We start from the raw sequence: 72,089 nt of genomic DNA, 5'->3' as shown, positions 1-72,089 counted from the left end.
GTGATGGGTCACATTATATCTACAGTCAGGAAGCAGACAGTGATGGATGCTTCTGCTCAGTTCTCTTACTCCAGAAGAGGAATTTGAAATAGGGCAAGGAGGGGTCTATGGGAAGATTTGGAGGGAGGAAAGGAAAGTGAACAGGGACAATTATATTATAATCTTAATAATAAGAAATAATTAAGGAATCTGGCTTATTATGAAATGCCATCTTAAACTATGTAATCGAAGACTTGATAAACAATTTCTTAAAATTATATGGTGATAAGATAGTGTGATGGTTTTTCTCAATTGCAAGCTTGATGAGATCAAGAATCACCTGAGTGATTCCACAGGGCATGACTGTGGAATATTATCTTGTAGACTGATTGGGATAGGAAGACCTAAGTAGTTTTTGTCAGGCATTTTATCATTAATAATGAAATGAGGACTCCTGGCATTGGACTCTGCTGTTGTATTAAAAAGGGAGCCAGGGGGAAAAAAACCAATGGTTGCAGCTGTGGTACAATAAAATTATTGTAAAAATTATTTGTAAAAACAGATGTGCCAAGTTTTCCCTCAAACCTTAGTCTTGTACCAGGAGGGAGGTGTGGAATCTTTGGGTCACATGGCTTAGTGGAAGGTCTTTAGGTATTGTTGTAATAAGTATCCCTTTTGTGACTCCTTTGATAGTTTTTACAAGAGGGTAGTGTAAGCCCCTGGAGGTGCCTTGTGCCCTAGACTTCTCTAATCTTAATCCCATTTTACAGGAAAAAAAAAGCCCACCATCAAGCCATAAAACCCCACTGATCCCTAGCTTTCCCCAAGATCAGGCCACAAAATCTCTCTAATCTCTATTCTAATCCCTGAATAGCTCTACCCCACCAGAAGCCTTATAATATAAAGTCCTATATAACCTATATAAGCCCTATATAGTCCTATATAGCCCCATACAAGCCTCCTGCTTAGTTCTTTGCTACTTCTCACCCAAGCAGAGACAGCCACCATCTTGTGTCTTTTCCAATAAATCTCTTATGTGAGGTTTTTTGTGTGGTGTGACTTTGTGGTATTTCTTGGCTCTCAACTGCAAGGATACCTTTTCCTTCATAGCTGTAAGGCTTTCAATAGGAAACACCTCCATTGTGGAAAACTTTTCCCTCAGAGCTCTAACACTCACAAGAGCAAGTCTGGTCCCACCTATCCTCCTTGACAAATTGTGGCTCACCTCAATGAGAGGTTCCACACTGCCATATTCCATTTGTAAATGTTCTCCCTAGAACTGAGGCAATGTAAGTGTTGTGCTTTTGAATCTCCAAATTGTGAGCAAAATAGATTTATCTTCCTCACAACTAGGTTGTGATACAGAGATAAATAGCCAATTAATACATGAAGTGTCTGCTTTGTCCCAAATTCTTTGAGATCAAGGACAGTGTCTTTTTTTATAGAAAATCACAGTTGTAGATATTTGTTCTTCCAACCCATAAACTCAGGTGAGGGAATACATACATTTAATACAGTAAGACTTATAGATGCCCACATGACAAAACAATAAATGTCCTGGGAAAAACTTTTGGTTAAAATACACATTAAGCCGGGCAGTGGTGGCGCACGCCTGTAATCCCAGCACTCTGGGAGGCAGAGGCAGACGGATTTCTGAGTTCAAGGCCAGCCTGGTCTACAGAGTGAGTTCCAGGACAGCCAGGGCTACACAGAGATACCCTGTCTGGAAGAAACCAAATCCACCCCCCCCAAAAAACACCCCACACCTTAAATTCATATTTATTCAATTGACTATGATTTATCAAACTGAATCAAATCACAAGATTCAGAGTGCAAGCAGTGGGTGAGATATTTCCTTATTTGTCAGGAAAGGGAGATCTTGGTTTATGAAAGCCCGGAAGGCAGAGGACTTCTTCAGGTCCCAGTGAGAGATGCTCTTTAAATTTGCTTGATTACATGGCTGATTTCACTTGAATTTCTCTGAATGCTTTTTGGATGTCTCCTGGGTTCCCATATACCTGGAAAATACAGACATAAGGAGGAACAGATGTGACAGGAGGACATCATGCTCAGAGGGCTTAGACATTGTGTGACTCTGTTTCTGAACAGGGTGTGAGAAACCCTGTTCAGACTCCCTCTAAACTCAACTCACCTATTGCCATCTCCAGAGCTGCTCAGGATCTTGATAATACTTATAACACATTGCATGACGACACCTAGCACACCAAGCCCAATTGTTATTGGGATCTTGGAGCAGAATAAACAGAGAGGACATGAAAACAAGTTTAGACATCAACAAATTCAATTTTGAACTTAGCTTAATCATGGACTGTCTTTATGTCTCTCAGTCCAATTGGGGGGAAATGTCTCTTGGCGTCTTTAAGAGATCTGGTATGGGTGCAAAAGGGTTTTTTATTTCACCCCTCACCATCAGTGATCCTCTAAAAAGGAGGTGTCATTGCTCAGATAAATGCTTTGGTCATTTGCCCAAGTCCAGAGGTGTGGTCTGAAGTTGGTGAGAGCGTGAAAGTGCTCTGTATTGGTAGTGAACAGTGTTTGTACTGGGTAAAGGAACACAGAGGAAAGTGAGATAGAGGGGAAAAAGAGGCCTGAACATCATCAGGGAAGAAGAGGTCTGTGGGAAAAGCCTCCTGGTGGGAGGAGACTATCAGCTGTGATGAGTAGTTTTACTGATCTCTAAGCATCCAGATAAAGCCGGCCCTGAGACAATCTTCTCACCTGTGACAGAGGAATTTTGAGGGAGTTTTGAGGGAGGATAAAGTGAGGCTTCAGTCTGGCTGGTGAAAAAGAGCAAGTAAAGTTATTCCTAAATTGAACTAACTCAGCAGAGGAAACCAGGGGACTGTAAGCCTGATACTAGGTAGACAGGTAAAGACTGGGAGTGCCCTTTAAAGCCATGAAACCATGGGAGCTACATGGATAGCTGTATGCCTATGTCATCATCTTCTGAGATGAGTGGTATTAGCAATGCACTGATAGAAAGGCAACTAGAAGAAAAGTAAAACAGAGAACAGATGTCAGTGCAACAGTGAAAGATCTCCACTTGCTTGTTCAAGCAACTGGGCTTCCATTGCTAGACTGGAAACCCACCCACACTGGCTCTCAGTAGGTGCTAAAGATCTGAAGGCTGCTTGCAAAGGACTTGAGGTAAAGATGGACTGAAGGCAGAGGATAACAAAGCTTGATATTAGTTCATGCTGTTTAATTATTCCCTCCTGTCCCAAAGCTATCAAATTCTAGGCTATGCAATGACAGTTCTAGCTGATTAAAAGTTAAAAAAAAGCAAGGTTATTTATTTCCTCTTTGGTTGGTTTAAAAAAGTGAAGTGTCACTTATGTGCCTCACACAAATGCCTGAAAAGCATGGATCTTAAATCCAACTCTTACTCTTAAATGAAAAGACAAACTTGGTGGTGATGGGGCAGCCAGTGGAGCTTTTTATTTGTCCTTCTTCTCAGTATAGCCATGTTGAACAAATTTTATTTTCTCGATTGTCTCCTTAATTAACACCTTGAAGACAGTAGTTCAGTTTATTAGAGCTATTTGGGCCCAGGTGTATACCCTAAAACTGTAACTATGTTACCTTAGAGGAGACCACATTTGTACCCTTCAAAATAAAATGGAAAAACCAAAGGCCCAGGTACCTGCTTCTATTTCCCTGGTGTGCCTGTTGTGTACTTGATTAAGTATATAAATGTCTCTTTCTCCTTTCCTCACCCTCATAGCAGCTACCAAGATCCACAGTTTGCCATCCTACCTTGTGTTTTTTTTTTCTTTCTTTCTAATGTCAGTAAATTTCTCCTGAGTCTCCAGAGTTCTCTTTTGAGTCTGTTTTCAAGTTCTGTGTATGTATGTGTGCACATGTGCATGTGTGTTCTTACATGTATGGAAAGGATTGGGATGTGTGGTGTGTGAGTATGTTTCTGTGTGGAGTGGCAAGCTTCAGGAGAGGGGTGAGGAGTGGTGACATAGAAAAGGCTGGGGCTGATTATGCAGGTGGAAGGATTTCAATTTCAGGGAACACAAAGAATTCATGTCACAACTTCTAGAGCAAGACCCAGCTCCCTTCAAGCCACCAGTCTCTTTCCTTCCTACACTCAGACCGTAATCTAGCTCTGTGGACGCAGGGAGATAGCGACTGTGAAAAGAAATCATTGTTTACAATGGGATACAAGTTTTCAAATCAGATGCATGCATCCACTCTTTCTCAGGCCAGCAAACTGGACTACATCCCTCCCAAGAGTAGTTAACCCACTGAGACTTTCTCTTATAAACCAAGAGACTTACTTGTAGAGACATCCTGAAGTTGGCACTCTCTGATTTCTTGGTTGGCTCTTTGGCTCTTTTACGTCCTTATGAGTTTAGGATAAAGCAGGATTTTAAGAAGTTTAGCCGAGTAGGAAGCAATTCCTGTATCACAGAGCACCAACTAAAGAAGACAGAAAGTTCTTTATATAACGAACCCGAGGGCAAAATGAAACAGCTGCTTAGTTGCCTTTTTTGGCTAATCAGTTTTAGCTAACCTTTAGCTAAAGGTTTTTGGCTCTGAGGCTCAGTTTTGCTTTTCTCTAACAGAAGCATTTAAAGGAAATGACCCCAGCTGTGTTTCACTAGCGTTTTTTCTTTTCTTTTCTTTTCCTGTTTATACCAAAGATACTTATCTCACTAGTTTTGTTTACTCGTGACATTTATAGCCTTTCATGAGATGGCTCAGTGCATATAAATAACTTCCAGGAAGGACCGACACCTTGAATTTGATCCCTGAGATCTGCGTGGTTGAGGGAGATAACTGACTCTCAAAAGTGATCTTTTGACATTCACACATGTGTCATGGCAAATGCCCCCTATGTGTGAAAATAAGTAAATGAAGTGTACATGGGCATACACAGAAAACACGTGAATAAATGCCATTTATTTATTTATTTATGAAAATCTTATTTATTTTTATTTTATGTGTATGAGTATTTGCCAAACTGTATGTCTGTGCACCGTGGGCATACAGTGTTCTTGGAGGCCAGAAGAAGGCATTGATCTTCCTGGGACTGGAGTGACAGGCTGTTGTGAGTTATCATGGAGATGCTGGAGACCAAACCTGGGACCTCTAGAAGAGCAGCTAGTGCTCTTAACTATTAAACCATCTTTCCAGCCCCAGCTTCTACTTTGAAGGAAAATTTAGAAGCTTTGCTCAGAAGGATAAGTCTACAACACTGACAGAAAATAAAAAATTAACCTCATAAATTTATTGAATAGTGCTAGTTATTATAGCTATTCTGATTGATGTACAATTATGCTATATATACACAACAAAAGGGTGTTCTAAGACCAGGGTTCCAAATGGCAAGACTGTCCAAATGACAAGTTAAGCAGGCAAAAGCCTGAAATATAAACAACAGGAAACAAATATGTATCTATATTCTAGCAAAACATCTCAGTCTTAGAATAAATCTCTAGTGAACTACAGACAGATGGAATGTTAATCAATTAAGTCACATATTTAACATAAGTTAAAATGCCAGAAGATGAGAGGCAGCAACTTATGGTTCAGATTGTCTTGTATTTTCCCCAGAGTTCCAACAGCCAAATACTGTGCAGAGTGCACACATAAGTTCTTAACCAGCCCCTGTATGCACTCACTAGACACTTTCAGAGTCAAGCAATTTAACAGCTGCTTTTCCTAGTATCCTCATGTCTTGCTAGTCCTGCTATCAAAATTAGATGTTATAATCCCCAAAAGAATAACAGTGTTTACAACAAAATGTATTACTCATCAGAAATTATACTAATAGAAAAATGAGCCGGCCCATTTCAGTAATGGCAATATATATGATTATTTTTCTATGGATCAAGGATGATAAGTCATACAAAATATGTGCTGCTCCAGAGATGTTTTTCTTGTCTCCCCACTTCATCCTGCATCATTTGCTTTTTACCTCTAATCAGTGAAGCAGAGAAATGAGTGTTTGAACCCTGTTGTTGATCCTCTAGAGCATGTATAGGCTGAGCCTGAAGTTAATCTTTTAAGTTTGCTTAGCCAAAGTCAGTTTAGTAAGCACCCAGTGCTCACATCTGGGTAGCTCAGGATGCAGAAGGGGTGTGTGGGCACTCTGCTAATTGTTCTTTTCTCCTTTTATTCCATCTAGGCCCCCAAACCTGTGGGGTCATATTTATGCTATATTTTCTTCCTTACTTAAATCCTTTCTGGAAACTCTCTCACACATACTTTTGGAGGAGTACCTAACCATCTCCTAGGGGATTCTAAATCCTGTCAAGCTGAAAACAAAGATTAGCTGTCATGGATGCAGTCCTAGTCAGTGTTCCACAGCAGTGAAGAAACACGATGAACAAGGCAACTCAAAAGAAAGTGGTTACTGGCGGGGGTGGGGGTGGGGGCGGTGTGGCAGGGAGTTGTACAGTTTTGAAGGGTCAGTGCATGATCATCCTGGATCAACCTTCCTGTCAGGTTTCCAGTGAGCTGAGAGCTTTATATCCTGAGCAGCAGACAGCAGGCAGAGAGAGATAGATAGAGATAGATAGATAGATAGATAGATAGATAAATAGATAGATAGATAGAGAAGCACTTGGAGTTGGCTTTTGAAACCTGAGTGTCCACTCCAATGACACACCTCCTCCAACAAGGCATGCCTACTTCAGCAAGGCCAGGTCTTCCAATCTTTCTCAAACAGTTCCACCACTTGAGACTTAGCATTCAAACACATCAGTTGTTAGGGGACATCTTCATTCAAACTACCACATATAGTCATTGATGATCTTAGATAACATTTAAAAAAATGTTTTATTCATTTATTTACCTGAGCAGAATTCTGAGGTCTATATGCACAATGGAGTTTTAAATCTATAGCTAAAGATTTAGCTATTAGTTGATAAGTTTTGGTTATGAAAGCCAGGCCATTTGTCAGACCCCATTGCTTGGGGGAGGCCAAATCAGGGGACCAGTTCCTGAAGGACCTTTTAAAGCTACTATTTGAGCAGTCTGAGTCTAGGTGGGATCCACCCAGCAAGTATTTATATCCTCCCCTGTCTATCTTGTTGATTTTCTCAAAGAACCAACTCTGTTTCATTGATTCTTTGTATTGTTTTCTTTGTTTCTATTTTATTAATTTCAGCCATGAGTTTGACTGTTTCCCATCATCTATTCCTCTTGGGTGTGTTTGCTTCTTTTTATTCTAGAGCTTCCAGGTGTGCCATTAAGCTGCTGGCATGAAATCTTATTATTTTTTAATTTATTCTTCTGTCATATAATAATCCTGACTACAGTGTCCCCTCCTTCCACTCCTCCCAGTTCCCTCCACTTTTCCTCTGCCCCCAAATCCACTTCTCCTATAAATGAGCAAGCCTTCTAGGGATATCAACTGAACTTGGCACAACAAGATACAATAAGACAAGAGTTTAAACGCTTACGTCAAGGCTAGGTGAGGGAACCCAGTATGAGAAAAGGTATCCCAAGAGCACACAAAAAGAGAGACACCCCTACTCCCACTCTCAGGAGTCCCTCAAAAACACAAAACCAACAGCCATAACATATATCTAGGGACCTAGTGCAGACTCCATTGCTACTCCAGTCTCTATGAACCCTGCTTAGCTGATTCTGCAGGCCGTGCTCTCCTGGTGTTCTTGACCCCTCTGACTCCCACAATTCCTCTTCTCCTTCTTCCTTGGAGTTGCCCTAGCTTTAAGGGGAGGGGCTTGTTGGAGACCTCCAACCTGGACTCGCTCTCCATACAGTGTTTGGTTCTGGGTTTCTGCATCTTCTCCTATCAGCTGCCAGAGGAAGCTTCTATAATGACAATTGGGCTAGTCATCGATGTATGATGTATACTGACCATCATTAGGAATCATTTAATTTAATTATTTTGCCAGTCATGTTTGGTTCTACCCTAGGTCTCTGGACTGTCCTGCCTCAGGTTCCTGGTCATCAAGGCAGTGTTAAGCATGGGTTCTCTCTCATGGTGTGGGCCTCAAATTGGACCAGTCATTAGTTGGCCACTCCCACAAGTTCTGCGCCACCATTTCCCCAGCACATCTTGCAGGCAGAACAGATTGTATGTTGGTTGAGGGTTTTGTGGCTGGGTTGGTGTCCCAGTCCCATTACTGGTCCCTGGTCTAGTTACAGAAGATGGACAGTTCAGGCTTCCTGTCCTCCATTATTAGGAGTTTGCACTAATTTCCTCTGCACTAGGTTCCCACATCCTTGCCGAGTATTCTTCAATTCTGGTCTTCTCTCCCTGTATTCTTTCCCTCCATTCTTCTTCCCCAGCCCAATCCCTTCTATTCCCATCTTCATCAGCCTCAGCCTACCCGCAGAATCTATTCTATTTCTCCTTCCTAGGAAGGTCCACGCAACCTCTGTAGAGCCCTCCCTGTTACTTAGTCTCTCTGGGTCTGTGAATTGTAGCTTGATTATCATTTACTTAACAATTAATATCCACTAATAAGTGAGTACATACCATATTTGTCTTTCTGGGTCTGGGTTACCTTCCTCAGGACGATTTCTTTTTTAGTTCCATCCATTTGCCTGCAAATTTCATGTCATTAAAAAAAAAAAACAACAACTGAATAACACTCCACTGTGTAAATGTAGTACATTTTCTTTATTCATTCTTTTGTCGAAGGACTTACAGGTTGTTTTCAGACACAGAGGGTCTCCGCCCAAATTTGGGGCTGGAGTTTTGGTGGCTAGTGTAACCTCTGGTTGAACAGGGGTCTCCTGGTCCATTTGGTTTATAACATTAGCTAGCTAAAACATTTATTTAGTTTTTATCTGGATGATCTGTCTATTATTGGTGAGAGTCAGGTGTTGAAGTACACCAATATCTTTGTGTGAGAACAATATGTGATTGAAACTACAGTAATGCTTGGAGTCTATTTTGTCAGATATTAAAATTGCCACTCTAGCTTGCTTTTAGGTTCATTTGCTTGCTTGGATTATCCCTCCCCACCCCCCCTTCACCATGAGGCGATGTCTATCCTTAGATTTAAGGTGTGTTTCTTGGATACAGTAGAAGAGTTCTCATATCTGTTCTGTTATTCTGTCTTTTTTTTTTTTTTTTTTTGAGACAGGGTTTCTCTGTATAGCCCTGGCTGTCCTGGAACTCACTCTGTAGACCAGGATGGCCTCAACTCCGAAATCCGCCTGCCTCTGCCTCCCAGAGTGCTGGGATTACAGGTGTGTGCCACCACCGCCCGGCTTATTCTGTCGTTTTATTGGGGGAATTGAGACCACTGGTGTTGAGAGATACAATGAGTAGTGTTGGTTCATTCATGTTATTGGGTTATTTTGCTTTTGGTGGTGGTGGTGTGTGTGCATGCATGCATGCATGCATGTATGCATGTGTGTGTTTCCTTTCTTTTAATGTGCTGGTCTGGGAGCATTTATTCCCTGGGTTTTCTTGGGCATGGCTAACCTCTTTACATTAGTGTTTTTATTTTAGTGCCTTCTGTAGGACTGAATTTGTAGACAGATCTTGCTTAAATTTGGCTTTATTATGGAAACTCTTATTTTCTTTGTATATTATGGTTAATAGTTTTGCTGGGTATAGTAGTTGGCTGGCATGTCTATTCTCTTAGAGTCTGTAGAACATCTGTTTAAACCCCTTTGGACTTTAGAGTCTCCATTGAGAAGTCAGGTGTTATTCTAGTGGAACTGCCTATATTTGTTACTTAGTCTTTTCCCCTGCAGCTTTTAATATTCTTTCTGTTATGTACATCTATTGTTTTGATTATTATGTATCTAGAGGACTTTCCTTTGTGGTCTAATCTACTTGGTGTTCTGTATGCTTCTTGTCTCTTGATAGGCATTGCCTTCTTTAGGCTAGGGAAATTTTCTACTGTGATTTTATTGAAAATATTTTCTGGGCCTTTGAGCTGGGATTCTTCTCCTCCCTCTATTCCTATTAATCTTAGATTTGGTCCTTCCATAATATCCCAGATTTCCTGGGTGTTTTGTGCCAGGATATTTTAGCTTAAAAATATTTTCTTAACCGCTTCTCCCCCCCCCCCCAAAAAAAAAATCAAAAGAAGCCGGGCAGTGGTGGTGCATGCCTTAATCCCAGCACTTGGGTGGCAGAGGCAGGCGGATTTCTGAATTTGAGGCCAGCCTGGTCCACAGAGTGAGTTCCAGGACAGCCAGGGCTACACAGAGAAACCCTGTCTTGAAAAACTGAAAAAAAATTAAATTTTTTTCTTTTGATCAGGGTATCTATTTTCTATTGTGTTTTCGGTGCCTGGGAGTGTCTCTTCCATCTCTTGTGTTCTCTTGGTGACGCTTGCCTCTGAGGTTCCTGTTTGAGTTCCTGCATTTGTCATTTACTAATATCCTTTACTTTAGGTTTTCTTTATTGAGTCTATTTTTACTTTCAGGTCATGAATTGTTTAATACATTTCCTTCCTCTGTTTCTTTGTGCTTTCATATTTCCTCCCTAAGGTCTGCTAGCATATTCATAGAAGCTATTTTATGGTGATTTTCTTGTGTTATAGCGATGTTGCAATACTCAGGGCCTTCTGTGGTAGGGTGGCTGGGCTCTCTTGGAACCATAGTGTCTTGGCTGTTATTGTGTTCTCATGATAACATCTAGGCAACTGGGTTTGGGAAGATTGTAATTCTAGGTGTTGATAGCTGATCTTGTCCTTGTAGGTGGGTAATTTGCTTCTCTATTTCTTTGCCCTCTCTGGTTCTTAGGAGGGTATGGCAGCTGTGTATTTTCTGGTAGGACATTGTTCTGTAATACTGATGTGTGTGGCCACTGGATCAAATGTGTTCCTAGGTACTGATAGTTAGGAATGGGTATGGGCTAGGAGGCATGGAGCTGATGGGGCCCAGAGAGAAGGAAAGCAAGGTGTTCCACCAGGATCTGTTTAGTCTCCTGGGAAGAGGAGAGGGTGAGGGTGAGGAGGGGTCCAAAGCAGACGGTCTGCTATAGAGCTGGGGATGAGACGGGGAACTGCATTTGGAGGGATGGAGGGAGACATGAAGATCTGCAGATAGCCTGTTTAGCTGGCTGGAGTGAGTTGCTGGTGCCTGTTGGAGTTGGGGGTGTTATGTCCAGTTCGCAGGAACCCCAGGAGATCGCTGGAAACTGCCATACTGTTTTCATTATGCAAGCCTGGACCTGTATTGATGGCCTTCCCACTGCTCAGGTTAGGAGAGCGACCCCTGTGTCTAGGGGTTTGAGATATAAATAGGAAGAAGCATAAGTCGGGACTGGAGCCCTGGCGTTACCTGATTGGGTAAAGGGAAAGAAGTGTTGTCCTGGTAACATTTGTTCAGACATGGAGGCAGAATCTGACTGATGCAGGTTACAGGGTCTCTTCAGGGTTTGGGATAAAGAAATGAGATTTTTTTTTTTTTTTGGAAGGGGGATAGTATTGTTGTTGTTGTTGTTGTATGGGTAGGGATCTTGGAGAGAAAGGTCTGTGTGATCCACTCAGAAGGGATAGGTAGGGGGAGGGAGCCTTCAGCAGGTGGTCTGCTACAGAGCTAGAGATAAGACCTGGGAATTGATTGTGGAGGAGCTGAGGGAGAGGTGCAGACCTGCCTGGGTCCCTGGCTGCAGTCACATCCTGTTATCTTAATGACACAGGTGTCCTCTTAAAACTTCTGCTTAAGAAAGTTCTTTTTGTTCTTTTTGTTTGCAGCAGTTCCCCCTTTCCTTAATGTTCTCCCACTATGCTCCCAACCAACTTAAAACCATCCTATAAAAATCTGAACTCTCAAGCCCAGCATGGCAGAGCCTGCCTTTAAGTCGGATCTCAGAGTTCAGAGTCAGCCTGGTGTACAAAGCTAGTTCCAAGGCAGCCAGGGCTGTTACACAGAGAAACCCTGTCACAAACAAAACAAAAGAAAACAAAAGAAAACAAAAGCAAAGCAAAGCAAAGCAAAGCAAAGCAAAGCAAAGCAAAGCAAAGCAAAGCAAAGCAAAGCAAAGCAAAGCAAAGCAAAGCAAAGCAAAGCAAAACAAAACAACCCTATAAACTGCTCTCCTTTCTCTTGGAGGCAGCTCTGTAGTTGACACTTTAATAGAGCTTTGCTCTTTCTCTTCTGTGCTGCTCCAGTGGTCCTGCTGTCTCAAACTTTACAAGAGCAGCATTTAACTGCTCCTTCAGTTCCTTTCTCTCCCGAGAGCCCTTCCGAATGCTAGGCTCCTTATTCAAAGGAAGATCCCATTCCCAGCCTTGAATGACCCACTGCAGTGTTGCTTCCTTAACCAGCTTGGCTCTTTATCTTCCTTGTCCCTTACTTGTACCACTGCCAGACAGAACAAGCCACAAGCATCACTGTATTCCTTCTTTACCTTTGCTGTTGTGTGTAAGGGAAAACCACCTACATGGTATCTCCATGGAGGCTGCAAGTGTCTGGAAGTCAAGGACCGCATCACAACACCCACTGCCCCCCTCTGCTCTTCTCCGAATAGAGCCTCACACATATCAAGTGCACAATCCAAATTTATTATGTGAATGAATGATAACAAGTCAGAGTGGATGACTAGGTAGTTGCTGTTCTATCTCACAAGTTCACAGGCAGAAAACCAAGCACATGGTATGGATATTAAACCACGCCCACGGATGCTGACACTATACAATGCATGGATCCCATCTTTAATATCCATTTTCTCAGTTAAGGCTAGTAGGGCTGAGCTAAAAAAAATTTGTGGTAAAAGTCCTAATATAGGCAAGGCACTATACAGTCTACATCTGAGCTCCGCCTATACCGCTGAATGCACTCACTATGAGAGATCGCTCCCTCAGTCTTTTAAGAAAGGAAGAGGCAGATGACGCACACCCAGAAGGAAGAAGACTTGCTTTGGTCTCTAGTTTTGCTTCTTGAAAGGCTGGATCTCTCTTGAATGACCCAGTGGGTGGCTTTTTCGACTTGAGTTTTCCAATGTGTTTTTCATGATGATTTGGTTCTGGCAGACATACACCTAGGAAACAGGGACAGCGAGGCTTAGTAATAAAGATCCAAGAAAAGGATGTGCAAACCTGTAGGACTCAGACACTGTGTGACTCCTTCTTATTCTGGAAGCCAAACCAAGGAAGTTCCTTCTAGAGACCTACCCTCCTAGGGGACATCTTTCCACCCACTAGAGAGCCCCAAGACTTACATTATTGGTCTCATGGCAGGAGAATCTACAGGTGTTCTTAGAAGACTTCTGCATCAGGTACAAGCAGATGAAGATCACACCACCAAAGATGATTATCCCAGGGATCTGGAAGCAGGTCAAACGGAGGGGACATGAATGCGGATCTGAAATGTCTGAGTCTGAACCGTGGCTTTGCAATGGGCTGGCTCTATGGCTCTGGTAATTCTCTCTCAAGTCCATGGGTAAAAAGTCTCTGAATCTTTGGGAGGCTCCAGGGTAGATAAAAAAGAATGGTTGCTTGACTCCCTTACAGCCAGTGCCTCCGTACAGAAGAAGCATTGCTGAGGCAAGCACCTTGGTAAGTTGCCCAGATAGAGGCAGGAAGCCCTAAGTTTTTGTATTGGGAAAAGGAAAAGGATGGGGATCTGTTACCATCCTGAAAGAGACGGCCACAGTCTGACAACTTGTCAGACTACTTTGCAGAAAGGTCTGGTGCTGAGACAGTGAACACAACTTGGTTAGAAATTCTTAGCTTGGCATACCTCTGGCTCTTTATTTAAACTTCATGTTAGGAGCTGAATCATAGGTCTGGGTAGGGCCAAGTCACTTAGACCCCTTTGTTCTGCTTTGAGGTCACAATGGATTCATCTTTTCTACCTTTTATTTTTACTTATGTGTTTAGTTGGCCCATTAAGGACTGGTAGATGAATCTGGATTGTTTGAGCCTGGACTCTGACCCTGACAACTCTAGTTGCAGTCTGGAGCGAAAAAGAGAGGCTTCTCTGGGTAAGACTGAGTCTATGTGAGGTCACAGACAAGACCAGACTGCAAAGTGAGCTCGTTAAAGGAAGAAGGAGAAAGCAAAGGTTTACATGGAGAGAGCGGGGCCTGTATCAAATGTTTTTCCAGGGCAGAGGAAGATTCCAACTACACACAGCATGCCTCATCTTCAGCAGAGTGAAGTTTTCTGGCTCCAATACAAATTAGTGCCATTGCTCTGAGCATCTAGAGAAAGGTAGATCTTTAAAAAGTCTGCGGGGCTGGGACAGAGCTATTTTAAAAGGGGAAGGAATTAAGGCCTCTCTTTGTATTGAATCAGTGAAGTGATCCACACAAGAGAAAATCAGGAAGAGCTTACACAGGAGGAGCCCAGAGACACTTATGCCTAAGCCCTTTGCTTGCTTCTCTCCAGATATTCCCATGGGTTTGTGTGTGTGGGTTTCCCACAGCACCCGACTGGTTCTCTTTATGCCTGCCTAGTGCTGTCTCCTCTCTATATCCCAAACTTAGAAGAGTACTGTGGTGTCAGACAGCAGATACCCACCCCACAAGAACTCTGTCTTCCTAGTAAAACAGACTCAGAAAGAATAACAAAATACAAGCTTTCAAAAATGGAAGGTGATACTCATTCTCTCCAGTAAGCTGGGATGAGGCCTTCCATGGGTCAGCTCACTCACCGTAGTAGATTTTCCCTTACAGATCAAGAGGTACTTACCACAGACATCTTGCAGCTCTGGTTGTCTGCTAGACTCCTGCTGACTGCCTCTTTAGGTTCTTATATAAAGTTTGAGAATGTCAGTTTCATTTTCCCTTTGAACTGCTTTGAGACAATTATTTGCTAAGTAGGAGTAGACCAAAAAACCCCCAGTGTGAGAGAAGCTTGTGCATTTAGTCGGCCTATTCCACAGACAGGAAGATCTGCAAACACAGACCTGAGCAGCTTTTTCCCACTTGGGAATTTCCTTGTTTGGAACACAGTACAGTGTTGCCTGAGACAAGTGCTTCATCCTTGGCTATGGAACGCCTTGAAGCGAATGTTGATTTATTGTGAAAGTAACACAAGTAACATGGGCCAGTGGATATTCTTCAGGGCTTTCTAGGGTGTGGCTTAAGGCTGGACACATAGGATTACACTCAAGCATTCGATGTTTTCATCGTGGGTTGTAGGTTAAAGAACTAGCAGATGTGAACACAAGGAGAGTACACTATTATACTGCCAGAAGCCAGAAGCTAGGAGAAGCCCAGAGTAGACTTCTCCCAGTGCTCAGAAGGACCCAGCCTTGCTGACACCCTGAACTCAAACTTCCTGCTTCCAGAACCAAGGGACAATATGTTTAATGAGCTATCCTGTTTGTGCCACCTTGTTATCATAGCCATAGAAAGCTCATAGAGTTGCCTGTGACATTCTTGTAGTGTAGTGACAGGGAAGCACAAACTTGTCAGATTGGGATTAATGGAGGTTACATGGAAATCAAAGAAAGAGGAGGCAATCCTCAGCAGAGGCAGAGGACTCTGCTCTCCATAGGGTGTGGCAGTTTGACTAAGAACGCCCCCTATGGGTTCATAAGTTTAAATGCTTGGTCCCTGGTTGGGAACTGTTTGGGAAGAATTAGGGGGTATAGCTTTGCTGGAGGAGGTGTGCCCCACTGTGCATGCTCTCTCTTACTCCCTTTCTCCCTTCCTTCGTCCCCCTCTCTCTTCCTCCTCAGGAAGTACACTCTTCACTATTGCTCCAGTGCCGTGTCTGTCTGCTTGATGCCATGCTTCCTGTTATGATGATTGTAGACTGTAACTCTCTGAAACTGTGAACCTCCAAATTAATTAATTAATTGATTAGTGAATTAATTAAAATCAGTAGCCTTGGTTATGTGTCTATTCAGAGCAATAAAAAACAAAACAAAAAACACGAAAATGAAGACAGGTGGAGGCTATCAAGTTGACAGGTGGCAGATCAAGAGAGCTGTCACTCAACATTGATCTTGGTCTTTTGTCTGGTTGTGTCGTAGAGAACTGGTGCTGGCTCTCTCTTCTAGGTACCTTGGTCTCCTTGCATGCTTGTGGCTTTCTTCTGACTCTTCCCCCCTACCCCAATTCAGGTCTCAGTGGTATCTCTGCAGAGCTGCCTCTCATGCTCTCTCTACATGATCAGGGAGGGCAGTTAGCCTTCTCTTTTACCCTCCACACCCAGACATTTGGATCAGAGAGGGTGCATGTCTCAGAATCTTGTTTCCTTCTTGTGTTCTGTCCTGAGTACCCCCGCCCCCATTGCCTTTGATCTGTTTTATGTCCTTGAACCACAGTTGCCAAACATATTATTCCTTCTCATTAGCCTTTGAGCACTTAGGACTGGGACCTGGTTGCCATCTGCATGAGCAGCTACTTGCTGATTGTATAATGAGTGATGGGCTTTGCACCAGAGCTGTTGAGTCTGCCTGGAGGACCAAGACTGTACACTGTGAGGAGTGAAGGGCTCTTAGACTGGGTTGTGAGGCTCCAGAATGGAGTCCCATTCTTTGTGTCCTGGGAACTCTCATAGGTCTCTGAGATGGGATAGCACAGCAGATGAGTATATTCTAACTCAAGGAACTCAGGACATCTTTGCACTTGTAGGAAATCAAAGACTCTGAAAGTGCTTACAAGGATTCTGTTTGTTGATACTTACCATTTAATAAATGAAAGCAGAGACAACTAAGATGTATTAGTTAGTTGTTAAATTAAAACTATACATTTCATGTCAGCATAGGTAAGTATCTTTATTGGAAAAAACAAAATAAAAAATTAGTAAGAAGAGAATTAGTTTTTAGCAGTTGTAGGGGAGGCGAAATATCTTTGCATCTCCCCAAACTAGGTTCAATAGTGAAGCCTCTGTAACAAAAGACAGAACACTATGATCTCCCCCCCCCCCCTTGCCCTCTTTTACTTAAAAAAAATTGGGCCTGGGGAAGGGGAATGTTGTGGGGGGGGGCGGGAGCCCCTGGTGCCTTGCAGTCAGCTCCGGCAGTTGTGGGGCTCACTGGTGGGCAGCCCACTGACTGGGAGCCCAGCTCACTGGGACAGAGGAGACCCTGGAAGAACGGGCCGAGAGCTAGAGCCAGAGCCACGTGTGGTGATCTGGGCTCTAGCAGCTGCCAGATGATGCCACCAACAAAAACCTGTCAGACCTAGTATCTGGGATGGAGATGATGAAAATGATTGGCAAGCACAAGAACATCATTAACCTCCCGGGGGCCTGCATTCAAGGTGGGTCCCTGTATGTGCTGGTGGAGTATGCAGCCAAGGGCAATCTGTGAGAGTTCCTTCAGACACAGAAGCTTGCAGGCTGCCAGAAGAACTGCAAGGATCTAGTGTCCTGTGCCTACCAGGTGGCATGGGGCATAGAATACTTGGCTTCCCAGAAGGGACTTGACGGCCAGAAATGTCCTGGTGACAGAGGACAATGTGATGAAGATTGCAGACTTTGACCTGGCCCGAGATGTGCACAACCTGAATTACTACAAGAAGCATAAATCTGGCCCTTTGGTGTCCTCTGGGAGATCTTTATGCTGGGGGGGGGGGGCTCACCGTATCCTGGCATCCCAGTGGAAGAGCTTATTAAGCTGTTGAAAGAGGGCCACCACATGGACAAGCCAGCCATCTGCACACTTGACCTATACATGATCGTGTGGGAGTGTTGGCATGCAATGCCTTCACAGAGACCCACCTTCAAGCAGTTGGTAGAGGATTTAGAACATGTCCTCACAGTGATATCTACTGATGAGTACTTGGACCTCTTCCAGCTCTTTGAGCAGTATTCTCTAGGTGGCCAGGATACTCCTAGCTCCACCTCATCCAGGGATGACACCTATTGCCTGCTACCCTCAGGCCCACCCAGTAATGGGGTACCTCATATATGAAGGGCCTACAGTCCCACAGACCAAGCCCCAGCCAATGTTTACACAGACCCTAGCCTGCCCAGCTACAGCTGGTGTGCAGTGAACCCTAGCCAGCTGTGATGGTTTGTATATGCTTGTCCCAGAGAGTTGGCACTGTTAGAAGGTGTGGTCTTGTTGGAGGAAGTGTGTCACTGTGGGAATGGGCTTAGAGATCTTCCTCCTAGATGCCTGAGCATGCCCAGTCTATTCCTGGCTTCCTTTGGATAAAGATGTAAAACCCTCAGCTCCTTCTACACCATGACTGTCTGGATGCTGCCCTGCTTCTGCCTTGATGACAATGGACTGAACCCCTGAACCTGTAAGCCAGCCCTGAGTAAATGTTGTCTTTTATAAAACTTGTATTGGTCATGGTATCTGTTCACAGCAGTAAAACCCTAACTAATACAGAAGTTGGTATCAGGGACTGGGGTATTGCTGTGACAGGCCTGAATATGCTTTTGTTTGGAAGAATGTGAATTGTGGGACTTTGGATTTGGAAAGCCATGGAATGATTTAAGTGGGGCTTAATGGGCCAGTCTAGTAGGAATATGCAAGGCAGTGGTGCTGAGGGTCATTTGAACTGTGTGGCCTGATGGCCCAAGAGGTTTCAGTGGAGAAGAACTTTAATATGAGGCCGACTGTTTTTGTGATGCTTTGGTGAAGAATATGGCTGCTTTTTGCCATTGTCTGAAGAGACTGACTAAGGCTAAGATAAAGAGATTAATTACATCGACAAAGGAAGTCTCAAAAAAGCCCAGCAGAGACTTTGTTCTCTGGTTAAGTCTGATAAAGAACATTTTGAACAAACATAGCAGGCTGAAAAAGGAAAAAATACAAAATATATAGCTTGAGTATTAAAGGGGCTCAAGGAAGTGAAATGGAGCTGAATTCAAGGATATTAAATTGAATTAAGGGAGTGGTGACCTTGGGGCAAGATTCCACAGCGCTAAATTTGGGTCAAGTGTGGTAGTAACTACAAGCCTTTAATCCCAGGAGGCAAAGCTAAGCAAATCTCTGAGTTCAAGGCCATTTTAGAACAGAGCAAATTCTAGGTGAAGGAAAACTTAAATCCAGTCTTGGTGGATCACATCTTTAATCCCAGTGCTTAGGAGATAGGGAGGGATGCAGTTTATGGAGCAAGATCCAGGACAGCTAAGCTTAGGCAGTGAAGGAGTTGGAATAAAGGAAGCTAGTGATAATGTAACAGAACAAGGAGGCCAATGTTCCAGCTCCTGCAAGCAGCAGAACTCAGCAGCTTCAGCCATGTGTCTCTGGCTTTATATTCAAGAGGAGAAGGAGACTACTGGGACAATGGATGTTGGTTAGCAGGAACTAAGAAATTAGCAGCGATTAAGAAGAGACCAGAATCATTGAGGTGCAATCTTCTGGGAAGTGTTTTCTGAGAGCACAAAGAAGCAGTCTTCCAGAGTTAGCCAAGATTGTATTTCATGCTGCAGCTGTACTTGGAAATATGCAAGAATCACTCAGGTGGTACTGGTTTTGAAGGCATGAAGGCATCATGAAGAACAGCTGAGGCTTGGCACTATGAGAGGCCCTGGAAGGCCATGGTGAAAGTTCAGCCTCAGTTGTAGTTGACAGCCCATGACTGAAGGTGTCATGTAAAGGAGTTGAGGCGTGGTACCATGAAGAGAGCCTATGGGAGGCTTTGGTAAATCCTAGTTGCAGTGGACGACCCCAGCATATTGGAGATGCCAGTACCATGGGATGACCACCAAGAAAAGCAGTGGCATTTGAGTGGATCAACCTGAACTTAGAGTACTATGGAGGGCAGAGCTGGAGAAGTGACAACAGCCCTTTGGAGAGATGCACAGAAGATCATGTGTGGATCTCAGACATTGGAACAAGAAGCTGTGAAACTGAAGTTGACTTGGGGACCCCAAGATGTTAAAGATGCCAGAGCCACAGGATGGCCGCCAGGAAAGTTGCTAATAGGGAATGGAACCAGCCCAGGAGAAAGAACCTTGTTGCAGTCAACAAAGATGAAAAAGGAGTTGAAGATCTGAAGACTGCTTTGCCATCAGAATGGGGACGTAGAGTTTGGAGTTTGCCCAGCTGGTTTCCTGTCTTGCTTTGGGGATTACAGTTAAGTGATTGGATGATTCTCAGAAGAGACCTTGAACTTTGGACTTTTTTTTTTTAATATTTATTCGATATATATTTTATATTTCAAATGATTTCCCCTTTTCTGGCTCCCCATTCCCCAAAAGTCCCATAAGCCCTCTTCCCTCCCCCTATTCCTCCATCCACCCCTTCCCACTTCCCTGTTCTGGTATTGCCCTATACTGATACACTGAGTCTTTCTATAACCAGGGGCCACTCCTCCATTCTTCTTGGACATCATTTGATGTGTAGATTATGTCTTGGGTATTCCAATTTTCTAGGCTAATATCCACTTATTAGTGAGTACATACCATGATTGATCTTTTGAGACTGGGTTACCTCACTTAGTATGATGTTCTCCAGCTCCATCCATTTGTCTAAGAATTTCATGAATTCATTGTTTCTAATGGCTGAATAGTACTCCATTGTGTATATATACCACATTTTTTTGTATCCATTCCTCTGTTGAGGGATACCTGGGTATCCCTGGGCTGCTATGAACATAGTGGAACATGTATCCTTATTACATGCTGGGGAATCCTCATGGTATATGCCCAGGATATACCCTCCGGAAGTGACATGCCCAGCTTTCTGAGGAACCATCAGGCTTATTTCCAGAGTGGTTGTACCAATTTGCAACCACACCAGCAGTGGAGGAGTGTTCCTCTTTCTCCACATCCTTGCCAACACCTCCAGTCTCCTGAGTTTTTAATCTTAGCCATTCTGACTGGTGTAAGGTGAAATCTCAGGGTTGTTTTGATTTGCATTTCCCTAATGACTAATGATGTTGAGCATTTTTTAAGATGCTTCTCAGCCATCCAGAGTTTTTCAGGTGAAAATTTTTTGTTTAGCTCTGTACCCCACTTTTTAATAGGGTTATTTGGTTTCCTGAGGTCTAACTTCTTGAGTTCTTTGTATATATTGGATATTAGCCCTCTGTCGGATGTAGGGTTGGTGATTTTTTCCCAATTTGTTGATTGCCAATTTGTCCTTTTGATAGTGTCCTTTGCCTTACAGAAACTTTGTAATTTTATGAGGTCCCATTTGTCAATTCTTGATCTTAGAGCATAAGCTATTGGTGTTCTGTTCAGGAACTTTCCCCCTGTACCGATGTCCTCAAGGGTCTTCCCCAGTTTCTTTTCTATTAGCTTCAGTGTGTCTAGCTTTATGTGGAGGTCCTTGATCCATTTGGAGTTGAGTTTAGTACAAGGATATAAGGATGGATCAATTCACATTCTTCTATATGCTGACCTCCAGTTGAACCAGCACCATTTGCTGAAAAGGCTATCTTTTTTACACTGGATGTTTTCAGCCCCTTTGTCGAGGATCAAGTGGCCATAGGTGTGTGGGTTCATTTCTGAATCTTCAATCCTATTCCATTGATATGCCTGCCTGTCACTGTACCAATACCATGCAGTTTTTAACTCTATTGCTCTGTAGTATTGCTTGAGGTCAGGAATACTGATTCCCCCAGAATTTCTTTTGTTGTTGAGAATAGTTTTAGCTATCCTGGATTGTTATTCCAGATGAATTTGAGAATTGCTCTTTCTAACTCTATGAAGAATTGAGTTGGGATTTTGATGGGGATTGTGTTGAATCTGTATATTGCTTTTGGCAAAATGGCCATTTTAACTATATTAACCCTGCTAATCCATGAGCATGGAAGACTTTTCCATTTTCTGAGGTCTTCTTCCAATTCCTTCTTCAGAGACTTGAAGTTGTTGTCATACAGATCTTTTACTTGTTTGGTCAGAGTCACACCAAGGTACTTTATATTGTTTGTGGCTATTGTGAAAGTTGTCATTTCCATAATTTCTTTCTCAGATTGCTTATCCTTTGAGTATAGGAAGGCTACTGATTTGCTTGAGTTGATTTTATAACCTGCCACTTTGCTGAAGTTGTTTATCAGCTGTAGGAGTTCTCTGGTGGAGTTTTTTGGGTCACTTAAGTAGACTATCATATCATCTGCAAATAGTGATAGTTTGACTTCTTCCTTTCCAATTATTTATCCCTTTGACCTCTTTATGTTGTCTAATTGCCCTACCTAGTACCTCAAGTACAATATTGAAAAGATAAGGAGAGGGGGGCAGCCTTGTCTAGTCCCTGATTTTAGTGGAATTGCTTCAAGTTTCTCTCCATTTAGTTTGATGTTGGCTACTGGTTTGCTGTATATTGCTTTTACTATGTTTACGTATGGGCCTTGGATTCCTGTTCTTTCCAAGACTTTAAGCATGAAAGGATGCTGAATTTTGTCAAATGCTTTTTCAGCATCCAATGAAATGACCATGTGGTTTTTTTCTTTGAGTTTGTTTATGTAGTGGATTGCATTGATGGATTTCCGTATGTTAAACCATCCCTGCATCCCTGGGATAAAGCCTACTTGATCATGGTGGATGATCGTTTTGATGTGTTCTTGGACTCAGTTGGCAAGAATTTTATTGAGTATTTTTGCATTGATGTTCATAGGGAAATTGGTCTGAAGTTCTCTTTCTTTATTGGATCTTTGTGTGGTTTTGGTATCAGCATAATTGTGGCTTCGTAGAAGGAATTGGGTAGTGTTCCTTCTGTTTCTATTTTGTGGAATAGTTTGAAGAGTATTATTGGTGTTAGGTCTTCTTAGAAGGTCTGATAGAATTCTGCACTGAAACCATCTGGTCCTGTGCTTTTTTTTTGGTTGGAAGACTTTCTATGACCCCCTCTATTTCTTTAGGGGTTATGGGACTGTTTAGATGATCTATTTGGTCCTGATTTAATTTTGGTATTTGGTATCTATCTAGGAAATTGTCCATTTCCTCCAGATTCTCCAGTTGTGTTGAGTATAGGCTTTTGTAGTAGGATCTGATGATTTTTTGGATTTCCTCAATTTCTGTTGTTATTTCCCCCTTTTCATTTCTAATGTTGTTAATTTGTATACTGTTTCTGTGCCCTTTGGTCAGTCTGGGCTAAGGCTTTTTCTATCTTGTTGATTTTTTCTCAAAGAACCAGCTCCTGGATTCGTTGATTCTTTGTATGGTTCTCTTTGTTTCCACTTGATTGATTTCAGCCCTGAGTTTGACGATTTCCTCTCTTCTTCTCCTCCTGAATTAGCTTCTTTCTGTTCCAGAGCTTTCTCATGTGCCATTAAGCTGCTAGTGTATGCTCTCTCCCATTTCTTTTTGGCGGTACTCAGGGCTATGAGTTTTCCTCTTAGCATTGCTTTCATTGTATCCCAAAGATTTGGGTATGTTGTGCCTTCATTTTCATTAAATCCTAAAAAGTCTCTGATTTCTTTCTTTATTTCTTTTTTGGTCAAGGTATCATTGAGTAGAGTATTGTTCAGGCTCCGTGTGTATGTGGGCTTTCTGTTGTTTTTGTTGCTACTGAAGACCACTCTTACTCCATAGTGATCTGATAGGAGGCATGGGATTAGTTCGATCTTCTTACATTTGCTGAGGTCTGTCTTGTGACCAATTATATGGTATTTTGGAGAAAGTACCATGAGGTGCTGAGAAAAAGGTATATTCTTTTGCTTTAGGGTGAAATGTTCTATAGATATCAGTTAAATCCAGTTGGTCCAAAGCTTCAATTAGTTTTACTGTGTCCCTGTTTAGTTTTTGTTTTCCTGATTGATCCATTGAGGAGAGTGGAGTGTTGAAGTCACCCACAATTATTGTGTTAGGTGCAATGTGTGCTTTGAGCTTTAGTAAAGTTTCTTTTGCGAATAAGGGTGCCCTTGCATTTGGCGCATAGATGTTCAGAATTGAGAGTTCTTCTTGGTGGATTTTTCCTTTGACCAGCAAGAAGTGTCCTTCCATGTCTCTTTTGATGACTTTAGGTTGAAAGTCATTTTTATCTGATATCAGAATGGCTACTCCAGCTCGGTTCCTGAGACCATTGGCCTTTAAAATTGCCTTCCAGCCTTTTACTCTAAGGTAGTTTTTGTCTTTGACACTGAGGTGTGTTTCCTGTATGCAGCAAAATGTAGGGTCCTGTTTTCTTATCCAGTCTGTTAGTCTATGTCTTTTTATTGGGGAATTGAGTCCATTGATGTTAAGAGATATTAAGGAATAGTGATTGTTACTTCCTGTCATTTTTGATGTTATTTTTATATTTGAGTAGTTATCTTCTTTTGGGTTTGATGAAAGAAAGTTACTATCTTGCTTTTTCTAGGGTGTAGTTTCCCTCCTTGTATTGGAGTTTTCCTCTTGTTATTCTTTGTAGGGCTGGGTTTGTGGAAAGATATTGTGTAAATTTGGGTTTGTCATGGAATATCTTGGTTTCTCCATCTATGGTGATTGAGACTTTTGCTGGGTATAGTAGTCTTGACTGACATTTGTGTTCTCTTAGAGTCTGCATGAGATCTGCCCAGGATCTTCTAGCTTTCATGGTCTCTGGTGAGAAGTCTGGTGTAATTCTGATAGGTCTTCCTTTATATGTAACTTGGCCTTTTTCTCTTACTGCCTTTAATATTCTTTCTTTGTTTAGTACATTTAGGGTTTTGATTATTATGTGACAGGAGGTAGTTCTGCTCTGGTCCAGTCTGTTTGGAATTCTGTAGGCTTCTTGTATATGCATGGGCATCTCTCTCTTTAGGTTAGGGAAGTGTTCTTCTGTCCCTTCCCCCACAGCATTGAGCTGGGTTCTTCAGCCCATCCCATCAACCTGCGACATTCCTGGCCCCCAGCCCCCAGTCTTCTGCTTGTGTTATCCCTGGCCTTTGTTCTTCTGAGAACAATACAGCTGCTTTCTCCTGGAAATCAAGGCTGCTTCAGGCAGTCTCACCTGGAAACATCCTGTGTGAGATGTGAAGTCCTTTAACCCCAGCAGGTGACCCACTGAGAAGAGGAGCCAATGAGTTCTCAGATGTCTCTTTAAAGTTGGGGGTGGGGTGGGGGTGGGGGGGCAGGGTTTTACTTTAAAGGCTATATATTGACAAGAATATTAGTAAAGTTCGGTCTTGATCGGCAAATGTCATCCTGACTCATTTCTCTTTAGTCGTCTCCCCATTTATCTCCAGAATTCTCTTCCAGGTCTCCAGTTCACCTGTGGTTGCGGGTAGCCACATAGCCACATTCTTCCATAATTTTGTTGAAGATATTTGCTGGCCCTTTCAGTTGTAAATCTTCACTCTCATCTATACCTATACTCCTTAGGTTTGGTCTTCTCATTGTGTCCTGAATTTTCTGGATGTTCTGGGTGAAAGGACTTTTGGCAGCAGCATGATGAAGGGGCTTAAAAGGGGGGGGGAGTATAGGGGGTTAAGTGAGTGTGGCTAGGCGGCGTGGGGGAAGGTGTCCAGGCATGCCCTTGCCTGGGCACCTCTGTTCCTGAGGGACCACACACACACAGACATGGTATAGAATAGAGTTTATTCAGAATAGGGGATGGGAGTTAGTGGTAGAGAGAGAGAGGGAGGGAGGAGAGAGAGAGAGAGAGAGAGAGAGAGAGAGAGAGAGAGAGAGAGAGAGAGAGAATAGAGAGAGTGGAGGAGTGGAGGCCAGCCATGACCACGTGGGGGGGGGGGGGGAAGAGCCCCAGGGGCAGAGAGGTGAGAGAGTATGGGAGAGCAGAGAGCAAAGAGGGAGAGGAGGAGCAAGTAGCCCTTCTTATAGTGGGCCAGATCTCTGGGGCGGGGCATACCTGGCTATTGCCAGGTAGGTGTGGGGTGGAGTTTAGACAAAACCCCAACACTGGGTTACAAGCTTTTCTGCATTTTGCATTTTCTTTGACTGTTGAGTCAATAGTTTCTATGGTATCTTCGGCATCTGAGATTCTTTCTTCCATCTCTTGTATTCTGTTGTTGATATTTGCATCTATGGCCCCTGATTTCTTCCCAAGGTTTTCTGTCTCCAAAGCTGTCTCACTTTGTGATTTCTTAGTTGTTTCTACTTCTGTTTTTAGGTCCAGGATGGTTTTGCTCAGTTCCTTCATTTGTTTGTCTGTGTTTTCTTTTAATTCTTTAAGAGATTTTTGTGTTTCCTCTTTAATGACTTATTCCTGATGACTCAATTTCTCCTGCATTTCTTTAAGTTTTTTTTTTTTTTTTTTTTTTTTTTTTTTTTTTTTTTTTTTTTTTGCGTTTCTTGTTTATTGGCTTCTATCTCTTGAGCCTTGTTCTCCTGAATTTCTCCTGATTTTTGTGTTTCCATTAAATGGGTTTCTAACTTATTCATGTTGCCCTGTATTTCTTTAAGAGATTTATTTATGTCCTTTTTGTGTTCCTCTAGCAGCATCATGACCAGTGATTTTAGATCTAAATCTTGTTTTTCTGTTGTGTTGGGGTATCCAGGACTTGCTGCTGTTGGAGAGTTTGGTTCAGATGCTGCCAAATTGCCTAGATTTCTGGGGCTGTCAGACTTCTCTGGTGTCCGGGAGCCAAGATGGTGGCGGGCCTCTTGTAACTGGCTTGAACTTTGGACTTTTAACACTGTTGAGACTGCTATAGAATTTGGGGACTTTTGAAGTTGGACTAAATGTATTTTACGTTATGCTATGTTCTGGTATGGCCCCAATACACTCATGATTGAACAAGCCTATGGGGGCCAGGGAGTTGTATGTGATGGTTTGTATATGCTTGTCCCAGGGAGTGGCACTATTAGAAGGTGTGGCCTTGTTGGAGGAAGTGTGTCACTGTGGGGTTGGGCTTAGAGATCTTCCTCCTAGATGCCTGAGCATGCCCAGTCTGTTCCTAGCTTCTTTTGGATAAAGATATAGAATCCCCAGCTCCTCCTGCATCATGCCTGTCTGGAGGCTGCCATGCCTTGATGACAATGGACTGAATGTTTGAACCTGTAAGCCAACCCGAATTAAATGTTGTCTTTCATAACAACAACAACAACAACAATGAAATAAATAAATAAATAAATAAATAAATAAATAAATTGGAAGTGACAGTGCCTGTGCTGCCACAGTACGAAGTATTCCTGGGGGAATTGACAGAAAACACAGACTCAGGTCATTCTGTAAGGAGAATGTCAGAGTTTTACTGAGGGACCAGCAATATATACTAGAGGCCAGGAAGAACAACAGGAAAAAACAATTATAGCCATAGGTTAGGCACCAGGGAGGTCCTTACCACACTAGGCAGGAAAACAGGAATCAAATTAAGCCACAGGATGTTCTGCAGGATGTTTTCTGTGCAAACAGCTCAGCTGGAGGCATTGAGCTAAGCTCACCAATGCCCAACAGGTCCCCCTTTTTAATTTTATAAAAGGAATAGCATCTGTCTTAGGTCACCTTCTGTCCAACTCCCATTACCCATCTCTGGGAATCTCTGCCAGTCCCAGAGCTCCTTCCTGTCTTAGGTTAGTGTGGACTGCAAAGGAGTTGCCTATCATAGACTAACTATTCTCATACAGGCTGAGCCAAATTTGAGCAGATGTATTATCTTGTGCCAAAGACATAAGCACTTGTTCAGTTACTGCTCTGGACTGGTTTTGTTGTTTGCACATACAGTTTAGAAGGAATAATCCCAATGCAGCAGCTCCACATGCCAAAAGCCCTAGTGCCATGGACCCAGACATTTTTAATCAGGGGTGGCAATAATGCCAAAGTCTCCCTTATGGTGATATAAGGTGACAGGGAGTCTTCCTTCATCATTTAGAGGCATAGGCACAATTTCAGGAATTCTCACAAACACAGCAGCATCTTCATACTCTCAGCAAATTGTCAATACACACAATCTGCTAGACGAATTCAATTTCGTGTCTTCTTCCTGTTCATTAGAGACTTTCCAAACTACAGAAAAGAATGGGACTAAAACACATGGTTTAGTATTCAAGGAAACATTGCAAAGCACAAGACAGGAACCAAAAAAAAAAAAATGAAGTTCTATCTAACTAACTCCTATTACTATTTTTAATAAAACATAAACTATTCTCTAATATAAAATGTATTACTCTGTAATTAATATAAAATAAATTACTTCTAATTTAGCTGCAGCCTTCCCTGTAGTCCTATTAGTAGGGAGCACAACTGGCCACACAGTACTACTTATCCCCACTGGCATCAGGACTGGTGGATTTTACACGAAGCTCCAATAAGTTTCTGTATGTACCTGTGTCTATAATGACAGGATGCACATAGCACTTAGGAACCCAGACAGCACTTTCTGCATCTTTAGGGAAGATACAAACAGAACCTCTCATCCTGACCAACCCTGGATCAGGACCTCTCCAAATGCCTTAAAATAACTCTTTCCATTTTACTAAACCCTCTGACTTCTTTGCGCCTTTCCAATGTCTCTATGCAGCAGAAAGCTTATCTCTATTAATAAAAAATTTAAAGTATAAAGAATAAAGGACAATCTAGCATGCAGAGAGGTAAAGTCCCCCTTTTTTGTTTTTTTAAGATAATTTTTTACAGTAAGATTAGCTTTCTCTACTATAGCTTGCAATTGAGGATTTATATGGAATCTCTGTTTTATGAATAATATGAAAGTCCACACAAAATTTTTCAAAGGATCTGCTGGTATATGCTGGCCCATTATCAGTTTTCAACTGATTTGGGACTCCCATGCAAGCAAAAGCTTGTAAACAATGAATTTTTTTTTTTTTTTTACAACTTTTACCTTTTCACCACTATGTGCAGAAGCAAAAATCATACCAGAAAAGGTATCTATAGATACATGAACAAACTGTAGCTTCCCAAAAGATGGGACATGAGTCACAGCCATTTGCCAAATATCATTTGCTTTAAGACCTCGGGGATTCACTCCCAAATTGGGGGATGAAATGAATTGAGCACACTAAGGGCATTGAGTATCAATTTGCACAGCTTGTTCTCTGGTAATATCACAGTGAAACTTCAAAGAATTTGCATTAAGATGAAGTTTATTATGCATATCCAAGGCTTTATCATAATTGGTGGCCAAATTCAATGCAACCAATGGAACTTGGGTATATAAATTAGCTTTATGATTGCCCTGCACCAGGGGACCAGATAATTATGAATATCCTCGTATATGGCCCACAAATACTGGTTGTTTGTGCTGCCATAGAAGAGCTTGTACCTCCAACAGGCAAGAATAAATAGAGGAAACAGGTGCTACATAAGCTGTAGTTTCTAATGGTTCTATAATTTGGGAAACATATATACTATCAGTATAAATATTACAGGCTTTATTAGGGAATAAATTCAAGGCTAATTGAACTGCCTTTAATTCTGTTAATTGTACAGAACAATTAGTAATTTTTACAACTTTCACTTCATTCCCGAAAATAACAGCAACTCTGCCATTGGATGATCTGTCAGTGAAAACCAATTGAGCACAATCCAAAGGGTAGGAGGAAACAATCTTTGGAAAGACTACTGGATGAATTTTAAAAAATTGACACAACTTATTATCTGGATAATGATTATCAAAATAACAATTGGTAACACATCTAGTTAAGGTCCAATCAGCAAAACCTTGGGATAAAATTTGTAGTTGTTCCTTATTATAGGGTGTAATCATAACATCAGGTTCCTTGCCAAATGTTTGCAAGCTTGTTTTATATGCCTTAAACAGTAAGGATACCACTGCCTGTAGATAAGACAATACAATTTTGGAAGGTGAAGCTTGCAAATGTACCCATAATATGGGTCCCTCCTGCCCCCCCCCCAAAAAAAACACCCATGGGAGAATGTTTAGAGGCAAAAACTAAAAACAATAATTTTTTAGAATAATCCACATAATTTAGATGAACTCCCTCAAGGGCTCTTTGCCCTAATTCTAAGCATTCCTAGATTCCTTTGTTAATTTCCTAGGAGAATTAGGTAGAGCATCCCCCTTTAGTATATCAAAGAAGGGGCTTTAATTGCCCTGTACTAAGCCTCAATAATGGCTATAACCAATTTATATCTAATAATTTCTGAAAATCATTCAATGTTTTTAAGCTATCCATTCTAATTTGCAATTTTTGTGGAAGAATTCCTTTTTTTAAGAGTCCATGGCCTAGATATTGATATGGATATTCCTTTTGCACCTTTTCAGGCTCAATAATCAATCCAGCTTTGCCTTAAATCATATTGAAGATCAGCATAAGCTGCAAGAAGTACCTTCTCCTCTTTAGTTGTCAAAAGGATATCATTCATGTAATACTTTTTCCTTAAGGGTTGTAGAGCGGTTGCCACATACACTTGACACATAGTGGGGCTAATTGCCATCCCTTGAGGCAACACTACCCAATGGTAGCAATGTGCAGGCTCTCTAAAATTAATAGAGGGAATACTAAACGCAAAACACTCACAATCATTGGGATGCATGTATAAATCTATAGGAAATATAAAAGCATTCATGGAAGCAAATTTTAACAAATTGTCTTTTGGATAACAATTTTCAATTTTGCCTAAAAGGCTTGCCATGTAATAGGTCAAGTATCAATACTCTGTCATGACCAATTTGATAGCTGATTGAAACAAGGAACAAATGTTTCATCAGGTTCTTAAGACATTCCTTTCAAAATACTTTCATGATTCTATCCAACAATACCTTATCAACACACCAACAGCTTTAGAGTAGGATGTTAAAACTTTACTTGGAAATGAAAAAGGATGACTCTACGTTAATGCTCCCTTTGCCAAGGAATGGCTGTGGACACATAACATAAACTGTTGGCAAATGATTACAGTAAGTTCCTCCAAGTTATTTGTGTCTCACCAGTTAATTTGCATCCACGTTGAGAAGAGAGGTTTAAGTCCTCCTGTGGTAAGCAATGTCTTAGCCAATAAATGTTTTACAGTCATCAGAATGCAAAGCAAAAAACAACCTTCTGAATCCATAATAATTTTGTATGGAGTAGGCAGGCCAGATTTTAATGCCTTCATAAGTTCTTCATAGCCTTATTAACCTTTCATAGATCTTAAGTTTGAACTGTATTTTGAACCACACCTGGATAGATAATGCTGGTTTTGGCCTGAAACTTCCTAGGTGGGAATTAGACAAAAGCAGTGCCTCACAAGCCTCCACTGAGGCAGCCCTGAGCTTTGCATTAACTTAGATGTAAATATTATCTAATCTGAGCCTATTGCCCATTGTATGAGGGTCGAGTAACCTTGTAATTTGAGGGTTCCCAGAAAAATTCTACTAGCTGTTTTTAGTAGTCTTATCTACAAATTTTTGAAACAGTTCAAAAGGAGCCTGTTTGATACCAAATAAATTCCCACCAAGATCTCCTTTTCAATCTTGTGGGATTTTGCTTCTACCACTGTATTCAATAAATTTGTGAAAAAGTGGCAACAGGCCTATACTGACCACAGCTGTTTTTAACTTTTATCATTTTGAAATCATCTTAATTACAAAATATGAATGAGTTAAGAATTATAAGCCCAGATATCCCTCAATGGAGGAATGGATACAGAAAATGTGGTATATATACACAATGGAGTACTATTCAGCAATTAAAAACAATGAATTCATGAATTTTTTAGGCAAATGGATGGAACTGGAAAATATCATCCTAAGCGAGGTAACACAATCACAAAAGAATACACATGGAATGCAATCATTGATAAGTGGATATTAATTAGCCCTGAAGCTCTGAACACTGAAGATACAATTAGCATATCAAATGATTCCCATGAAGAAGGAAGAAGAGGGCCCTAATCCTGGAAAGACTTGATCCAGCAATGTAAGGGAGTACCAGGACAGAGAAAAGGGAGAGGGAAAGATAGGAGAATGGATGGAGAGAAGAGGACTTATGGGACATATGGGGTGGGGGGGAACTGGGAAAGGGGAAGGCTTTTAGAATGTAAACAATATATAGAATATAGAAAATAAAAATAAATAAATTAAAAAAGGAATTATAAGCCTTCAATTAGACTGCAAACTGCAGTCAATGGTACACTGGCAGTTGTTAAACATAATTCTTAACTTTCTCTTGCAATATTAGAGCATAACTACAACTTTGGAAAGCAAAACCTAATTTTAAGCAATCTATTCTCTTTAAAATCAATGTCCAATGCATTACTTTCACATTACAAAGTTTGTCTGCAAGTTCTTATGTTTGAATGCATGACAAGTGCAACTTAAAATACCTCCTTAAAGAAACATTGTTTTAAATCTTATCCCTTATAAGTCTAATTTCTAGGATAAGAATGACATAAAATATTTTGCCATTTTAGAAGTATCCTTAGAGGCCTGTTTTTCCTGGGTTGGGTCATGCCACATGTTGTTTAAGATAACTCCAACCCTGAGTTACTAGTTTTAAATTAACTTTTCGTTACCAATGTAATAATTTTTAATTATGCCCAATAACTTATAAGCCAATACTTTATAGTCAAGACATGCAAAACAGATTTATACCTTTAAGACAAATCAGAAACAAAAAATGAAGCAACTACACAAATCTCATAAATTTAAACTAAACAATTTTTTTCTAGCTGTAATTTCAAGAGAAAATGCACTTTGTACCCAATAGGAAAATAATCATCAGCCTACTTGCCCTAGAACTTGAGAAGCTGCTGGCCTTTGTTGTTGTTGTTGTTGCTGTTTTTTTTGTTTGTTTGCTTTTTGTTTTGTTTTTTTTTTCAAGACATTTTTCTCTGTATAGCCCTGGCTGTCCTGGAACTCACTCTGTAGACCAGGCTGGCCTCGAACTCAGAAATTACAGGTGTGCGCCACCACACCTGGCTTGCTGCTGGCCCTTTTAAAGCAGCTTTTATTCAGCTGTGCTTGACTCCTAGCTAAATGCAGGGCCGTTTAAATAAGCCTCTGCTGTGTAAACTGTGACTGGATTAAGAGATGGACTGCCAACAGATACAGTTTTTACCAATTTTTCTTATTTATTTATTTATTTATTTATTTATTTATTTATTTATTATATTCGATATATTCTTTATTTACATTTCAAGTGATTTTCCCTTTCCAGGATCCCCCCCTACCTGAAAGTCCCATAAGCCCTGTTTCCTACCCCTGTTCCCCAATCCACCCCTTCCCACTTCCCTGTCCTCCTTCCCCTACACTGCTGCACTGAGCCTTTCCAGGACCAGGGGCACTCATTCCTTCTTGTGCATCATTTGATATGTGAATTGTGTCTTGGGTATTCCAAGCTTCTAGGCTAATATCTGTTTATCAGTGAGTGCATACCATGAGTGTTCTTTTGAGACTGGGTTACCTCACTTAGGATGATGTTCTCCAGTTCCATCCATTTGTCTAAGAATTTCATGAATTCATTGTTTCTAATGGCTGAATAGTACTCCATTGTGTATATACCACATTGTGTATACACCACATTTTCTGTATCCATTCCTCCATTGAGGGACATCTGGGTTCTTTCCAGCTTCTGGCTATTATAAATAGTGCTGCTATGAACATAGTGGAACATGTATCCTTATTACTTGCTGAGGAATCCTCTGGGTATATGCCCAGGAGTGCTATAGCGGGGTCCTCCAGAAGTATCATTCCCAGTTTTCTGATGAACCTCCAGACTGATTTCCAGAGTGGTAGTACCAGCTTGCAACCAGCAGTGAAGGAGTATTCCTCTTTCTCCACATCCTTGCCAGCACCTGTTTTCTCCTGAGTTTTTGATCTTAGCCATTCTGACTGGTGTGAGATGAAATCTCAGGGTTGTTTTGATTTGCATTTCCCTGATGACTAAGGATGTTGAACATTTCTTTAGGTGCTTCTCAGCCATTCGATATTCCTCAGGTGAAAATTCCTTGTTTAGCTCTGTATCCCATTTTTTAAGGGGGATATTTGGCTCTCTGGAGTCTACCTTCTTGAGTTCTTTGTATATCTTGGATATGAGCCCTCTGTCGGATGTAGTGTTGGTAAAGATCTTTTCCTAATTTGTTGGTTGCCATTTTGTCCTTTTGACAATGTCCTTTGCCTTACAGAAACTTTGTAGTTTTATGAGGTCCTATTTGTCAATTCTTGATCTTAAAGCATAAGCTATTGGTGTTTTGCTGAGAAAAATTTCCCCTGTGCCCATGTCCTCAAGGGTCTTCCCCAGTTTCTTTTCTATTAGTTTCAGTGTGTCTGGTTTAGCCTTCCTATACTCAAAGGATAAACAGCCTGAGCAAGAAATTAGGGAAATGACACCTTTCATAGTAGCCACAAACAATATAAAGTATCTTGGTGTGACTCTAACCAAACAAGTGAAAGATCTGTATGACAGGAACTTCAAGTCTTTGAAGAAAGAAATTGAAGAAGACCTCAGAAGATGGAAAAATCTTCCATGCTCTTGGATTGGCAGGATTAATATAGTAAAAATGGCCATGTTGCTAAAAGCAATCTAAAGATTCAATGCAATCCCCATCAAAACCGCAACTCAATTCTCCATAGACATAGAGAGAGTAATTCTCAAATTCATCTGGAATAACAAAAACCCCAGGATAGCTAAAACTATTTTCAACAGTAAAAACACTTCTGGGGAAATCAGTATCCCTGACTCAAGCAGTACTACAGAGCAATTGTGTTAAAAACTGCATGGTGTTGGTACAGTGACAGGCAAGTAGATCAATGGAATAGAATTGAAGACCTGGAAGTGAACACACAGAATTATGGTCACTTGATTTTTGATAAAGGAGCTACAACCATCTAGTGGAAAAAATAGCCTTTTCAACAAATGGTGCTGGTTCAACTGGAGGTCTGCATGCAAAAGAATTCAAATTGATCCATTCTTATCTCCTTGTTCTAAGCCCAATTTTTCTTTTCAACATGAAACATAGAACAACAATCATTCAAACATCGAAACAAAAGACAGACAGAATTGACAAGTGGACAAATTGGTGCACCAAAGTCAAACAATACATAGAAAGGGAAGAGCACTTATAACCAGTACTAAGAATATCTCCAGTAGGGTCCATAGAGGAAACAGGATGTCTCCATGTTTCCCCTTGTCCTTAGGAGAGTTTTGAAATCCATTTTCCTTCTCTCTTTCTCTTTTGTGCTCATATTTCTGAAATACATTTTTTTTGTGTGTTGTTGTTGTTTGTCTTTTACTCTTTTTATTTTATTTTATTTTATTTTATGACCTATTCCTCTCACCTGATGCAGTTCTAGACTGTGGAAAATTTGCCTAATAAAATGGACATCCCAATTTGCTGTCACACCCTAGCTGTTTTAACCTTAATCCCAGTACCCTGTTGCTTAAGCAAATCTACCCGTTGATCCACCAATTGTAGGGTGAAACTTGTCGTCCCTATGGCGCAATCCTGTACTTACTTTGCTTGATGCAGTTCCTACTATCACTTTGTTTCTTGCACCATATATTCCCCAACATGTTCCTCTTCATTTCACCAGCCGGCTTTTCTTGGAACGATCCTGTCAGGAACTCCTCTCTTTCCTGATCTCTGTGGAACCTCCATTTGACAGCACCCATGCTGCCATGGTATTGGCAATACCAAGTATTGGGCATAGGCCTAGGGGATTGACATGAAACACAGACATGGGCCATTCTGTAAGGAGAATGCCAAAACTTTACTAAGGGACCAGCAATATATAGTAGAGACCAGGAAGAACAATAGGAAAAAACAATTATAGCCATAGGTTAGGTACCAGGGAGGGTCCCTACCACACTAGGCGGGAAAACAGGAATCAAATTAAGCCACAGGATGTTCTGCAGGATATTCTGCAACATGTTTCCTGTACAAACAGCTCACCTGGGGGTGTTGAGCTAAGCTCACTGGTGCCCAACAGAAAGTACCTTGATTAAAAGACGCTATTGCAAGCCTCACAGAAGAGCATTACATTCAGTTTTAAAATTCTTTAATTTTTAATACATGGATACAATATTTGCATTATTTCTACCCTCTGCCCTCTAACTCCTTCCATGTTCCCCACACTCCCTCTCAGGTTCATGACCTTATCCTCTATAATTGTTACTCCCCCATGTGAGTAAATGTGGGTGTTTCTGTACTTGGTTTATTGAAAATGTGAATTGGATGAACTAGATTAAAAAAATTTGATGATCTGGAGGCTGGAGAGATGACTCAGTGGATAAAGGCACTGGCTCCTTTTCCAGATGACCCAGGTTCAATTCCTAGCACCCACATGGTGGCTCATAACCTGCTGGGGCCCAGCCTCAACATGAGATCGGGGTTCTCAACTGGAAGCAGCGATATCTGGAAGGTGAATAACAAACACACAGGCAACATTTTTGGGTACAAGCTGAGGCTTGAAGATGCACTTTCTCTCTCCCTCACTTATTCGCTTGCTCTGCAGCTTGAGGCTGTGTGCGCTCTCCATATTCCCATACTCCTCACACCTCTAACTGGCCCCAGTCTTTTACTGTTACTCAAAAGGCAGGTAGAAAGAGAGACGTGTTGTGTGATCATTACCAAATGTGCTAAGTTCAAAAGAATGATGACATCTCACAAAGAATTAAGAAGTAAGAATTATGATCCCCAAAGTTTCAAGCTTTCTCTATTCCCAGGCCCATGGCCAAAATAATAATTGCAAAGTTATCATTATTTAAATTTTAATTTTCAGGGCTCAAAGCTCTGAGATCAGCTACATGTGGTTTTTCCATGAAACTCTAATAAAAAATGACATGGCAAAAGTGTCAGGTAGTGGTTAGAAAGAAACAGGTTAGCTTTTAACTCAGCAGTTCTGCTTCTGCTTCTGCTTCTGCACATCGCACACAATGGCTCAATAGGTTTTTTCTTTCTGAACTAAAGTATCCTGTGTTTGTGTTCCCTTATTCTACTCTTCCTTTATCCCATGATTGTATCTCTTATACTAATAATTTTCGTAGTTCTAGTAAATTCCTTCACTTTCTGGTAGTGGACCCTGTATGACTCCAGCAGTATGTGGCTGTTTCATTTTCTAATAATTTCTTCAAACTTTGCAGGTCAAACATTAATCTGAAACTACCATTGTGCAGTTATTACATTGTTCCAAAAAATAAGAGCACACAGCATGCACGTGGGCCATTAGGACTGTACTGTCCTGTGCCCTAAGCCTCAATATTTGATTGTTCAAGATAGGAACATCTAGTTTCACAGAATTCACCAGAGCAGAAAGAGAAATAGGAAAGTCCGATTTAATAGAATAATTAGGCACACCACGGCCAACTGAAAAGCAGTCTCTTCTGGTGTGTTTGAAGATAGCAACAGTATATTCATATATATATATATATATATATATATATATAAAACATAAAGAAATAATAAATAAATAAATCTTGGGAAAAATCTGTTATTTTTAAAAAGGTCTTTCACTTGCTTCATTAGAATAACTCAAGAATAATCAACTTTACATTATTATTATTTTCTTTCTCCCTTTTAATATAATATTTTTATTGACTGGGAATTCCACATCATGCACCCCAAATCACACTAATTTACTAATTTCTTTCATGTCTAGTTCAAGCTTATGACCCCTACTCCCCAGAGAAAAACAAAGTTGACTTTGTATTATCTATATACTCAGTGGACCATGGTCAAACTCTCAGTGGACTGACCCTTAAATAGAAATGAATCTTTCCTCTTGTGCACCCCTGCCAAAAGCCATCAATTGTAGGGAGCTAACCTCAGCATCTTCATCACACTTTTTAAAAAAGTACTTTTATATGTTTTTATAGTCCAGCTGTTGCCCCCTCCCAGTCCCTCCTCCTCCAGTTCCTCATCCCATTCCTCCTCCCACCCTGTCTCCAAGAGGATGCCCTCCTCCCCCTGCCAGGTTTCCCCACTCCCTGGGGCCTCAAGTCTCTTGAAGGTTAGGTGAGTCTTTGAGTCTTTCTCCATTGAAGCCAGACTAGGCAGTGTTAGACCCGTAGGGCCTAGTGTCCGGGCGCTCTTGCTCACCAAGACACAGAGACTGAGATTACTGCAACCAGCATGAGTTTTATTGATACAATGCGTTGTGGTCACCTCTGCCCCACTTGCAGGGTGACCAGGAAGTGACGGGACCCTACATACACATACACAAAAAAATCTTTGACTCCACGCAGGAACAGGAAGCTGTAAAGAGAGTATGTAGTACAATCACAGAGGGTATGTGGGCATCTTATCTCTTCAGCATTTATGGATGGTATTAACTCTTAGACATTTATGGTTGGTATTCTAACATCTTAACTTTTTTTGTGTAGGGTCCCGTCTGGGGGAAGGCACAGGAAGCCCCAGGGAGTGTGTGTGTGTGTGGGGGGGGGGAGGTGTTGGGAGCTCAGGGGAAAGTTCCCTTTTAGCATGAGCATATGTTAGGACCCGACAGATGGTGAACTAAGCTTGGGCATGGAGAAGCCAGAGGAAACTCAGGTGGAGGTCCGTAATGGTCACTGGTGCCACAGCCATTACTTCTCAGCAGTCCTCTGCTGTATATGTGTTGGGGCCCTCAGACCAGCTCATCTATGCTGTCTGGTTGGTGGCTCAGCGTCTGAGAGATCTCAGGGGTCCAGGTTAATTGAGACTGTTGGTTCCTATGGGGTTGCCCTCCTCCTCAGCTTCTTCCAGCCTTTCTCTCATTCAACCACAGGGGTCCCCAACTTCAGTCCAATAGTTGGGTGTAAGTATCTGCATCTATCTCAGTCAGCTGTTTGTTGGGTCTCTCAGAGGACAGTCATGCTAGGCTCCTGTCTGTAAGCACATCATAGCATTTTAGACTTCTCTTCAGTGGTTTCCTGTTTCAGCTGGTTTTTTTTTTTTTTTTTTTTTTTTTTTTTTTTGTGGGGTTGGGTTGTGGGTAGGGTATTGGTTGTTACAGAAGCCTTCGGTGTTCCTCTTTCTCAACTATTGCAATTATCGATATCATTGCAAAAGTAACTTCCTTGCTGTTTACAGTCAGTGGGAGTGTAGCTCCTGAGCTTCTACACGGTTTCTAGTGACAACACATACCATGAACACAGCCCCAGGCTATAGCTGGCTCAAGTCAAGAGACTTGAGGCCCCAGGGAATGGGCAGGCCTGGCAGGGGGGGGGGTGAGGAGATGGGGGAGAGTGGGGGGCTGGGGGCTGGGAGGGGGGGAATGGGATGAGAAACTGGTGAGGAGGGACGGGAGTGGGGCAACAGCTGGACTGTAAAAGACAAGGCGGTTGGAAGCAGCCCAACTGTGGACATTACTATGACCTCAAGGGGCAGCACAGGCTATTCATAAGGATAAGGCCTCACAACAACTTGACCCATTGACATGGACAGGACTTCAGGGGGCAGCTCAGACCAGGATTTTGTCAAAGGCTTTTTTTTTTTTTCAGAATCTGTTGAGATGATCATGTGATTTTTTTTTTCCCCTTTCAGTTTGTCTATGTGTTGACAGCTTTTTATATGTGGAACCACCTCCACATCTCTGGGATGAAGACTACTTGATCATGATGTATGTTTTTGATGTGTTCTTGGCTTTGATTTGTAAATATTTCATCGAATGCTTTTGCATCAAAGTTCACGGAGGAAATTGGTCTGTAATATTCTTTATTTGTTGAGTTTTTGTGTAGTTTGGTGACTGTGGCCACATAAAATGAATTTGGTAATATTTTTTCTATTTCTAATGTATGGAATAATTTGAGGAGTATTGTGTTAGCTCCTTTTTGAAACTGATAGAATTCTGCACTAAAACCATTTGTCCCTGTTTCCTTCCTTCCTTCCTTCCTTCCTTCCTTCCTTCCTTCCTTCCTTCCTTCCTTCCTTCCTTCCTTCCTTCCTCCCTCCCTCCCTCCCTCCCTCCCTCCCTCTCTCTCTCTCTCTCTCTCTCTCTCTCTCTCTCTCTCTCTCTCTTTCTTTCTTTCTTTCTTTCTTTCTTTCTTTCTTTCTTTCTTTCTTTCTTTCTTTCTTTCTTTCTTTCTTTCTTTCGGTGGGTGGGTTGGGAGAATTTTCATGTCTGCTTCTTAACTCCTTAAGGGTTATAAGTCTATTTAAATTGCTTGATTTTGATTTAACTCTGGCAAGTTGTATCTGTTAAGGAAACTGAACATTTCTTTTAGATTTCCCAATTTTGTGTCAGGTTTTTGAAGTATGACCTAATGATTCTTTGGAGTCTTTTGATGTCTGTAGTTATGTTCCCTTCTTCACTTTTGAGTTTGTTATTTTGGATATTCTCTCTCTGCCATTTAGTTAGTTTGGATAAAGATTTTTCTATTTTGTTGATTTTTCTCAAAGAACTAGCTTTTTGTCTCATTGATTCTTTATATTGTTCTCTTTGTCTCTAGTCTATTGATTTCAGCCCCAAGTTTGATTATTTCCTGCCATCTACTCTTCTTGGATGTGTTTACTTCTTTTTGTTCTAGGGATTTCAGGGGTGATGCTAAGTTGCTAGTATAAGGTCTTTCTAATTTCTTTATGAAGGCATTTAGTGCTATGAAACTTTTCTCTTAACTGTGCTATCATGGTGTCCCATAAGTTTGGATATGCTGTATCTTCATTTTCTTAAGGTTAGGTAAATTTTCTTCTATGATTTTGTTAAAAATATTTTTTGAACTGGGCGGTGGTGGCCCACACCTGTAATCCCAGCACTTGGGAGGCAGAGTCAGGCGGATTTCTGAGTCCGAGGCCAGCCTGGTCTACAGAGTGAGTTTCAGGACAGCCAGGGCTATACAGAGAAACCCTGTTTCGGAAAAACCAAATCCAACAACAACAACAAAAACCAAAAACCAAAAAAAATTTTTTTTGAGTCCTTAAGCTGGGAATCTTTCTTCTCTTTCTCTTTTTCCTTCTTCTCTTCCTCCTTTTCTTCCTCCTCCTTCTCCTTCTTTTCCTTCTCCCATTCTTCTTCTTCTTCTTCTTTTTTTTAAAGATTTATTTATTGTTATATGTACACTGTCGCTGTCTTCAGACACACCAGAAGAGGGCATCAGATTCCATTACAGATGGTTGTGAGCCACCATGTGGTTGCTGGGAATTGAGCTCAGGACCCCTGGAAGAGCAGTCAGTGCTCTTAACCACTGAGCCATCCCTCCAGCCCCTCTCACATTATTCTTAGGTTTTTTTTTTTCCTGACCTGAATGGATAGGTATTTCCTGGATGTTTTGTGTCAGGAATATTTTAGATTTAACATTTTCTTTGGTGATGTATCAATTTCTTCTATGGTATCGTTCATGCTTGAGATTCTCTCTTCCATCTCTTGTATTCTGTTATGCTGCATCTGTAGTTCCTATTTGCTTATCTAGATTTTCCATCTCCAAGATTTTCTCACTTGGTGCTTTCTGTACTGCTTTTATTTCTATTTTTCAGATTTTGAACAGTTTTATTTATTTCCTTCACCTGCTTGTTTATTTTTCTTGGGTCTTTTGGCTTTATTTTAAGGGTTTTATAACATTCCTCCTATTGTTTGTTAATGCTTTCCTGGATTTCTTTAAGAGATTTATTCATTTCCTCTTTAAAGACTTCTATCATCTCCATAAAATTGGTTTTACATTTATTCTCTTGTCTTCACCTGTGTTGGAATACCCAGGGCCTGCTGTGGTAGGATACCTGGTCTCTGGTGGTCCCATGTATTGCCTTGGCTGTTGTTGACTGTGTTCTTATGCTGTTCTCTAGGTATCTGGGTTGGGGTAATTATAGGTTTAGGTGCCAATTTCTGAGTTTATCTTTGTTAGATGGATGTTTTTCTCTTGGTTTCTGTTTCCTTTATGGTCTTCTTGCCTGAGACACCTGTGCTTCTGGTGACTGGCAAGTTTGCAGGCCCAGCAGGGTGTCTCCTACTGGGGTTTTGATGACCTGCATGATCTCTTGGATTTTGGGTGCCTGCACTGCATTGGGGTTCTGGGATTTTGAGAAGTAGTGTGGACTATGGCTTTCCAGGTATTGGTATGGTCTCTTATAGAGCAGAGGTTTTCTGGGGTTCTGGATACCAGTGTGGCCTCTGGGGTGCCAGGTACTCACATGGGTTATAGGGTTATGTGTACTGGCATGTTCTCCCATAGAGCACTGGACTTCTTCTGGAGTTATGGACTGGGGTATGAAGATGTGGGGAGGGAATATTATTAGGAAAACTGGGTGGGCTCCAAGCAATGTTTTTGGGCTATGGGGGAGTGTCCTACCTGGAATTCCAAGTACCAGCATGGTCTCCAGTAGAGCAGTAGGCTTCTGCTGGAGTTGTAAGCCAGAGGGTCTGGAGACAGGAAGGAATGCTGTGGGGGAAAACAGCTCCACTAGAAATTTTGACAACTGATCTCTCAATATTGCTGCTTCATCCCTCCTTGTTGAAAACCGAACCCCCAACTTACATATTGCTTTCTTATACATGACATCTGAAATCATGTCAACAGACTTTACATAGTTTATCTTATAGGGTGAGTATTTATATACCCTTAAAAGTCATGTATTAAAACTCAGCTTACTAAAATCAGTGGTGCCACTGAACAAAGATACCAGCGATTTTGGGGGTTGACCCTCTCTAGGGTGCCCCAGATTCTATGCTTCTTCACTATCGCCAGAAACCCCACCACCCTTTCACAGCACAATCAAATACTGCCACCTCAGCTCGTCCCGTGCTCTGCCTTTATCATTCCCTGTTGCATTACTGACAGAATCATTCATATCCACCTTTGTGTTTCTTCTGTTTTCTTCCTCTGCATTCTGTCCTGGATTAGCAAAAACAAAGTTTTTTCCCTCCTCCTTCTTCTCCTTCTCCTCCTCCTTGTGAGGCTAGCAGTTTGCTTATCTGTGAAGTCAAGAACTATGTCATGTTCATTTCTGCCAAAAACAGAGCCTTGGGCATTTCTGATGCTCAATACGTATTTATTAAATGACTAAATGACTGACAGAGGGAAGTCTGGATGACAAAATAGCTATTTCTTCATCCTAAAAACTCCTGAAGGCTGGGATTATATGAATATGTGTGCACCAAGGCTGGTGTAGGGATACCTAACATCATACAGATACATGTGTCCTTACGGCATCTTTGTTTAAATCCACTTCAATCTCCCATCTTGTTTTAATAGAGATTTTCCAGGGTGAGTTGAAGCAAGAGTCCACAATTTAAGCCATACAAAAGACATTTGCCCAAGTTTGTCAGGAAAGGAAGAACCTGGTTTATAGGAGTCTAGGTAGGAGAGGATGTGACTTGGTCTCAGTGAAGGATTCTTCTAGGATCTTCAGCTTCACTTATCTGGAGTCTTGAACTACTTCAGAATAACTCGGTATTGGGTTCGGTGGTTCTGGGATGACTACTGGGTTTGTTGCATAGACATTTGGAATGACCACACCTGGCTGAAAAACAAAAGCACACAGAGGGTACACACTCCACTAAGGATAGAGTAGTCTTCTAGAGGTTGGATGCTGGGAGCCTACCCTCTAGCATGGTACTGCTGAGGTGATGGAACCTGTAGGAGATTAGGTCTAGTAGAGGGCAGTCAGGCTGTGGGTACCACTTTCATGAATGGATTTATGCTTGACTCAGAGAGAGGGCTAGTTTTCACAGGAGGATGTTGTAACCAAGCAAGGCCACCTCCCATGCTTGAGCCTTTCTCAACCAGAGCACTCTTCTTTTCCTTCTCTTTTATGCTATAACACAGGCAGAGAAAGCCACCGCTCAGATGTACCCCAGGGTAATAATGTATAGATACTCCAGTCACTGGAGCTGAGAGGCAAGTAAACCTTTTTATTTTATAAGTTGCCCAGCATAATGATAACAACAGAAAGTAGACTAAAGTATCCCAGAAATAAAGGCCCATTAAAAACAAACACTGAGACCCATAGATATTTCCCTACTTCCTCCTCTTTAGCTGGAATGAAATTCACAGAGACCCTGTCAGTTTCCCATCAACTTGGGGTGTATGTCTACCCACAAAGAGCCCCAGGACTCACATTGTTGTAGTGACAGCAGGCCACCTGGCAGCCAAAGTGGGAGGACACACTTGCAATGCTGAGCTCCAAGAGGCAGAAGATGAGCAGCACACTAGAAATGGCTAGGCTTGTACTCTGGAATCAGAAGAAAACTAGATGGCAACAGTGTTGGGCTAGTAGTTTGATGAGACTCTGCATTGGACCATCTGTGTGGCCTTGGCAAAGTCTCCCTCCCTGAACCTTATGGGGCAAATGTCTCCCAGGTTTTTGTGAGGCTAAAATATGGGTGGAAAATAGTTATTTTATGATCCATTGCAATACACTTTATGGGAAGGAGGTTCAAAGGTTAAGGAAATGGCTGCTTCAGCGGTAATTATTTAGTAAAATGGGTTGTGTAGAGAATACTTGTGACCTTGCCCATCAAAGGGATTGGGCTGGCTGCTATGATGAAGAGAGCTTTGAGGAGGTCAGGGCTGGGGGGCAGGTGAAGGAGGGGAGGAGAACTCGCTCTGTTGGGTGAGGCTGTGGCTCATGGGCAGGTTGAGAGAACACGCCCAAAGTTGCCTATTTATCTCAGTATAACTGTAGCTGATGAGTACCAGATTAGTGCTGAGTGACCTGTGTTATTAGTGTAAAACCCACCTGGATGTCAAAGAATTGACTGCTCAAAATGAAAATTTCCCTGACCTTTACTACACCTGAACTAACTGTGGCTCTGCCCCTCATCTCTCTCACATCTTCTGAGTCCCACATTGACAAGAATCCTTCTTCCTTTGCTAGCAATGTGCAATCCTTACCCTGCCTTTTGTCACCTATAAGACCTGCCGTCTATTCTGGTAGATGAGCCCGAACTATCCCCAAAGTGTCTACCATGCTGTCTCTCTGTCTGTGCAGTAATCACTCTTCCTAGATTCCCTCATCCCCTGAGACCTGGAGCTGACTCCACAGTGGCTGGAGTGAACAATGAATCCATGCAGAGCCTGTCTCTATAGAACTGGATGTCTCTCCCTTCCTTATGCTAATTAAAAAATTAAAATAAAAAATAGTTGTATTTTTTCAGCGTGGCAAGAGGAGAACTTGAAATCCTGTATGCACCCCATCTTTGATTTCTATTACATGGTGCTGGTTGTAGTACAGGTGAGCAGGTGACAGCGGTCGCAGCTGCTCCTGCTGTTGTCTAGCCCTGCTCATTCAGTTTCTGTTTTCCATGGACGCTAAAGACCTGCTGTGTGTGACAGGAATTGTATATTTAGAGAAGCCTAAAAGCCCACCTGGCTGTACAGAGGAAGTTTGTTAGGGTCTGTCAATCTTAGCCTCTCCCTGTGAGGTGCTGTTGCAGAACCCAATATTGTGTACATCCTGACATCTGCAAGAAAATGGATGCAACTGCAAACTATTATCTTAACAGAAATGAATATTATCTAAATCAAGAAGATGAATGTTGCATATTTTCTCTCATATGTGGAACCTAGGTTTAGTGTGTGTGTGTGTGTTTTGTAGGTCACATGCTAGAAGGGAAATCTTGAGAAAGGAGGAAAATGTCATAAAGGAGGTGGGGAATGGAGAGATGTTTCTGTGGTTGATATCACTGGCTACTTTTGCTGAAGGCCTGGGTTCAGTTCCCAGTACCCACATGGGGGCTTTGTAACTATGCGTAACTCCACTACTAGGGCATCCAAGGGTCTCTTCTGGCTCCTTGGGAGCCAGGCATACATGTGGTATACACAGATGTACATGTACACTAAACACTGGTATACACAGAATAAAATAAATAAATCATTAAAAATAAAAAAATGAAAGCAAGCAGAATCTGGGACTAATTTGGGCGGAAGTCAGGGAAGCCACTAGAGGTGAAGGGGGTGGGAGGTGGAAAGGGAGCAACTGAGGACAGAGGATGACAGGCATGTGTCATGACGAAACTTTGTATAGTAACCTATGAACATACACAAGAGAGTTTCCAAAGGAGGGAAAGAGTGGCTCTAGAACCCTGGTCTACATAGCTGGCAGGAAAGCTGAGATGGTGGATAGCTGCTAATAAATTGGCAGCTGGTATTTCTGAGTCATCATGTTTGATTTTTCCAGTGCTACAAGGTACTTAACTATCTTCCAAAGGTAGTAAAAGCTAAGGAAAGGATACAGCTGAGGACTTTAAACCCTATCCTGACCCCAAGAGCACTTCGTTTTCTTCTAGTGTTCAGTGAGAAGGCTTGGTTGTCAGGCCCTTTCTGGCATGGTCTGAACATAGCTAAATAAAGGCTATGTTTAACCTTTGTTTAAGGACACTCACCACGCCCAAATTCCCCTGGTAAGGGTAGTCGTTAGGGTATACATATCCTGCTGAGACACAGATCTCTGTGATGAAGAGCATGATGCCCACTGCAGAACAGACGGCGCTGAAGATGTTCAAGCCCACACTGCCATTCAGCTGGAGAAGACATACAGGGTCAGGTTGGGAGGGGAAGACGAGCAGAGCTGGGACCTGCAGGTTCAACAACATCCTCTCCCCAGGTGTACTGTGCTAAAATAGACTACACATGTCTTTCCCATTGTAACCCTGTATGAAGGTCATAGTTCAGAAGTATGAAACCCTTTATGTTTTATGTACAGAGAGGTATGTCAAGATATGTTAAGCTTCCCTTTCTGGGTATTTTCCAACAGGGCTCATCTAATTCTAGGAACCTTGATCACTAGGAGACAGTTACTCTGGGCAATCTGTTCATCAATAAAGCAGAGTCCATTTCTAGGGAAGCACAAAAACCTCTGTTCTTGTCGGGTCTTCAGAGTTCAGATTCTGGGTGTGCTGGGGTCTTTACTGGCCCCTGCAGAAATGGCTGGAGACCTGATTGCCTTACAAGCTATGGATATACTCAGTTTCTTGTCTGTGTAGTATGTCTTGGGCTTCTCAGAGCTTTGTTTCTGCTCCTGTGAGGGCCTTCTACACAACCTAGTCAGTCTTCTCTCTCTTTCTTCCCATTCTGACACCTTTAGAGTGGTGTAGCATTGTCCCTTCCCTATAAGAGGGGTGTGTGTGTGTATGTGTGTTGTCGGAGACCAAACCCTAGGAAACCAGAGTCTCAACAACCCTCACCTTGAAAGTTCACTGACCTTGCAGTTTACAGCTGAACCCCACCCCCCCTTCTTCACACAAGACTGATCAACCTGTTCTTTACCCAGCCAAACACCTGGGATGGTCTGGGCAGAACCAGCATTCCAGGAAAGCTACAGATGCTTGAGTCAACTTCTGCCCGATGACCTCTTCTCTTTCTGTGCCTTTAGCTTTCCCCTCAGCCCCTCCCTATTTCCTCTTATGGTGTGTTCAAAACCAGATGTTTTGCGTTTCATTAAAGAAGCCTTGACAAAGAACACCCCATTTGCTTGGCCTCACTTCTCTTTCCTGCCCATTCTCTCTTTCAGGCTTGGGTCCTCCTCGGCTCCCCAAATTACTAGGTGGGACAGTGTGTGTGTGTGTATGTGTCCTGTATGCAAGAGTTAGCATTCACGAAAGTGCCCTAGGTGTAAGTGGTGCAGGAGTAAGTAAGTCTGTCAGTCCTTTTCCATACTGTGTCACTATACATTCCCAGCTGGACAAACAGCGTCAGAATGTGACTTACCAGGCAAGATGAATTGGGCTGAGTTTCTGCTGCCACTGAGAGAGATCCTGAAATGATAAACTTGTACACAAGATTGGGAACTTACCAAAGGTTAGGCATCAGGGTACACTTCCTTAGGAATCTGGTTCTGAGAGTGAATCTATTCTCTCACATATGGAGTGACTTATGGAGACCTTAGGTCTACAATGGCAGAGAATGTGTGTGCTGATTTGCTATGGAACAGGGCAGGGATGGGAGAATCAGGATTTTAGAATTCATCAGAACAGGTTTTAAAGTTTGGTTTGAAACTTCAGTGATCTTTGGTGAGCTACTAACATGTCTAAGTCTTTATTTCCTAATATAAAAATAGGGACCATTTATATCTTTTTAGGTATCATTGTTAAAACATGTGCCTCACATCCACTGCATCTTGTTCATAGTAGTCAATTGACGTTAGCCCATCTCCTGCTGTTTGCCTACAGATGCTCACCATCTGTTGCTTTCCAGGTTTTATCTCAGGATGCATGAGGTATGGGGCTCTGGAGGGAAGAGGGGAAGAGTGCTGACTCCACGGCTGTCTTCAGAAAGGAGCTCAGCATTGGTTCATGCCTGTGGCATGACTGAATGGGTTCTGTTCATCACTGAGATAATGAACGTGAGTCTCTGATGCTGAGTGTTATAAGAGGGGAGAATTTCTTGCCAATACTGGTGATCTGTAGGCAACATGGCTGAGGGATCACTTGCCTTTGTTTGCCCAGTGTGTTAGCAATGGTGGTCTGAGACAGCATCAGCTAAGATGCAGGGTTCTACTTGAGGTGCTTTAAGAGATGGCTTTGTTGGGGAGGGGGTGCAATTTATTCATTTGCTTATCATTCATCGATTTAAAGCACACAGACATAGTATTTTCATTCTACATAATTTATAGAGTTATACAATCTAAGTTGAGACCATTCTCATCATCCTATCCCTAGTACCTGTCTCCTATCCTCCATCCACAAGTAGTATTTTCTTAAACCTTGAGTAATAGTCCACCTAATAATACTGTTATTTCCTTTATAAAGATGGAGAAAATCTGTGTGCATGTCATTTTCTTCAGACATGTAGCCCATAGTAAGATGCCATGCTCTAGCCAATACCTCCTCACCCATGTTCATACAAGAAGCCATAATTAAACTCAGTGGGGAAAAAAAAATCCCATGAAAGTAGGAGATGAACTACTGGGAGGGAAGGGAGTCAGGAGGAGTGGGAAGAGGAATAAAAGAGGGTAATAGGGGTAGATGTGATCACAATATGTGTAAAATTTTAAAAATGAAAAAAGTAAATTTAAAAATATGGGCAGGATGAGGCTTATGGATTTTAAATAATTCACTCAAGATAACCAAGCAAGTAGCAAAGCTCGAGATCAAACCCAGGTAGCTTGACTTCAGACTCAATGTCTTAGCCTTCATCTGTCCTCCCACTTGGGGGCAGATGCATAGTTATCTACAATGTGAACTTATTTCCGCTGCTTCCCTTCTAAGGAAAATGCCCTATTATTTTTTTCTGTCAGTGGAGAAACAAGTCTCAATTCCACAGTTTCTCTTATAGATTTGTGTTAAGGAAGGGAGGGAAGAAGTTGAATTTTCATTTTTTTTTTTTTTGTTAGTCCCCTGGAGGTGACAAAGAAGATGCTGGTTTGTTCTGGAGGAGGGCGTTAGTAATTGATAGGAAATGGAAAGACAGAAATGGAGTTAAAGAAAGCAACAATGAACAACAGCAAACAAAAACAACAAAACACTGGAAGACAAAGGGAAGAAGGGGGAGAGATGAAGGCCCCCAGGGCAATTCCTAGTTCTAGCAAACACTCAGGGGACTCTAATGTGACACAGTAAACTATGTGTAGCAGTGACATGAGATGTTTCAGCACAGGCCTAATCTGTAGAGACTTGGGGGATGGAAGTGGAATGGGCTCCAAGTCTGGGTCAGTGCAGAGTCTAAGGAAGATGCAGCCTGGGAGGAGGCCAGAACAAGTTCTTTGAAGTATGCATACTTATGGTTCTGTAGGCTGGAGAGGCTGTGCAATTACAGAGTGCCAGATCATTTTACTATTATTATATGGGAAAGCCCAGTATTGTTTGACTTCTTAGGTCATCCTGGAGTTTGGATACTTATGGGAAACCTTGTGTTTGAGTCACAGGGAGGTGAGGAAAAACAAAAAAGAAAGGGAGTTGGAGAGGGGCAGAGCAGAGTGTGTATGTGTGTGTGTGTGTGTGTGTGTGTGTGTGTGTGTGTGGTGGGGAGATACCAGGAAAAGGATGAGAGAGTCCAAAGGCAATAAACTCCCCTGGAGGGAGAGAACTGTAGGATTTCTGTCGAGTCATAGATCACCTTGAGAATCTAATGAAAGCCATGGACCTTTTCAGAAAAATAAAACAAAGCTACCATGCTAGATATTCCACCAAAATGGCCTCTGAGCCCATCTGTGGATAGTGAGTTAAACGTTTTCACCTTTGGACCACAGACTATTGACTACTGAGGAAAAAATGTTTTTGGAGCTCAGTCTTCTGTGTTTCTGTTGTACAATGCCTGAAAGCCTAGCCCCTCAGAACTTTCTTCTCTTTCTCTCTTTCTTTCTCTTTCCTTCCTTCCTTCCCTCCTTCCCTCCCTGTGGAGAGCTGTATTGGGGTGCTATGCCACCTGGCACGACTTGACATTGATCAATGTGAAGTTCCTCTCCCAGCCTTTGAGCAGGAGCTCCAGTGCTTGCTCTAATCCTCTCCACCTAGGGTGGAGTGCTCAGACCAAGGTGAAGTCCTTTGTTCTCCAAGGATAGCTGCTTCCTGAGAGACACTAGCCACCACCTGAGGCCAGCCTTCCACAGAGCAAGCAGAACCAATTCTACAGACCTGTTTCCAGCTTTTGGGGGAGGGGTCTTGCTCTGCCTCTAAAGGTATTTGGAGACTTTCATTAAACTTTGAGCCTTGAACAGGAAATTCATCTTGGCTCCATGTTTCTCTTGTCATCCCGTTCTCATCTCCAGCTTTCCTTCCAGGTGACCTGGTAAACCGTTCAAATGTAGCTGTGGATGGCTACAACTCCCTTCTTTTTTTCCCCTCCCTCCCTCCCTCCCTCCCTCCCTCCCTCCCTCCCTCCCTCCCTCCTTTCCTCCCTCCTTCCTTCCTTCCTTCCTTCCTTCCTTCCTTCCTTCCTTCCTTCCTTCCTTCCTTCCTTCCTTCCTTCCTTCCTTCTTTCCTTCCTGTGTTTTGGGTTAGGATTTCTTTTTGTTGCCATGGTTGTTTTGGAACTGGCTCTGGAAACCAGGCTGTCCTCAAACTCACAAAGATCTGCCTGTTTCTGCCTCTGGTGGGCTGGGATGAAACTCAAGCTACCACTGCCTGGCTGGCACAGTTTTCTTTGTGAGTGAAATGTTTCTGGGTTGATGTTCTAGAAGAAATACCTTGGTCTTTGGCGCTTCAGCCTTGTAGGGCTATAGCTTGATCTGTGGTCACCAGTTTCACATTTTCAAAGACTTAACCCCAGAACCTCAGAATGTGACTGTAGACAGGGTTTTATTTTGCAGTCCTGGCTTGCCTGGAGATCACTATATAGAACAGACTGGTCTTGAACTCATAGAGGTCCTCCTGCTTCTGCCTCCAGAGTGCTGAAATTAAAGGTGTGTTCTATTATGCCCAATCTTTGCAGCATTCTTATGAGTGGAGGTTAGCAATAAACATGGCTTGACTACAAATTATCATGTTAAATGAAGTAACCCAAAATCTAAAAGATGAACACCACATGATTTCTCTCATAAGCAGATTATGGTGTGTGTGTGTGTTGTGAGTCATGAAAAGAGATCATAAGGTTGATGACACTATCATGTCATGATAGTGGGGTCAACCTGACATTACCTAGGCCATGTGGGAAGACAGATTCAGTGAGGAATTATCTACATTTGTTGGCCTGTGGACATGTCTGGGGAGGATTGTCTTAACTAAGTTAATTGATATGGGGAGCAAAAAGTCACTGTGGGCAGCACCATTCCCTATGCAGGGGTTCCTGACTGTGTAAGAGTTGAGAAATGGAGTTGAGCACAAGCAAGTAGGTAAAGTGAGCACACATGCATTCATTTCTCTCTGCTCTCAACTATGGCTGTGATGTGACTAGCCATTTCAAGTTCCAACCACCTTGACTTCTCAGCAATAAAGAGCTGTATCCTGGAATTGTAAACTAAAACAAATTCCCTCTCCCCCTTTGTTGTTTTGTCAGAGTAGTTTATTCTAGCAATAGAGATAAAACTAAAACAGTGAGGGAAGGAAGGGGTCAAATGGAAGGGATGCCAGGGAACAAGGGAGGGGAGTGCCAGAGAGAAGGCAAAGAAGAACAAAAAAGGCTGAAAGTGCGGTAATAAACTCATTACTTTGTATGCTAATTTAAAACAACAGCAGCAACAACAAGAACAAGAGCAACAAGGAGGCTGAAACATAAGGTAGGCACAAATACAAAGGGAAGACACCAAGGGAGGATGGCTATCTGAGAGGTAAGAGAGACCTCAGTGGTGACTACCAGCTTCTCTGCTGGTCTTGGGCTTGTGGCCTTCAGAACTGGGAGATAGCATATGTCCACAGTTGGGAGCTGTCCATTCTATGGCACTTTGTAATAGTCCATCCCAACCCCTTCTCCAACTAAGCCATTTGGGCAAGCACCTCCAGATTCCCAAACAGCTTGGCAAGGCTGCCCTGGGTATCAGACTGCTACTCACCCAGATGCCTCCCCAGAAGGGGAAACCTCCATAGAGGGAGATGGGTACATAGTTGCTGTAGAGGTTGGTGATCATGATGGAGCCCAGGCTGATGTGCACCAGGCCAATCAGGATCTGGATGGCCTGTCAGGAGAGTCACAAGCTGAAACCTTTGCCTCTGAGCCCTGATTTTGCCTTTTCTTTGTACTTCCTTTTTTTCTAATACCCATTTGGTTTCTCTGTCTAAAAGATAATGTGAGAAACATAATAATAAAATTAAAACTATAGTCAACCTTCTTCCCCCACAGAAAGCAAGCATTTATATTTTGGCATTACCTTCGATTATTATTCTTCAAACATGTATCTTGGTAACATAGAAATGGTGTCTCTGCACTTTAGCATGTTCTTGGGTCGTTAAATTGTGTGTGTGTGTGTGTGTGTGTGTGTGTGTGTGTGTGTGTGAGAGAGAGAGAGAGAGAGAGAGAGAGAGAGAGAGAGAGATCTCAGATGTCTTTATCAGTTACTCTCCATCTTATTTTTTTCTGAGACTGTCACTCTCACCAGACCTGGAGCTCACCAGTTGACTAACATGGATGGCCAACAATCTCCAAGGATCCTCTTACCTCTCCCTCCCCAGGTATTATACGCTTGTGCTGTTGTACTTGGCTTCAACATGGTTACCTGTGATCTGAATTTAGGTTCTTACATTAACACAGCACATACTTAACCAGTTCCCTACTCCCTAGCTGCCTTTTAAAATTGCTAAGGGTTTCCTATAGTCTCTGGGGAAAGTTATAAGGCCTATTAGACAAGTAAGGTGATCTCTAGTTTTTTATATGTACACGGCCTTGTGTTCAGGATCCTTGTATGTAATTTTTTTGCCTGCATCTTTTCTTTGTCTCATAGATTCAAATTTATCTTTCTTTATTCTTTACCAAATTCATGTATTAATGTTATAATCTCTTCGAATATGGTCTTATATAAATATAGGTATTTTGCTGATGTCGTGAGTCAAGATGACTCATATTGTGTTAGGATAGGGTGATCTGCAATCCAATATTACTTTAAAACATCATGAAAAACCAGGATTTTGTATTCAAGGCCTAACTCAAAACCAATGTAAAGCATAGCAGTCATCTGAGAACTGGAGTGGTGCTGCAGCAAGCCAAGACACTACTAGAAACTGGGAGAAAGATCTGGAAGAGATCATTCCTTCATGCCTTCAGAGGGGAACTATGACCCTTGCAGACTTTGATCATAGTTATCTAATATCCATAACTGAGATACAATGTATTTCTGTTGCTTTTGGCCATCAGTTCATGGATCTTTATTATAGCAGCCATATGAAGCTAATACAGATACAGCTGTGTGTGTGTGTGTGTGTATGTGTGTGTGTGTGTGTTTCCTGCAGACATGGTATAGAAAGCATATATTGTTTCCTTAAGTTCATACTAATACCTTGGAATAAGACCCAATCATTGCACAACCATTTCCACAACATTCTGTTTGTTTTAAGTACAACACAGTGGCTTGACCACTGTTAAAATGATGTATAGTGTGCTTGTTATTTTTAACTGTCACCTTGACACAACCTATAATCACATGGGAAGACAGTATTAACGAGGAACTGGCTGGATTAGGTTAGACTGTGGGAATGTCTAAGGGATTGTCTCCATCGCTGATTCATGTATGAAGACTCAGTCCATTGTGGGCACCACTATTCCTTAGACAGCAATCCTGAACTATATAGGATAGAAGAAAGCCAGATGAGAGCAAGAAGAGGGCATATAAGTGTTTGTTTCCTTCTGCTCTTCACTGTGAGTATGATGTAAGGTGCTTCAAATTCCTGTTTTGACATCCTTGCTAACCTGGAACTGTAAGCCAAACCAACATCTGCTTTCCACCTGTTGCTTTTCCCTCAGGGTGTTTTATCAGAGCAACAGAAACAAAATGAGGATAGATAGTTCAGTTGCTTCTATGCTTCAGTCTCTACAAGCCATGCTGCAACAAATAAATTTATAGATACCATATTTCTTATGCCTATTGGTATATTTGGAGGATAATGTCTCAGAAATAAACCATTTGGTATATATATACACATATATATATATACACACACACATATATATACACACACACATTTGTGTGTGTGTGTGTTTGTGTGCATGTGTGCAAGTTGACTCTTTTTAGATTTCCCCAAGAAGATTAGAACCTGAGTTGGGACTGGAACATGGGCAGTCTGGGTCAGAATCACTGCTTCACATTCATGGGCTATGCAATGAAGTAAGTTTCTTTGTGCTATTTGGGCGGGCTTTTCAGGCATTGCTGATTGTCTCTCCTGCTTGCCTTCTTTCTGCTTTAATTCAGCAACCCTGGGCTTTGTTACACCTTTGGGAAACTTTGTCCTTGTTGGACTTTCTTTCTTCCTAAGCTTTAGGAAGCAAATGTTTAGAGGCAAAAGGTTCTTCATCAAGAACACTGCTTTTTGGCTGTTTGTTTTTTCTTTTTTAAATAAATATTCTTTGTTCCTGAATGCCCAAATCCGAAATTACAAGGCCATATACTGAAGCTTCTTGTGCTGAAGAGATTCCCACAGACATGGGTTTGGGTAAGCCAGCCCTACCTGCTTTATTTGAAGTTTCTTTTCTTTTTTTTTGTATGCATGCATGCATGTATGTATGTATGCATGTATGTATGAATGTATGCATGTATGTATGTATGTGCATGCATATGTATTTATATATGTGTGCATGTTTATGCACAGGTATGGGTGTGTGGTCCTTAGGCACTGTGTAGTGTGTATGTATGTGTGTGTGTGTGTGTGTGTGTGTGTGTACATGTATGATGAGGTCAACATCTACCTTGGTTATCATTCCCCAGGAGCCCTTTATATTTTTTTGAGTCAGGGTCTCTCACTGGAACTCACTAAGTAAGCTAGGCTGGCTAGGCAGAGAGCTGCAGACATCTGCCTGTCTTTGACTTCCTGTTCAGGATTGGGAGTGTACATATCCACAGCTTATGTAAGGTGGGTTCTGTGGACGGCACTCAGCTTGCTGCCACTGCACTAAACACTTTCCTGACTGAACCATCCTGTTCCCTGGCCCCTTATTTGGAATGTCTATTAGTCTGTCTCAAGCCTCTGCTTTCTTCTCTCTATAGCAAGTGGTCTCTGGCTCACACAGCAGACTCCTCTTACTTACCCCGAGGACTTGTCCCTTTTTCAAGACTCTCTGTGCAGGCAGTTCTGTCACAGCTGGTACCAAACCAGGCATATTACCAGAAATCACATGGACTTGAGGCTGATGGCCAGGATAAAGATGCATCTGAGTCACGGTTCCTGGGGCCACAGGATAACTGTTGTGGGGTGCCACCACATATACAGAATTGGCCATGGGGCCTGGTGGTGAAGTAACTGTATTCATGCTGATGAAAAAAATAACAAACAGAATCACTCATTCTGTACTTATAAAGTACATCATTTATATACTTGTGCTTACATTTTAAAAAGACTTCAAGAGGCTTGGAAGATAGCTCAGTCAGTAGACACTTGCTCAATAAACATTAGGATATGAGTTTGGATTTCCCAGCACCTTTTGTAAAAAGCCAAGTGTAGGGTCAATGAGAAGACTCAGCAAGTAAAGTCACTTCTGCCTAGGGACCTGAGTTTGGACCCTGAAACTCACATGGTGGAAAGAGAGAACTGACTCTTAAAATTTGTTCTCTAATTTCTAAGAACATTTAGTGGCACTTGTGTGGCCATACACAATAAGTAAATAAAATATGTCAGCAGTAATTAATAATAATAAAAACAAGTCTATTATTATTGTCTTTATTGCCAAGTGCATCTGTGGGGCAGGAAAATGGGATCTCTGGAGAGTAAGGGAGACACCCAATATAGACCCTTGGTCTTCATATACATGTGCACACACATACTTGAGCACGCATGTATACACACACACATACACACACACACACACACACACACACACACACACACACAGGATATTAAACACTTTAAAATAACCAAGAATGATTTTTACCTGAGCAATTCAACCTAGTGTACTTATTAACCCCATCTTAGAGACAATGTTAAACTTTCATTACAGGGCTTGTTGAGAATGCCAGGCAACCAAAGCTTTACAAATGCCTCTCTTACAATTTTAACTTCCCATGGATGAAAAAAGTCAAGTCCAGAGAGGTTAGGCACTACAGGAAGAGGCTGTGCCTTTTCCTCTTTGCATGTCTCCCACTGTTTGATCCTGTTTTGCGTACATTGAAATTATCTGATCCCAGAGTTCCTCAAGTGGAAAGACTTTTGGGGAACACTGAGTTCAATTCTCCTAGATTTTGGAAAAAGAAACAAAGTGTGAGAGTAGTGTTGACTTCTCCAGGGTCATGTACATATTAGAAAAACGAAGGTCATTGTGCTTTAGGGGAAAGTCTATCGTCAGTGTAGTGTGTATGTGTGTGTGTGTGTTTATTGTCCTGCTCAATTTTCTAGGGCCATTTTATTTATTTGCGTGTGATGTGTGTGTGTGTGTGTGTCATGTCACACACTTGGAGGTCAGAGGATAGCTGGTGGGAGTTGATTTTATCCTTCCATTCTGTGGGTCCCAGCATTAACCCTTACCCAGTGAGTTGATATGCCTTTAGAGAAGAAGTTTCTCTTCTTCCATTCTGCTTTTGGAACAGACACCGTAAATGAGCACAATACACCCTTCAATGGTTCTCATTCAACAAATCTTTCCAGTGTCTTTCATCCACTTACATTCCCCACGTCTCATTTGACACAAACCCCTTATCTCTATTCCTCAGCAATTCATACAAACATTTGACCATGCACACTCACCTTTCTGTGCCCGGTTGCCAAGTAAGTCTCTCTTGCTTCTGTTTCCAACTCTTTGCTGTAGAAAACTTACTTCCCCAGAGATTGACTGCACCCTGTGCAGTTGGGCAATTCATTTAGAATGATCCAAAGTCCTCTCCACTTCCTGGGTGAGGCCTGGGTCAGCAGCTGCTTAGAGCTTCCACACCCACATTTGCTTCCTTTTTCAGTCACTGAACCAATTAAATACAGTTCAATTTGTCAAGGGCTTCAAGGAGCCTGAATGGAGAGATGAGGTTGTGGCGGGTGCCCCAGGAGACAAAAGAATGACCTGGATGTTCAGGGCTGGATGAACTGCGCTGAAATAGAGGACAGGTGGACCCAACCATTAATTACCTGTTCACAGATCCCCAGGAGTGGTATGGCTTTATAAGCTCCTCCTGCCCGTTTGCTTTATTTTTAGAGATTTTTAAGGTTTGTTTTTGGGGTCTCATACTGAGTTGGAAGCTTATGGTTCCCACTAGACTGGCTGGCCAGGGAGCTCTGGGCATCCAACCTCTGAAGTCACAGAAGCATGTTGCCTCAGCTATCTTTTTTTTTTTTTTTCCATGTAGGGGTTGGGGACTGAACACAGCTTTCTTAGCAGGCATTTAGGTCATGGATCCATCTTCCTGGCTCTGGGGATTGTATTTTGACTTATTAAAATATCTTAATCTAAAGCAGAAGGAAGAGGGATGGAGGGAACTAGGTGGGGGAGGGAAAAGGGAAGGACAGGGGAAAAGGGGAACATGATCAGGTATTGGGGGAGGGACGGGGTGAAGGACCAAGAGCTAGCAGAATGAGTGGAAATATGCAACCTTGAGAGGTGTGTGTGTGGGTGCTTTAGAATGTACTAGAGACCTGGGAGGTAAGAGGCTATCAGGACTTTAAGGGGGGACCTTAGATGAAACGCCCTAATGTGGGAAGAGGGAACTTGTAGAATCCACCTCCAGTAGAAAGACAGGGCATCAAGTGAAGGATGGGGTTGCCATTCCACAGTCAAAAACTCTGACCCAGAACTGTTCCTGTCCAAAAGAACTGCAGGGACATAAATGGAGCTGAGACTGAGGGAAAGGAGGTCCAGTGACTGGCTCAAATTGGGACCCATCTCAAGGGGAGGCTTCAAGGTCCGACACTATTATTGATGCTGTAGTGTGCTTACAGACAGGAGCCTAGCATGGCTGTCCTCTGAGAGGCTCAATAAGCAGCTGACTGAGACAGAAGCAGATACTTACACCCAACCAATGGCCTGAAGTTGGGGACCCCTATGGTTGAATTAGGGAAAGGCTGAAAGAAGTTGAGGAGGAGGGTGACCCCTTAGGAAGATCAGCAGTCTCAACAAACCTGGACCTCTGAGATCTCTCAGACACTGAGTCACTAATCAGGCAACATACACTAGCTGGTCTGAGGCCCCTGACACATATACAGCTGAGGACTGCCTGGTCTGGCCTCAGTGAGAGAGGATGCATCTAACCCTTGAGAGACTTGAGGCCCCAGGGAGGCCTGGTGGGGTGTGGGTATGTGTGGGGGAGTGGAGACATCCTGACCCCCATTCCCCTCCCCATCCTCCCTCCCTCCTAATTCCCTCCCTCAACCTGCCTCTTACACTTGATCTTAGCCAAAAGGCCGAGAATCGATTCAACCTGCCTCTTATGACTTTTATTTCCTCTTGTAAGTGAGATTCGAGCATCTTCACTTAGGCTTTCCTTCTTGTTTAGCTTCTTTGAGTCTGTGGAATGTAGCCTGTCCTTTTGGCTAATATTTGCTTATAAGTGAGTACATACCATGCATGTCTTTTTGGGCGTGAGTTACCTCACTGAGGATGATATTTTCTAGTTCCATTCCTTTGCCCGCAAAATTCATGATGTCCTTGTTTTTAATAGCTGAGCATTTTTCCATTGTGTAAATGAGCCACATTTTCTGTACCCATTCTTTGGTTGAGGGTCACCTGAATAGTGCTGAATCTGTAAATTGCTTTTGGTAGGATGGCCTTTTACTTTCTTGATCCTACCAATCCATGAGCATGGGAGATCTGTCGATCTTCTGTTATCTTCAATTTCTTTCTTCAAAAATTTGAAGTTTTTATCATACAAATCTTTCACTTGCTTGGTTAGAGTTACCCCAAGATATTTTGTATTAGTTTTGGCTATTGTTAAGGTTGTTGTTTCCTTGGTTTATTTTTTAATCTGTTAGTCATTTGTATATAGGAGGGCTACTGATTTTTTTTGAGTTTCCAGTCATTTTGCTGAAAGTGTTTATCACTTGAAAGAGTTTTCTGGTAGCATTTTTGGGGTTGCATATGTAAATTATCATATAATCTGCAAATAGCAATAATTGGACTTCTTCCTTTCCAATTTGTATCTCCTTTGTCTCCTTCAGATGTCTCATTAAATCCATGGTTAAATGGAATTTTATTTCATTTTTTCTAGTAATTTTGTGGTTTTATTTCTTCTTTTTAATTGTGGTGTTAGTGAACCAAGGGCCACACACATGTTGGGGGAAGTGCCCTTTTCCTTGAGCTACATCTGTAGGTCCAGTTTTTATTTTTATATCTTGATTTTCTTGTATGAGTTCATTTTTGAACATAGCATAAGAGGTAAGTATAATTTTATACTTTTCCAAAAGTCTACTTGGTTATCCTAGAAATTTTGTCAATTCATTATTACTGCAGTGCACAGAAATACCACCTTAGTTCCAAGCTTCATTTCTGTGTGAGTTTTTCCTTCTATACCACTGGCTTACTTGTCTATGTAGGAATGACTTCTATAATATTTTCATTATTCTGTTTATGTTTTAATGTCTGCAGGATCAAGCTTTTTTGAAATTAAACACATTTTTCTTCTTGATATTCATGTGAATTTTCTTTTTAAAGGGAAGGTTTCCTATAATGTCCCTATCTCCATAAAATAACATAATATCCTTTAAGAAAGATGAATGATGGACATCTCTCTGGCTACTGAGCAATTAGGTACAGCCAGGAGCTCAGGGAACACAGGAGTGGCAGAGCAGCTGGGATAGTATCAGTCCGGGCTTCACCTGCACCCAGGAGCTGGGCAGTAGCACAGCACTCTGTGGCAGGGGAGAGCTGGTCACCCAGAGGTCCAGGCCCACAGGAGAAACAAGCGCCAGCCAGAGACAGCAGGACCAATTAACACCAGAGATAACCAGATGGCAAAAGGCAAACATAGGAATGTTACCAACAGAAATCAAGGCAACACGGCACCATCTGAACCCAATTCTCCTACAACATTAAGTCCTGGATACCCCAATACACTGGAAAAGCAAGATTTGGATTTAAAATCACAGCTCATGATGCTGATAGAGGATTTCAAGAAGGACATAAATAACTCCCTTAAAGAAATATAGGAGACCACAGGTAATCAGGTAGAAGCCCTTAAAGAATTACAGGAAAGCACAACAAAACAGGTGAAGGAATTGAACAAAACCATCCAGGATCTAAAAATGGAGGTAGAAACAATGAAGAAATCGCAAAGCGAAACAACTCTGGACATAGAAAACCTAGGAAAAAAGTCAGGAGTCATGGATGCAAGCATCAACAACAGAATACAAGAGATTCAAGAATACAAGAGATAGAAGAGAGAATCTCAGATGCAGAAGATACCATAGAAACCATTGACACAACAGTCAAAGAAAATGCAAAATACAAAAAGCTCCTAACCCAAAATATCCTGGAAATCCAGGACACAATGAGAAAACCAAACCTAAGGATTATACGTGTAGAAGAGAGTGAAGATTTCCAACTTAAAGGGCCAGTAAATGTCTTCAACAAAATTATAGAAGAAAGCTTCCCTAACCTAAAGAAAGAGATGCCTATGAACATACATGAAGCCACAGAACTCCAAATAGATTTGACCAGAAAAGAAATTCCTCTTGTCACTTCAACCAGGAGCTGGTTCTTTGAAAAAACAAACAAGATAGATAAACCTGTATCCAGACTAACCAGAGGGCATAGAGACAGTATCCAAATCCACAAAATCAGAAATGAAAAAGGTGACATAACAACAGATACTGAGGAAATCCAAAAAATCATCAGATCCTTCTACAAAAGCCTATACTCAACAAAAGTAGAACATCCAGATGAAATGGACAATTTTCTAGACAGATACCAGGTATCAAAATTAAATCAGGATCAGATAAATGATCTAAACAATCCCATAACCCCTAAAGAAATAGAAACAGTAATAGTCTCCCAACCAAAAAAAGACTAGATGGGTTCAATGCAGAGTTCTATCAGTCCTTCAAAGAAGATCTAATATCAATACTCTTCAAACTATTCCACAAAATAGAAACAGATGGAACACTCCCCAATTCATTGTATGAAGCCACAATTACCTAATACCACAAAGACCCTAAACCACACAAAGACCCAACAAAGAAAGAGAACTTTAGACCAATTTCCTTTATGTATATTGATGCAAAAATACTCAATAAAATTCTTGCCAAGAACAATCAAGAATCCAAGAACACATCAAAACAATCATCCACCATGATCAAGTAGGCTTCATCCCAGGGATGCAGGGATGGTTCAATATATGGAAATCCATCAATGTAATCCACTATATAAACAAACTGAAAGAAAAAAACCCACATGATTATTTCATTAGAGGCTGAGAAAGCATTTGACAATATCCAACACCTCTTCATGATAAAAGTCTTAGAAAGATCAGGAATTCAAGGCCCATACTTAAACATAGTAAAAGCAACATACAGTCAACCAGTAGCCAATATCAAACCAAATGGAGGGAAACTTGAAGCAATCCCACTAAAATCAGGGACTAGCTAGACAAGGCTGTCCACTCTCTCCCTATCTGTTCAATATAGTACTCAACGTCCTAGCCAGAGCAATTAGACAACAGAAGGAGGTCAAAGGGATTCAAATTGGAAAGGAAGAAGTCAAAGTATCACTATTTTCAGATGATATAATAGTATACTTAAGTGACCACAAAAACTCCACCAGAGAACTCCTAAACCTGATTAACAACTTCGCCAAAGTGGCTGGATATAAATTTAATTCAGACAAATCAGTAGCCTTCCTATACTCAAAGGATAAAGAGGCTGAGAAAGAATTTAGGGAAATGACACTCTTCACAATTGTCACAAATAATATAAAATACCTTGGTGTGACTCTAACCAAGCAAGTGAAAGATCTGTATGACAAGAACTTCAAGTCTCTGAAGAACGAAATTGAAGATCTCAGAAGATGGGAAGATCTCAAAAGATGGAAAGATCTCCCATGCTCATGGATTGGCAGGGTTAATAGAGTAAAAATTGCCATCTTGCCTAAAGCAATCCACAGATTCAATGCAATCTCATCAAAATTCTAACTTAGTTCTTCATAGAGTTAGAAAGAGCAACTTCCAAATTTATCTGGAATAACAAAAAACCTAGGATAGCGAAAACTGTTCTCAGCAATAAAAGAACTTCTTGGGGAGTCACCAGCCCTGATCTCAAGCTATGATACAGAGCAATAGTGATAAAAACTTCATGGTATTGGTAAAGTGACAGGCAGGTAGATCAATGAAATAGAATTGAAGACCCAGAAATGAACCTTCACACCTATGGAACTAAAACCACCCAGTGGAAAAAAAAAGACAACATTTCAACAAATGGTGCTGGGTCAACTGGCAGTCAGCATGTAGAAGGATGCAAATTGATCCATTCTTATCTCCCTGTACAAAGCTCAAGTCCAAGTAGATCAAGGACCTCCACATAAAACCAGATACACTGAAACTAATAGAAGAGAAAGTGGGGAAGAACCTGGAGCACATGGGCACAGGGGAAAATTTCCTGAATAGAACACAAATAGCTTATGCTCTAAGATCAATAATTTGACAAATGGCACCTCATAAAACTGCAAAGCTTCTGTAAGGCAAAGGACACTGTCAATAGGAAAAAATGGCAACCAATAGATTGGGAAAAGATCTTTACCAATCCTACATCTGATAGAGGGCTAATATTCAATATATACAAATAATTTAAGAAGTTAGACTTCAGAGAACCAAATAACCCTATTAAAAATGGGGTACAGAGCTAAACAAAGAATTCTCAACTGAGGAATACCAGATGGTTAAGAAACAACTAAAGAAAATTTCAACATCCTTAATCATCAGGGAAATGCAAATCAAAACAACCCTGAGTGTTGTGAGATTCTACCTCACACTAGTCAGAATGGCCAAGATCAAAAACTCAGGGGACAGCAAATGCTGGAGAGGATGTGGAGAAAGAGGAACACTCCTCCATTGCTGGTGGGATTGCAAGCTGGTAAAACCACTCTGGAAATCAGTTTGGTGGTTCCTCAGAAAATTGGATATAGCACTACCTGAGGAAACAGCTATATCACTCCTGGGCATATACCTAGACGATGTTTCAACATGTAATAAGGACACATGTTCCACTATGTTCATAGCAGCCTTATTTATAATAGCCAGAAGCTGGAAAGAACCCAGATGTCCCTCAATAGATGAATGGATAGAGAAAATGTGCTATATTTACACAATGGAGTGATACTCAGCTATTAAAAACAATGAATTCATGAAATTCTTAGACAAATGGATGGAGATAGAAAATATCATCCTGAGTGAGGTAACCCAATCACAAAAGAATACACATGGTATACACTCACTGATAAGTGGATATTATTCCAAAAGCTTGGAATACCCAAGATACACCTCACAGACCACATGAAGCTCAAGAAGAAGGAAGACCAAAGTGTGGGTACTTTGATCCTTATTGGAAAGTGGATCAAAATACCAATGGCTCACAGTCAACCAATAGAATGAGCATAGGGTCCCCAAAGGAACAGCTAAAGAAAGGACCCCAGGAGCTGAAAAAGTTTGCAGCTGCAGGAGGAACAATAATATGTACCAACTAGTACCCCCAGAGCTCCCAGGTACTAAACCACCAACCAAAAAGTACACATGGAGGGAACCATGGCTCCAGCTACATATGTAGCAGAAGATGGCCATTTCAGACATCAATGAGAATAGAGGCTGTTGGTCCTGTGAAGGCTCAATTCCCCAGAATAGGGGAATGTAAGCCAGGAAATTGGGGGAGGGGCATGAAAGGGGAGGGGAAATGAGATAGGGTTTTTTGGAGGGGTAATGTGGAAAGAGGGTAGCATTTGAAATGTAAATAAAGCAAATATCTAATAATGATGATGATGATGATGATGATGATGATAAAAGATGACTGACATCAACCACTTGTACTGAGGGAAGTAATAAGTGTAAGTACTGAGCCTTAGGTCAAGTAGGTTTTAGTAACCAGCTATCATTGTGGTTGGGATTTTCTCTCTTTTATTGATTTCTTGGAAATGGTGTTGACTGTCTTGAAGGGACAGAAATTTTGAGGTGAGAGAAGCCTCAGGAGAGGTAGAGATATTCAAATCATTGTCAGCAAATTCTACTGGTTTGGATTGGAGGTGAGGCTGAACCATGGCAGTGAAAATGTGTAGGAAAGACTGTCTATTTCCTGGTGTCCAGGAAGCATGGAGAAGCAAGAAGATGAATGAACAATCAAGTCTTCAACACATGATCCCATAGAAATATACATGTCCAAAACACAGCTTCCTTCAAGGATGCTCACATTTCTGCTGAATATTTTCAGGGATAGATAGAGAATTTGCTGACTGTATATGTGATAGGGTCTTTGGAGAAGTTGGGTGATAGATCCTGGAGATAGCACCATAGTAAAACCGAGAAATAACAAGGGAAACTCCAAACATGTAACTACGTATGTAGTATTTATGATAGTTTTTGTTGTAAAATATTAAATATGCATATCAAATGAGAAATATGAAAATTTAAAGAACAACCTTTGTTATTTTTAAAGGGTTAAATGAGGACGAATGAGCTCCTGTGGGATTGGAGGGACAGCTCAGTTGCTGAGGTGCTTCGCAAGCTTGAGGATCTGAGTTCAAATCTCACAACCCATGCTGAAAAAGAATTGTGCGTGGTGGCATGTGCTTGTAATCTCAGCTGTGTGAAGGGAGAGACAGACAGATCTCTGGGCTCACTAGCCAGTGAGCTTAACATGTCTGAGCAGGTCCAGGCTAGTAAGAGATCCTGTATCAAAAACCAAAATGTATAGCATCTTAGGAATGACACTTGATACTGTCCTTTGGTCTGTACATCCAGGTATGAACATATGTATATGTTCAGAAGAGCACATACACATATGGATACACATATGAACTCTTAGGTCAGAGTATGGTCTTCTTTCTATAGACAGTATATCTCAATTTAGGCAGGATTCTGGAGGCTTCTAGGGGTTGAATATTAAAGATCCTCCTCAATCTAAACAGTTGTTAGTGGCACTAGTGGCATTTCTAGCAACTTGGTACATCTTGGCACTGACCCACCACAGCAACATTTTGATGAAATGCTTTGGCATGCTTTGTTCAACATGCCACAGTGATTCTCAGGAAACTCAAGGCTTCTGGGCTCATCTCCCACAGGTGCTCCACAGCGGTACCTTGTAAACTCTGAATTTCAAGCTGGTCCATGGGCCTCCCCGAATGACTGGATAACAATGCCTTGAAATCCATGAATCTTGTCATGACTGTTCTAGAGCTGGCCAGCAAACCTCACCTCTGTCTCAAAGTCTAACTACGGGAAATGACATTCTCCTGCAGTACCCACTAACTTTACAGATTCTCCTCTCATTTGACTTTGGAGAGTAGAGACATTCAAATATCACTTTCTCACTGTGGGATGTCCAGGTAAGAGGGTACTGTCCATTTGTAAACACATGGCCAAACTCTGGAGAAAACACAAGCAGCTTAGAGTGGAAAGATGTGTGACTAGCTTCCACAAAAGGCCACAGACTGTGATTAACAACAGTGGAAATATACTGTCTCACTGTTCTAGATGAAGGTGTTATCAGTGTGTCATGTAGGCCACACGCATCCAAGAATACCTATGAATTTGGTCCAATGTATTTGTAGATGACAATGCCATATTGCAGTTTTTAAAAGTTGGACACTCTGCAAGAAGACCCCTTTCTTTTTTTTTTTTCATTCTTTTTCTTTATTCGATATAATTTATTTACATTTCAAATGATTTCCCCTTTTCTAGCCCGCCCCCCAACTCCCCGAAAGTCCCATAAGCCCCCTTCTCTTCCCCTGTCCTCCCTCCCACCCCTTCCCAGTTCCCCGTTCTGGTTTTGCCAAATACTGTTTCACTGAGTCTTTCCAGAACCAGGGACCACTCCTGCTTTCTTCTTGTATCTCATTTGATGTGTGGATTATGTTTTGGGTATTCCAGTTTTCTAGGTTAATAACCACTTATTAGTGAGTGCATACCATGATTCACCTTTTGAGTCTGGGTTACCTCACTTAGTATGATGTTCTCTAGCTCCATCCATTTGTCTACGAATTTCATGAATTCATTGTTTCTAATGGCTGAATAGTACTCCATTGTGTAGATATACCACATTTTTTGTATCCACTCTTCTGTTGAGGGATACCTGGGTTCTTTCCAGCATCTGGCAATTATAAATAGGGCTGCTATGAACATAGTAGAGCATGTATCCTTATTACATGGTGGGGAATCCTCTGGGTATATGCCCAGGAGTGGTATAGCAGGATCTTCTGGAAGTGAGGTGCCCAGTTTTCGGAGGAACCGCCAGACTGCTTTCCAGAGTGGTTGTACCAATTTGCAACCCCACCAACAGTGGAGGAGTGTTCCTCTTTCTCCGCACCCTCTCCAACATCTGCTGTCTCCTGAATTTTTAATCTTAGCCATTCTGACTGGTGTAAGATGAAATCTTAGGGTTGTTTTGATTTGCATTTCCCTAATGACTAATGAAGTTGAGCATTTTTTAAGATGCTTCTCCGCCATCTGAAGTTCTTCAGGTGAGAATTCTTTGTTTAACTCTGTACCCCATTTTTTAATAGGGTTGTTCGGTTTTCTGGAGTCTAACTTCTTGAGTTCTTTATATATATTGGATATTAGCCCTCTATCTGATGTAGGATTGGTGAAGATCTTTTCCCAATTTGTTGATTGCCGATCTGTCCTCTTGATGGTGTCCTTTGCCTTACAGAAACTCTGTAACCTTATGAGGTCCCATTTGTCAATTCTTGCTCTTAGAGCATACGCTATTGGTGTTCTGTTCAGAAACTTTCTCCCCGTACCGATGTCCTCAAGGGTCTTCCCCAGTTTCTTTTCTATTAGCTTCAGAGTGTCTGGCTTTATGTGGAGGTCCTTGATCCATTTGGATTTGAGCTTAGTACAAGGAGACAAGGATGGATCAATTCGCATTCTTCTGCATGCTGACCTCCAGTTGAACCAGCACCATTTGTTGAAAAGGCTATCTTTTTTCCATTGGATGTTTTCAGCCTCTTTGTCGAGGATCAAGTGGCCATAGGTGTGTGGGTTCATTTCTGGATCTTCAATCCTGTTCCATTGATCCTCCTGCCTGTCACTGTACCAATACCATGCAGTTTTTAACACTATTGCTCTGTAGTATTGCTTGAGGTCAGGGATACTGATTCCCCCAGATTTTCTTTTGTTGCTGAGAATAGTTTTAGCTATCCTGGGTTTTTTGTTGTTCCAGATGAATTTGATAATTGCTCTTTCTAACTCTGTGAAGAATTGAGTTGGGATTTTGATGGGTATTGCATTGAATCTGTATAGTGCTTTAGGCAAAATGGCCATTTTAACTATATTGATTCTACCGATCCAGGAGCATGGGAGGTTTTCCCATTTTTTGAGGTCTTCTTCCATTTCCTTCTTCAGAGTCTTGAAGTTCTTGTCATACAGATCTTTCGCATGTTTGGTAAGAGTCACCCCAAGATACTTTATACTGTTTGTGGCTATTGTGAAGGGGGTCATTTCCCTAATTTCTTTCTCAGCCTGCTTATCCTTTGAGTATAGGAAGGCCACTGATTTGCTTGAGTTGATTTTGTAACCTGCCACTTTGCTGAAGCTGTTTATCAGCTGTAGGAGCTCTCTAGTGGAGTTCTTTGGGTCACTTAGGTAGACGATCATGTCGTCTGCAAATAATGATAGTTTGACTTCCTCCTTTCCAATTTGTATCCCTTTGACCTCCTTATGTTGTCGAATTGCCCGAGCTAGTACCTCAAGTACAATATTGAAAAGATAAGGAGAAAGGGGGCAGCCTTGTCTGGTCCCTGATTTCAGTGGGATTGCTTCAAGTTTCTCTCCATTTAGTTTGATGCTGGCTACCGGTTTGCTGTATATTGCTTTTACTATGTTTAGGTATGGGCCTTGAATTCCTGTTCTCTCCAAGACTTTAAGCATGAAAGGATGCTGAATTTTGTCAAATGCTTTTTCAGCATCCAATGAAATGACCATGTGGTTTTGTTCTTTGAGTTTGTTTATGTAGTGGATTGTATTGATGGATTTCCGTATATTGAACCAACCCTGCATTCCCGGGATAAAGCCTACTTGATCATGGTGGATGATCGTTTTGATGTGTTCTTGGATTCGGTTGGCAAGAATTTTATTGAGTATTTTTGCATCGATGTTCATAAGGGAAATTGGTCTGAAGTTCTCTTTCTTTGTTGGATCTTTGTGTGGCTTTGGTATCAGCGTAATTGTGGCTTCGTAGAAGGAATTGGGTAGTGTTCCTTCTGTTTCTATTTTGTGGAATAGTTTGAAGAGTATTGGTGTTAACTCTTCTTTGAAGGTCTGGTAGAATTCTGCACTGAAACCATCTGGTCCTGTGCTTTTTTTGGTTGGAAGACTTTCTATGACTCCTTCTATTTCTTTAGGCTTTATGGGACTGTTCAGATGGTCTAGTTGGTCCTGATTTAATTTTGGTATTTGGTATCTGTCAAGGAAATTGTCCATTTCCTCCAGATTCTCCAGTTGTGTTGAGTACAGGCTCTTGTAGTAGGATCTGATGATTTTTTGGATTTCCTCAGTTTCCGTTGTTATGTCTCCCTTTTCATTTCTGAGTTTGTTAATTTGGATACTTTCTCTGTGCCCTTTGGTCAGTCTGGCTAAGGGTTTATCTATCTTGTTGATTTTCTCAAAGAACCAGCTCCTGGTTTTGTTGATTTTTTGTATGGTTCTCTTTGTTTCTACTTGATTGATTTCGGCCCTGAGTTTGATGATTTCCTGCCTTCTACTCCTCCTGGGTGAAATAGCTTCTTTTTGTTCTAGGGCTTTCAGGTGTGTCATTAAGTTGGTAATGTATGCTCTCTCCATTTTCTTTTTGGAGGCACTCAGGGCTATGAGTTTTCCTCTTAGCACTGCTTTCATTGTGTCCCATAGATTTGGGTATGTTGTGTTTTCATTTTCATTGTGTTCTAAAAAGTCTTTAATTTCTTTCTTTATTTCTTCCTTGACCAAGGTATCATTGAGTAGAGTATTGTTCAATTTCCACGTGTATGTGGGTTTTCTGTTGTTTCTGTTGCTATTGAAGACCACTTTTATTCCATAGTGATCAGATAGGAGGCATGGGATTAGTTCTATCTTCTTATATTTGTTGAGGTCTGTCTTGTGACCAATTATATGGTCGATTTTGGAGAAGGTACCATGAGGTGCTGAAAAAAAGGTATATTCTTTTGTTTTAGGATAGAATGTTCTATATATATCAGTTAAATCTAATTGGTCCAAAGCTTCAATTAGTTTCATTGTGTCCTTGTTTAGTTTCTGTTTTCCTGATCGGTCCATTGAGGAAAGTGCAGTGTTGAAGTCACCCACAATTATTGTGTTAGGTGCAATGTGTGCTTTGAGTTTTAATAAAGTTTCTTTTATGAAAGAGGGTGCCCTTGCATTTGGAGCATAGATGTTCAGGATTGAGAGTTCTTCTTGTTGTATTTTTCCTTTGACCAGCAAGAAGTGTCCCTCAGAGTCTCTTTTGATGACTTTGGGTTGAAAGTCAATTTTATCTGATATTAAAATGGCTACTCCAGCTTGTTTCCTGAGACCATTTGCTTGTAAAATTGTCTTCCAGCCTTTTACTCTAAGGTAGTGTTTGTCTTTGACCCTGAGGTGTGTTTCCTGTAAGCAGCAAAATGTAGGGTCCTGTTTACGTATCCAGTCAGTTAGTCTGTGTCTTTTTATTGGGGCATTGAGTCCATTGATGTTAAGAGATATTAAGGAATAGTGATTGTTACTTCCTATCATTTTTGACGTTATTTTTTAAATTTGATTGCTTAACTTCTTTTGGGTTTGATGAAAGGTTACTATCTTGCTTTTTTCAGGGTGAAGTTTCCCTCCTTGTATTGGTGTTGTCCTCCTATTATCCTTTTTAGGGCTGGGTTTGTGGATAGATATTGGGTGAACTTGGTTTTGTCGTGAAATATCTTAGTTTCTCCATCTATGGTGATTGAGAGTTTTGCTGGATATAGTAGTTTTGGTTGGCATTTGTGTTCTCTTAGAGTCTGCATGAGATCTGCCCAGGACCTTCTAGCCTTCATAGTCTCAGGTGAAAAGTCTGCTGTGATTCTGATAGGTCTTCCTTTATATGTTACTTGGCCTTTTTCTCTTACTGCCTTTAATATTCTTTCTTTGTTTAGAACATTTGGTGTTTTGATTATTATGTGACGGGAAGTATTTCTGTTCTGGTCCAGTCTGTTTGGAGTTCTGTAGGCTTCTTGTATATTCATGGGCATCTCTCTCTTTAGGTTAGGGAAGTTTTCTTCCATAATTTTATTGAAGATATTTGCTGGCCCTTTAAGTTGTAAATCTTCACTCTCATCTATGCCTATAATCCTTAGGTTTGGTCTTCTCATTGTGTCCTGGATTTCCTGGATATTTTGGGTTACAAGCTTTTTGCATTTTGCATTTTCTTTAACTGTTGAGTCCATGGTTTCTAAGGAATCTTCAGCATCTGAGATTCTTTCTTCTATTTCTTGTATTCTGTTGTTGATATTTGCATCTCTGTCCCCTGATTTCTTCCCAAGGCTTTCTATCTCCAAAGTTGTCTCCTTTTGAGTTTTCTTAGTTGTTTCTACTTCTGTTTTTAGATCCTGGATGGTTTTGCTTAGCTCCTTCACTTGCTTGTTTGTGCTTTCCTGTAATTCTTTAAGAGATTTTTGTGTTTTTTCTTTCATGACCTCAGCCTGTTGACCAAAGTTCTCCTGTATTTCTTTAAGAGATTTTTGTGTTTCGTCTTTCATGACCTCAGCCTGTTGACCAAAGTTCTCCTTTATTTCTTTAAGTGTTTTTTGCATTTCCTCCTTGTTGGCTTTTGTATTCTCCTGGATTTCTTTCAATGATTTTTGTGTTTCCCTTGCAAGGGCTTCTAACTTTTGATCCATTTTCTCCTGAATGTCCTTCCTGTGTTCCTGTACCAGCATCATGACCAGTGATTTTAAATCCAAATCTTGTTTTACTGGTGTGATGGGGTATCCAGGACTTGCTGGTAGAGGAGAATTTGGTTCAGATGTTGCCATATTGCCTTGATTTCTGTTAGTGACGTTCCTGCGTTTGCCTTTTGCCATCTAGCTCTCACTGGTGTTACTTGGTCTTGTCAGTGCTGGACTCACCAGTGCAAGCTGCCCCTTCCCCGTTGGCCTCTGGTGCACAGCTTACACTCTGCACTGCCTGTAGACAGGGTGCTGTTATCCAGGCTGTTCAGATCCCGAAGCAGGCACCTGAAGGCTCCCGCTGGGGCCTGCAGGATTTATTGGAGCACACCGACTTCTCCCAGCTGGCCGCCCGGAAGCCCCCACTAGCCCCTTGAGGGACCTGGAGATGTGGCGGCCACCCAGGCTGATCTGAAGCGGAGAGAGTTGACCTGAGGGCTTCTGCCTGAGGCCTTGCCCCAGATTGTGTCTGTGGGCCAGATGGAACCCGTGTGCACCCCCAGGGAGCTCCGAAGGTGTATGTTGCTGTGACCTCCCCTGTGTTCCGCTCACTCTGCTGGGCAGCCGATTTCCCCAACCGGGCTGGCGCACACTAGGTTAGCCTTGTCGCCCGGGCCCTGAGTCCAGGCAAACGCCTGGGAGGCCAAGGTCCGAGCAAAGTTCCCCTGGGGATATAACTGTTATTTGGGTCAGCCAGGTGACCCGGATGGCGGGCGTGCGCGTCCGCGCTCCCCGAAAGCACCGGGAGAGTCTGTTGTGCTAATAACCTCCTGGGCGGGTTGACACACAGATGGCCCACCAAGCCGCCCAGTTCTTGGGGTCAGTCCTGTGCCTTTTGGGGCCTAGACCCCCGTTTTGTTAGCCTCAGGCTACGCTTGTTAGCAGTCTCTGCCCTCCCGAGCACTCTGGCTCCTGTAGGCAAAATGGCGGCGCGTGCGCCGGCCGGGGCAAAAAAAACTCCTGGCTGGGTTGGCACCCCGATGGCCACTCGAACAGCCCAGGGCCTGGGTGCAGGCCAACGCCCGTCTGGCTCAGACCCCTGCAGTGTTGGGCCTAGGATTATGTTTGTGTACCTCAGTCTGACCGATCTCTGGA

The 72,089-nt window shown here is 41.8% G+C and overlaps 1 protein-coding gene and 1 long non-coding RNA gene across 2 annotated transcripts; both read right to left on the bottom strand.

Moving 5' to 3' along the window:
- Positions 1–1,746: 1,746 nt before the first annotated feature.
- On the bottom strand, positions 1,747–4,511 carry LOC127690215 (uncharacterized). The gene is made up of 3 exons (XR_007978974.1): positions 4,287–4,511; positions 2,132–2,226; positions 1,747–1,997 (listed from the first exon to the last, which is right to left on the bottom strand). It is a non-coding gene; the product is annotated as an uncharacterized LOC127690215 (long non-coding RNA).
- Positions 4,512–42,651: 38,140 nt separating this feature from the next.
- On the bottom strand, positions 42,652–56,803 carry Ms4a8 (membrane spanning 4-domains A8). The gene is made up of 7 exons (XM_052189743.1): positions 56,678–56,803; positions 55,029–55,251; positions 51,850–51,972; positions 47,133–47,192; positions 45,809–45,946; positions 43,543–43,656; positions 42,652–42,945 (listed from the first exon to the last, which is right to left on the bottom strand). The coding sequence occupies exons 1-7, from the start codon at positions 56,788–56,790 to the stop codon at positions 42,841–42,843; spliced, it is 876 nt and encodes a 291-aa protein (XP_052045703.1). The 5' UTR covers positions 56,791–56,803; the 3' UTR covers positions 42,652–42,840.
- Between the last annotated feature and the right edge of the window lie 15,286 nt (positions 56,804–72,089).

This window comes from Apodemus sylvaticus, chromosome 1 (genome assembly GCF_947179515.1).
Source record: "Apodemus sylvaticus chromosome 1, mApoSyl1.1, whole genome shotgun sequence".
Lineage (NCBI taxonomy): Eukaryota > Metazoa > Chordata > Mammalia > Rodentia > Muridae > Apodemus > Apodemus sylvaticus.
The sequence above is the reverse complement of the archived record's forward strand: the minus strand, read 5'-3'. Positions and strand labels throughout refer to the sequence as shown.

Excerpts from the sequence above, each read along its gene's own strand:
- Ms4a8 (XM_052189743.1), bottom strand. The coding sequence starts at position 56,790 with ATGAATTGCCCAACTGCACAGGGTGCAGTCAATCTCTGGGGAAGTAAG. Across the intron at positions 51,973-55,028 it reads AAAAGGGACAAGTCCTCGGG|GCCATCCAGATCCTGATTGG; the intron begins GTAAGTAAGAGG and ends CTCTCCTGACAG. Across the intron at positions 42,946-43,542 it reads CCTGCTGTCACTACAACAAT|CCAGGTGTGGTCATTCCAAA; the intron begins GTGAGTCCTGGG and ends TTTGTTTTTCAG.